The sequence below is a fragment of the Lycium barbarum genome, chromosome 4 (genome assembly GCF_019175385.1).
Source record: "Lycium barbarum isolate Lr01 chromosome 4, ASM1917538v2, whole genome shotgun sequence".
NCBI classification, from domain to species: domain Eukaryota; kingdom Viridiplantae; phylum Streptophyta; class Magnoliopsida; order Solanales; family Solanaceae; genus Lycium; species Lycium barbarum.
Genome location: NC_083340.1, coordinates 100,797,414 through 100,869,502, shown reverse-complemented (window position 1 = coordinate 100,869,502; position 72,089 = coordinate 100,797,414). Strand labels below are relative to the sequence as shown.

The following is a 72,089-nucleotide window of genomic DNA, read 5'->3' as shown; positions in this document are numbered from 1 at the left end:
CCAATTTTGAGCAAATTTTACCACGTTTGTTTCTTGAAACATGGTATATTTCACATGAATGGCTAAAATCTTTTGTTGCTGAAATATAAGCCGAAACAATTTTTTACCATAAATATTTTTTATATATATACTATTAGAACCCGTAGGTCAATCGTATTTTACGGATCCTTAATACCGGGGTGCCTAACACCTTCCCATGGGGATCACCAGAACCCTTACCCATACTTTGGTTAGATTAGGATTCTTTTAAAATTTAACCATTTTAAATGAACTCTTTTCGAACTGGTTTTCCCAATTTTCTAAAAATTAGGTGGCGACTCTAAAATAAAGTCCATTTAGAGCACCATGCATGTAGAAGTATATTTTTTCCTTTTTTGTGGTACGATTGACAACTGTACTTCCCCGGGACACTTTCCTTTTAAACGAGGCAAGTGCAAATACGAATCGGAAAAAATAGAACCGCTACAGCCGCCGCAGTCTTGGTGCGGCTATAGCGGGCACTAGACACAGAATTCCAAGTTTCGCAATTTCAACCCGACATCCCGACTCTCACCTAATGCCATCTACTCATATACCATACACGCATACATACATAAAAACATGCTACAAATGCACTTGTATCCTCGGAACTCCCAACGGAGGTCTAATTGACTGAGTAACCCCCAATACCTCAAAACTAATTTTCTAACCCAAGTCTCAAAATGCATCCGAGTGCATTGGGAACCAAACCGAATATACACACAAGTTTTAAAAGACCTTCCGGACCTCTCGGAATCGACGGATTCCCGAAAAAGGTCTGTTTACCCAAAAGTCAACTTTGAGTCAACTATTTTTTGCTTTAAGCCAAATTTCACAAAACCCAACCTATTTCGCATCTGATGACCTCGGGAATCATACCACCCGTCCCCACGGGTCAAATATACGCTGATATAGCTCGGGAAAGGGTCAACGGGGTCAAACTAGCTGTAACGACCAAACGGATCGTTACATCAGATGCCAATTAAACAATCGCTCGTTCTCAAGCGACAAGGAAGAGAAAAGGGAAAGATACCTGAGCCCGCAACAACTGGGGATATCTCAAACACATATCGGGCTCCTCCTAGTAGGAAGGATTCTCATCGCACAGAACTGAATCCCAAAGAATGATACATGAACCATCAGAATGGTACTTCTTCAACCTAGAAACATGGATAACCGGATGAACACCCGACAGGCCTGGTGAAAACTAACTTACAAAATACAGGATCAATACAACGGATAGTCTCGAAAGGCCAATACACTCGGGCTCACTGTACCAGTCATAAGCCTCAAAACTTAGCTCAAGCTCCAATTCTCATATTTTCGTATTCGAATTCACCTCGCAACTGATCCTTGAATAAACGAATTGCTTTGCTTGAATTCTTCGATTGACAAAACCGCAACTCTGAATGCTATCAATAGACCCCATAGACACTTTCCCAAACCAACGCAATCATTCGAAACATGGCGACGAACCATAGCCCATTCTGAACCGGGAAGATATTCTGATTCCGCTAACCTTCCTTTGCACTTGCTAAAGCAATTTTTCGCACCGCAATTTCTTAGAAACATATGAACACACACACCACAAACCTGAAACCATGACTTACTCTCGCCAGAAAGAATCCTTGATCCATCTGAGATCTCTACGCAATTTCATCAAAACTGATCTTACCGACAGCCAACATGGCTAGTTCCAAGTCTTCTTAAACCTTCAAATCACAATAGAGGAACTATACCATTGAATATCTCGCCGAGCAAAGTCTGTCGGAACCCAACTGATCACTATAAAGACCTCTCACACAACAGTTCCTCTTCAAATCTGTACTAAGCTTATCATAAACCATTATTCTATCCAAGTAACTATTCTCAGAAAATATCATTAAATCCACTAGAAAACCCTGACAAAGCTCAATAAATCTATCATACCTCAAATCTGAGCCAAAACGCATCAAATCCTTAAATATCTTCCTGGAAATATAAACATAGACCAATAAGCTTAACTCGAATAATGTTGACCCTGAATGAATGCACAACTCTCGAATACCACCAATAGTCATTTGAACTGACTCCGAATTTCCAAAATCAATCACCGTCCTATCGCACATTTGTGGCGGCCAATTCTAATGTTTTACTCACGCATAACAAATCCTGTCTGTCACCCTCGACTCCACAAGATGAGTCCTATCCAACTTGTCAACTTAGTACCAAAGAGTTATACCTTATGATTCCAATCTTCAGGCTTCTCCACCTTTACCCGACCCGCAAATTCGATACAACCCCGAACTTTTCGATGCAAAACCTGAAGGCTCATATAATAATTATTTAACCATCGAACCTCTCATTGTATGACCTCACTATGCCCATAAATATTTCGAAAGTATCCAATCTTACAACTGCCGCTCTAAATGTCATGTAATTCCTCCCAAGTCAATACACGTGAAAACACCTAAAAACCAGCTACGAAATATAAACCATACAAAACATAGCTACGGATTGTTAACCACTCTAATTATATAGTCATTTCTGTAAGTTACCCAAAAAAAAAAAAGGCATAGTTATGGTCTTAAATTATGGAGTAGAAACTAATATAGGCAAAAAGTTACCGCTTGGTCTTTTGAAATTAGAATATGTTATCAACATTAATATTATTTTATTAAAGATAGTAATTAAATTATTGTTTTCTTAAACGCAAAGCTCTACTTCTGAGCTATATATGGTGCTCAATATAATCGATTATAGCAATTAATTGGTACTAAAAAGATAATGCTTAAACAGTTAAACATCTGTTGCATAATTGATTAGGTTTCAAGGTTCAAAGAGTGCGTATGTCTGCTAATGGACATAACTTGGCCTAAATAGGATTGGATTTTTAGAATTTGTGTTTACATTAGTAACTGACTATGTTATGACCTCTTTTCAATGATAATTTTATCCTTTTTTTAGTAGAAGTTAAAGTTAACAATAAGGGCATAAAAGTCGTCCAATATTTGAAGATTATTTTGGTCAACCAACATTTATATTCATGCTTTTAAAATTCGAAAAAGTGATATTTTGACGTTAAGTTGAAAAGGCATATTTGGAAGTTGAACCTGTGCTTGGACAAGAAAATAGAGTTGAAATTTTGTGAGTGAAAACTTACAGAAACTCAAAATTGAAATTGAAATAATGAGTCAATTAGATAAACAAGTACTTACTTGAAATAATAAGATCAATAATCCAAAACTTATTCATTGTCAAATGACTCCTAATATAATCTTTTCACATGGCTTGTACAATTATTTCACGTCGAGCATGAGTCTTTTCTTGCAAAATTAAAAATGATGAGTCTTTATTTTATAAAATATAAACTTATGTCATGGCCCAAACTGCGGGTCGTGCGGGCACCTACCATATTACTAACCTAGTAGGCGAACCCTTACCAATAACCCAACCTTAAAACATACGACCACCATCTGTAAAATTTACAACATTCAAAGTAGACACTTCTTACAGACTCGCTTCAATTACAACAAAAATCCAAAAGAATTCCCCAGGATCTAGTCTAGACAGATACAAGAGCTCCTAAAATACAAGAAGACTAATAAAAGACACAGCCTCCGCCGGAAGTGAGATAGGCGAAGCTGTAGGAGAGTATCCGTTAGATCCACGCGACGAAACTTCAGCTAAAACCTGCAACACATCTACACCCAGAAAAGGGCGTAGCAAGAGTAGTATCAATACACCACACGTACTGGTAAGCATCATAGGTCGACTAAGATTAATTCACGTAATACTTTATAAAGTCAATAAGATAAGCAATTAAGTCCACGGACCTCAAAATTCTAAATAAAGATTACTACAACATCAACCCGCGTGCCTTGTTACCCTCGAAGCTCACTTCTTTTATTTCCAAAATATATGGGATTCTACTAAATCATAACCATTCCCTACCTTCTTCCAACCTAGTAACTCTCACTCTCCCACTCTCCGTATGCTATACTTTTACCCTTGTTGTTAAAAGAGTTCACCTACTCACATTACTACTATAATACACTGTATACGGGAAAATAAATCACTATCTAACAACCAACACTACACCTACCTTGTGTATCCCCCTCTCCACCAGGCTCTCAACAACATACATGAAATAAACGAGCAATGTTAACGACAGTAGTACACACATGTATAACGTAAAATCATGAGATGTAGTGCAATGCAAATGCGATGCGGGGCCCAAACACACCGTACATACACGCTAGATGATGTCTTAGCTTAGTAGCCATGACCTGCAGGGGGCCCATGGTGTCCATGTAGCACTCGTTTCGGAATAGCCCTCGGACCCGAGCACAAACCTCCGCCCCGGAACGAACTTCGGTCGCGGATTCCAGTTCATATGCATATATGTAATTCAAGTACTCAACTCCATGGCCACAAGGCCGGATAACACAATGCTCATACTCAGCTTTGCCTGTTACCTGTATCTCCGCATAAACCATGCAGTGCAATGCACGAAACTAAATGACAAATCAATCATAATTCCAGCCCTTGATGGGCGTAACGTCAACCCAACTCAATATACTTCTTTTAATACGATGTCTTATTTTCAAGGAAACAACCTTATGAACGTTCAACAAAATAGGACCTACAGACTGAATTTCACCCCCTTCCAGGGTTGCATAAAAGTAAACACGAGGTATCTCCTTAGCGACAACATCACTTCCTATTGACTAAATCATTATTATTATAACCATAATTTTACCATATTTTAGTCACATTGGCAAGTCCGTCCGTCCATCCAAACTCCGTGTCCGAAAACCTAAGCATGCATTCTTCCGTCAACTCTAAGTGTATATACGATTTGCTAATCAAAGTCTAACTAAAGTAAACCATAACCTACCTCTTTGACGAACAGATATTTGATTCTCCAAGAATTTCTTGTCTGCTTAGCCTTTATCCGATTCCATGAGCGATAATGTTCGTAGGGAAGGGTGGAAAAGAAATTAGAAGGGTTTTCTTTTTCTTGGGGACCATGGTTTTTCTTTCATGAGGAACCCTATGAGCAGCCTTTGAGAGTCTTTTGTTGAAAAGGGAGAGAAAAATAGACTAAGTATAGAAATTTGGGCTACTGTTCTGTGTGGACCGCTGCGGCGGTCGCTAAGCCGCTATAGCGGTACCACTATGGCGGTCCATTGACCGCTATAGCGGTCCGCTTTATTTTCTGGCCCGAAATTTCCAAATCCTTCCAAAATTAATTTTTCCCACTCTTAACTCTTAAAACACATCATGAAGCTTATTATTTGCAATCCTTGACCTAGATTGGGCATGGTTTCGCGAGATATTAAATAATGACCGGACGGGTCGTTACAACTTATGAGTAAACTTTTACCTTTAAAAAAATTTGAAATCATAATTTGGAATCCAAAATCCTATTTTTTGAAAAATTTATGATTTCACAAATTTGAGATTTGAATACATGATATGAAGTTGAAGTTGAGATTTTATGTAAATTTTATAATCAAAAGCTGATTTAAAATTAAAATAGTATGAAATAATCGCAAGGTGAAACGCCTACTTTTAAATGGCCAAACGTACAGTCGGTTTGCAAAACCAAATATCCGAGCCCCGCACTTTTCTAACCCAAAAATAAATTTTTGGAACCAAACTAACCCATTAAAAAAAAGAAAAAGAAACCTAAATAGGCTTTACGCACAGATTATGTGCGTAAAAGGACCAAAGTGTACATTTACACTTTAGTCCTTTCACCCACAGATTCTGTGCGTGAAGTGGCTCCCCCCCCCCCCCCCCCCCCCACACACCCCGATCTCCATTCTTTGGAAATCAAACTCAATTAAGCTTTTTTCCATACTTTGATCGAAAATTAGTGACATTTCAAAACACCAGAATATAAATATTTTATATAGAACTTAATATTTTTTTTCGTGTACAATAATATCGACTCATTACATCAAGTATACATATACATTTAGATCGTCGTTTTAGAGGTTATAAAGTGCTCCGAAGTAAGTTTGAAAACTTGTTATACATATGTTGACACCCAATTTTGTCCCGCCTCTCTTCCAAAATACCTATTTACGCCTCTAATATTTTTAGAAAAATTAAAATATATATATAGTCATTTTTTACTAAATTATCAACTTCTCATCAATACCGGCACTTTATTATTCTGTTGCAGTTACTCTTATTATTATTATTATTATTATTATTATTATTATTATTATTATTACTATTATTATTATTATTATTATTACAGTTCACAATTTTTATCATTTCAGTATTTTACCAGCTTACGCACACGCATCACATTTATCTTTGCATAATTAAATAATAGTATTTATCTTACTGTGGATTTTCGAAATATTATTGCACGACTATTACGACGCCATTTTTATCTGAGCATTAATGTTTGCATATTTCATGTTGAGCAATATTTTAACACAAGTTATTTAAATAGGTCTCTTATTCAAATTTAGAAGCCAAACTATTTCTTGCACTCGGTCCGTATTTTGACTTACCGGACCCCAAATCAAAGTCAGATTAATTCCTAATGTTTTTTTAGACTAAACCATATTTCTTATCTCAATTTTTGATCAATCCATGTTTAATTCACTAACCCATTCTTTTAATATCCGGTCTAAAAAATCAACCCAGTCCATTTATGGACTGGGTCCGACCCATTTTCAGACAAAATAAGGGAAACCCTAAAAGGGTTCCCCTTCATTTTTCCATCCCCTTTTCCGCCGCTCCCTCCTCTTTGTCATCATCTCCTTCGCCCCACCACCGCCGCCTGCACACCGCTACCCCACTCCCACGCTCTTCGTCTCTCCCTTTCCCTTTCCTCCTCCCTTCTCCCTCTTCCTCGCACCCCGCTCCTCCCCACTTACCCCTGTCCCCACCATCGCCGCTTCCTTTTCATCGTCACCCCACCACGCCACATCCAACCCCACCACCGCCGCTTCCTTTTCATCTCAACCCCACCAGAGCGTCTGTTTCCACCGCTCCTCCTTCTCTCTATTTCCTCAAGCACAAAGCAAACCCCTATAAAAGGGGACGAGTTGAATCGCTCAAGAAAAGAAAAAGAAACCTCCCCCCTTCCCCGGAAATACGAAGTCTCTGGAACCTCAGAAAATTCTTTGAACAAGAGCCTGTTTAGCCGTGAAATTGCTAATCAAATAAGAGTTCCTCCCTAGCTTGACACCCCTGAAAAATAGAGCTCTCTGAGTCGTCCAAAATCCCCCCCTAAAAATAACAAGTTTGCAGTGGCTGTGACAATTCGAAATATCGAGTCAAAAATGTTAACACAATTGTTTGTCTGTTTATTCGTCTGTTCGTTGCTGTGAATCCGAGCCTGTCGAGCTCCGTTTTGCAATCGTCGAGGTAAATCTGAAAACCCCCGTACCCACTTCGCTGCACCCGAAGAAGGTAATTTTCCTATCGTCGGCGTTTTTCTATGTTCGTTCCAGTTCTACATTAATTTGGCATTGGCTGTTGTTCGTTTTTTCTTGTTTATATGATACATCATGTCTATAGGGACTGATTTCCTTGATTCCATTCAGCTTATGATGTTTAGATTATGGTGTTTGGTTTCCTGTTTTGTTAAGTTTATTATGTGCAAGTTATGGTAGTTACTTCCCTGTTTTGTTTCGATCTATTATGATAAGTTTCTGGTAGTTGCCTTCTTATTTGGCTTATTTTAACATGCTTTGGCTTGGTTGTACCATTCGTGGCTCAATAGACTTTAAGGGATTAGTTGATGTTAAGGTTTGACTGGTTGATGTTAAGGCTCGATTGGTTGGTGTTAATCTCTATGTCGGATCAAATATAAATGGCTATAAGGCTTGTTTTAAAAGTGGTGTCGTATATTGTTGATTAAGTAAACTCAAGGCCATCACCCGAGTTTGAACATCCTGAGATTATTATTTTAATCCCAATATGTGGAGTGGATTATTAATTTGCTAATAACTAGACTGGGATGGTTGATTATGCATCTAGGTCTATATAATTCCACTTAGACATACCCATAGGCTTGGTTGACTGCCTAAGTGACAGTACGCTTGGTTGCATGCTCTTGTGTTACCTTCTGCAGAATCTGAAGCTATTCTGCCTTCTTGCATATAGTCGTTACCCTTAAAAGTATCACATGAATGCGCTTAATGTATATTTTCCTCCAGATATCCTGTCTAATACTAAGCTTTGGTTCTGTTAGTCTATTATTAAAGTGGATGTAATGCTGTGATTGGACTAATTGAAACCTAGAAGTTGATGTTTATTATGGTCTGATGTGTTCTTAACCCAAGATTATCCTTATGTTTTCGAATAAGTCTATTATCATCCAAATATATACTCGCATACTTCTCATCCCTCAAGTTCGCTAGAATTGAGCAGCTCTGCTCTATCCCTTTGTTTACAATGGTTTGTTCCCTTTGCTTACTCTGGTCAGTTTTAGCTATTCTGTGTTAAGGTCATTGTTTGGTTCGATTAACAGGGGTGTTGGCTTCTGTTTGAAATGATGCTAATATACAGTCGAATTTCCTTTTCCAGTATTAATCAAGTAAGGTATGTTTAGCATGTTCTTTTGGTTTTACCAACCACCACTGTGATGTTTACCAAGCAGACATTAGAGATCAGTCCCTATCCTAGGACAATCTCGATGCAAATATTAAACTCAGTCCTTGAAAATATTCTATTGTGACTAAAAGGTTTGAGGTTTCTTTAATGCCATGGATTAAAGGAACCCCTGCAGATTTCTCTTTGTTCTCTCTACAGTTTTGCTAAGTTCTTTTTTTCAAATGTGTTGCATCTGGCCGACTTAAGAGATTGTCTTTGTTTGTCTGTGCTATTGGTTAGCATGTTTGCCCTGTTGAATTACCTAGATCTCCTTGCAGCCCTTGAGTTTTGTCCCCATATCTCTGTGCAAATTTTGTGTCCTGTATGAACCTTTCCTTATCCCTAAATAATTTTGGCCTCTTGTGATACTTGCATGATTATTTTGAGACTGAGTTTTAAGTCCTAAAAGCATAAAAGAAGCATGAGTCAATATCTTAGAATAGGAACTGATTTCCATACCCCAGCATGCCTAAAATGAATTAAATGCAACATGCGTATGTTCAGTTTTGAGTGTTTTAAGCATTTTTATTTCAACTGTGGATGTTGCACTATCACTGTTTATATTTGGTTCGGTCCTCTTCTTGTTTTGTTGGTCTTGTTTCTAATTTCTGAATCCTTTATCTCGCTAGCATTAAATTTTAGATTTGTTCCTTCTATACATTCTTGTAAATATGTATACATGAAATATACCTAAATATACATAGTATATATATAACCTACAGAGTTGTTTTGAATTTGTATTTTATATGTGTTACCTTATTGATTATATACTAATCTCTTGTCCTTTCTTTTTTTTTTTTTTTTTTTTTTTTTTTTTGCATGAACCTCGCGTACGAGTCCGAGGGACTCGTCTCCCTCCGCATTTGGTGTTGGGCTAAATCCCAACGAAATAATCTTCTCGAGTCATCCCTCATTCAATCCATCCGCGGCAAATAAAATTCCGGGCCGAGGTCCATATAGCAAAAACAGAACCACATTCCATTTGAGGCAGTGTTAAAAAAAATTCTGGGCCAAAGCCCAGAGACAGAAAAAGATTGCAGCAGTGGTCCAAACGAACCAGATCCATTTATTTGGCATCCATCCCTTCTATTTTTTTTGTTAAGTATTTGATTTCCATTACGCATGACTGACACTTTCATTTTTAGTTTAGAAGAATACTAATGAATTAGTAGGTTAGTTTTAGTAATGGGTAGTTAATTTAAAGGGAGATCAACAATTAATTCCATAAATTCCATTTTTTCTTCTTTTTTATATTAAAGTTATTTATAGTATCCATAATATTTACTTCTAGAATAGGTGATAGAATTTATTTTCAAAAAAAAAAGGTGATAGTATAAAATTCATATTTTTTTTTGAATTAAAGGAGTCATAATTTTATTATCTTAATTACAAAACATCATTAATATGCAACCATAAATTCAAACATATTTTAAATAACTCCTCAAGTTTGAATCAATCACGTCTATTTCTAGTCGAGTATAATTAAATAAATCAGTAAAAAGAGGAAGAGATTCATCGTCTTGTATTCTATTTTTAAAACAAATTTAAATTTCTTACACTATTATACTGATATAACATCATATTGGCTAGGTTTTCTCTTTAAAGCTTCTATTTCTATACAAATCATTATACTTTGTAGTCTCACTTTTATAACAAAATTATTATTTTTCGCTTAACAAACATTTATAAATTTTATTTTTTAAGTGGACTACTATGCATTTCTTCAAGTCAGTTTAAATAGCATCATTATGTTTTCCCTTAAAATCTCAATAATATTTATAACCTATTTTTTTTTAAGAATTAAGTATTATATTCAACCTTAATTAATTAACCTAAGTTTGGTCGGATAACCGTAAGTTAACGGATTCTAAAGGATGCCTAACCCCTTCCCTTTAGGATAATATAGAGCCCTTACCTAGAATCACATTGGTTAAGCAGACCATTAACGGAGGTTTAGTTTTTAACTTTACCTTAGTTAATATTTAGGTGTCCTAATTCACCGTTAAATTAATTAGGTGGCGACTCCTTAAAACAAATAATTTAGGAATCTCCAATACGTCATACTCCTAATTTTGACTCGGGTTAAAATGGGGTGTGACAGCTTGGCGACTCCGCTGGGGACTTTAGGTTCTTAACCATAACAACTTAGGTTAATAAATAATTTGTTGGATGTTTTGTTTGTTTTGCTTTTTTTTTTTTTTTTTTTTTTTTTTTTTTTTTATATGCTTTTAAATGTTTATTATTGTTTTATCCTTTATATGCATTTCTATGTAATATGTATGTTATTGCTTTCCTTAAATTGGCATTCCGCTCATATTTCTTCCACTCCTGGAAAACTCACACATATTCACACACTTAAAGCGGCTTCGCAGTTTGCGCCCGTGCACTACTAAATTACCCCTTTTAGTTGGATTGGTCTTGTGGATTTAGTCGATCGGCGGTGCAGTCGACGGCCACGGACTTTCCACTTCCAAGTTGTCCGCTTGGGGGAGCCTTGTGTCATAGGAAAACCATTCTTAGTCTACCTAGGTAGAGCGAAAACCAAAACCTTGTAAGGACATGCATCATTTTAAACCTAGGAGGCTTAATACCCTTGGTGTATTAAGTCCATTAGTCAACCTTACCAAATGTCCAAATGAGTCTATGACTCTAAGTGACACTACTCACTATCTATGCGCATTATTTGGAGGACAAATATGTGGATTATGTGGACCTAATACTCTATAGATAAATATTTCAAGGAAACTAACCTTTTGTTGCAGGTTGTTGTGGAGCATCCAAAATTAATGCCGGAGGTTTGAAGACAGCCAAAGGAAATTAGTGGAGTTGAAGTATTAGATATCTTAGATTAACTTTGAATTGTATTATTGACTGGCATGTAATAAATTTTTATTACTCTTGTAAACTAGTTTTAGAAAGAGTTATGGAATGACACATCAAAAAACATGTTTGTCCTTCAAATGTTCGTTAGGCCTACCTCTGGCATAAAGAGGTCCCTTGCATTATAGAACGTGATGTATTATGTGCAATAATGTGTTTATATGCAATAATATGTTCTTACCGTATACTGACTCATTTTTTTTTATTTTTTTTTTTCTTTTCTTTTTTCTTGTTTTATCTTTTTTTTTTCTTTTTAAAATTTATTTTTCAAAATAAAAAGGTTGACTTGTGCTAAAGGGGAACTGGCGGAGCATCCATATTTCACACGGTCTAGAGCCAAGAAATCAGACTCTGACTCATCACTAATCATCTGGTTAACTAAAAAGACTCGTTCTAAAATGGATCAAAGTTTGATCAATGCAACCACTTCATCTGAGCCATCTCTTAGTTTACCGATCACGAGTGATCCCACATCTTCTAATCAACCAGAAACACATTTGGAGATCATTGCTCGTTTGGAGCGACGAGTTGCTGAATTAAGTCACATGGTACTTCACAACCGGTCATTTTCTCAAACGCCACCACATATGACTCCATCTCATGGGGTTCGTCAGACTTTGCCTATGCCACCTCCATTCCCAAATTTGGACGAATTTAACCAAGCAAATTATTTTACCACCTCCCAGCCGGTTCGTTCCGAACCCCTCACTCAAAATGCTCCCCTTTTATTTACAGCCACCTCTTCAAAAGCTCAGTTCATACCGCCGACACATGATGTTACCAATACGCATCAAGTTCCACCCATATATACTTACACCACAGCTCCACCCATGACACAAATCCAGGGACAATGTCGCACAGATGTTGATCATTATGTCGAAGTTGAAAATGAGGCACGGTCAATTAATGATGAAATGATAAATAGAAAGCTCAAAAGTTTGGAGGATGCCATGAGAAGTTTGCGTGGACTTGGTAGTAACCAAAGCGTGAGATATGAAGAATTATGTGCATTTCCTGAGGTAGAATTGCCACCAGGTTACAAGATTCCAAAATTTGAGAAGTTTGATGGGTCGGGGAACCCTTTCTTCCATTTGAAAGTCTATTGTGAAAAGTTGATTGGTGTGGGGAAGAATGAAGGGATAAGAGTCAAACTATTCAATCAGAGTTTGAGTGGAAAAGCCTTGGAGTGGTATTCTAAGCAAGATACAACCAAATGGCGTACTTGGGATGATTTGGCAAATGCTTTTGTGGATCACTACAAGTTTCATGTTGAGATCGCTCCTGACAGAATCTCAATTACAAAGTTGAAGAAGAAGTTCACCGAATCATTTCGAGAATATGCTATACGGTGGAGGGAAGAAGCATCTAGAGTACACCCACCCATGGAGGAGACAGAAATGGTTACTTTCTTCATTCAAGCGCTAGAGCCGGAATACTATGAACGTTTGGTGACAATGGGTGGAAAAACTTTTGCAGAGGTGATCAAAGCCGGGGACATGATTGAAGATGGCATTAAGACAGGGAGAATAACAAGTCTTGCGGCTTTACAGTCTACTAGTAGGGCCATACAAACATGTACTCTCGGGAACGGAAAGAAAAAAGAGAAAGAAGCAGCATCGGTAATGGCTTTGGGAAACACATCATACCACCATCAACAACCCCCGCGATACCAGCCTAACGTTCACCACTCACAGTATTTCCAATATTCTCCACATCCCTACGACCAAGCTTTGTCATCTTACCAACCTCAATCACCACAAATATCCTACCCTGTTTACAACACACAACCAGCATATCGAGCTCCACGACCACCAACATATCCAACTCCACCATCACAAACTCATCATCCAAACAATGCATCCGCACCTCGCCCAAATAAACCGTTTCGCCATTTCACACCATTAGGAGAGCCACTGAGCGTTGTTTTTGAAAGACTGCAAGCTTCAGGCTTAGTATATCCTGTGGAAGGTAGAATTCCAGATCCATTACCCAGAAGCTTTGATCCCACTAAAACATGTGCATATCATTCGGGGGTAAAAGGCCATTCCACTGATCGTTGTTACGCATTGAAGCATAAGGTTGAGGATCTTATTGAAGCAAAACAGATCACGGTCAAACCACCAACACCAAATGTGGTTAACAATCCGCTCCCGACCCATGATGGGGCCACGATAAATATGATTGGAATAGATGAAAATGTTGACGACCCAGCCGAATTTATAGTGCCTGTGGATCGTGTGGAGGATCATGATTTTGTAGCCGTTGCTTCTCCGGCTGTAGTGATAAGGGGTTGTGTGCCTGTCGAGATATTAGGAGCTTCATCAATACCTGTGGAAGTAGTTCGAGCACCAAATCAGTTGCCAGTGCTCGATACAAAAGCCGTACCATGGAATTATCAACAAACTGTGATGGAGTGTCGAGGAAAGGACACGATCACTGACAAGGTTAAGACGTCAGGAATGACAAGGTCTGGGAGGTGCTATTCTCCAGAAGAACTAGTTAGATTGGGGCAACTTAAGGAAACCAACGTACCTCCCAAAAGGGTCGTGACTGAATTCGAAGCAGAAGAATTTCTGAGGAAAATTAAAGCTAGTGAGTACTCAGTTGTGGATCAGTTGAAAAAGACCAATGCTCAAATTACTATTCTCTCTTTGCTTTTGAGTTCAGATATGCACAGAAATGCACTGTTGAGGATTTTGAATGAAGCATATGTTCCAAGTGAAACAACTAGTGAGGCGCTAGCTGGGATGATCGAGCGCGTGCTTGACAGTCATCGAATCAGTTTCGATAATGAAGAACTGCCGCCAGAAGGATGCATGCATAACAAAGCGCTCTATATAACTGTCAAGTGTCGTAACATGTTTGTGGCTAAAGTGTTGATTGATGGGGGTTCTGGACTTAACATCTGCCCATTAACAAGTCTGAAGAAGATCGGATATAATGTTAGTGAGCTCAAGACAAGTGATGTGAATATTCGAGCATTTGATGGTGCTCAAAGGCGCCCTATTGGAGAAATAGAGTTGAAAGTGTTGATTGGCCCTGTTGAGTTCATTATGGATTTTCAAGTACTTGATATCTCCACGACATACAACATGCTGTTAGGAAGACCGTGGATACATCTGGCTGGGGCTGTACCATCTACTTTGCACCAAACTGTCAAATTCGAGTGGGATCAGCAACAAATATGTATACATGGAGAAGGGGATACGTCTTTCTATCGAGAGCAATCCATCCCATTCATCGAGGCAGAAGGAGGGTTCGATGGAGCAACTTACCACGCTTGGGAGGTTGTGAATGTCACTAAAGTGGGTGAAGTCTGTCAAACTCAAAAGTTTAAAAGGTCATGCGCCGCGATTATGGTTGCAAAAGAAATGCTGAGAAATGGGTACCAACCTGGATTTGGGCTAGGGAAGACATTAAATGGGCGGGTTGAGCCAGTCGTTCTCCCTACGCAACAGTTTACATTCGGTTTGGGATATGAGCCAACTGAGGAAGAAGTGAAGAAAGCACGAAAGAATAAAAAGAAAGAGGTTCCATTGCCAAAACCTATTCCTACCATTGATCAAACTTTCTCAAAACCTTCAGATCTAATTATTGAGGTTGCCTATGATGATATCGTGGAGGGAATCAAGAACCTGTTCGTGGAAGATGAAGATGATCATGCTGTGATAATCAAAGACTTTGCTGAAATATTGACTTTATAGGCTGTTGAGCCAGGACCTGAGTTGCAGAATTGGACCTCTATCTTAGCCCCAGCCCGCCGGGAGTTTCAGTAATTTAAGTTTAAATTTCCTTTTGTAATAGGCCGGAGGCATCAACTAGAACATTTAGTTCCTTTTGTCATGCTGCCTCTATGTTTTGTTACGGCCTTTTTGAATTCGGAGTTTGTCATTTTTGTTATGTAACGAACTACGTTTGGCCTGACTTCCTGTTGGATACGTAGGCAGCCCACATCGGGTTCGGCCACTTTTTCAAAATATTTCAGTGTTTTGTTGTATGAACGAACTACGTTTGGCCTGACTTCCTGTTGGATACGTAGGCAGCCCACATCGGGTTCGGCCACTTTTTCAAAATATTTCAGTGTTTTGTTGTATGAGTCGAACTACGTGTGGCCTGATTTCCTTTTGGATACGTAGGCAACCCATATCGGGTTCGGCCCTCACTTTTATTAAAAACAAAAAACTGAAAAGTTCTTATTTTGCTCACGAACTACGTCTGGCCTGATTCCTTTGGGATACGTAGGCAACCCGAGGTGGGTTCGGCCCTTCTATTTTGAAATTGTTAATATCTTCGGTTTGTCCAACCATTTTGGTTCCTATAAAATACATAAGGATTTTTATATAAGATTTTGGCCTTCCTACTTTTTAAATTCATATGTCCTAGTATCTTGAAACTGGGATAAATTTTTGAAATCGGTCAAATCACTTTCAAAAAATTTCATTACAACTTTCTCACTTTTCGATTGTTTAGAACCAAGTGCCTCCAGGACTTGAAACTGGGACAAAATTTTGAAATCGGTCAAATCGCTTCCAAAAACTTTCATTATAAGTTCTCACTTTTCAATCATTTAGAGCCAAGTGTCTTCAGGACTGGAAACTGGGACAAAATCTTGAAGTCGGTCAAATCACTTTCAAAAGCTTTCATTATAAGTTCTTACTTTTCAATTGTCCAGAATCAAGCGTCTCCAGGACTTAAACTGGGACAAAATTTTAGAAATAGCATAAAAGTTGTCTTAAATATTTAACCGTTTTTTAATAAAAGTCCATCTATATTTCTAATAAATTCAAAAAATCAAGTCTTCACAATCATTTTTATCTATCTATTAGATATTGCCCCTCAGAGTCATACAAATCTCGTTACTCATGTTTTGCAAAATATGTTTTATAACTGAAACTCCCCGGCAAAGCAAGATATGTGGTGAGACATCGAAGAACGTGGACGCGACCGAGACAAAAATCAAGTCAAGGGCCAAGTTCCCCAACATGCACAAGTCAACCAATTTTCTTTTAAACTCACAATTTTTCTTTGATGAGACAGGTTCAACTAACATGAACGTGGTGCATATTTTAAATTATAGACATGATCCAAGAGTTAGCTTCCTTTAAAATGCAAATATTGTTCAACTTGGATGCAAAGGTAGCTTATGATGAACGGTGGACGTCGTACCACTCGTTATGAAATCCCGATCGCAGCAGTGGACATGAATTTATCTTCTCAACAAAGGGTTGTGAGTATAATTCTTTCAAACCCAGCTATTTACATATCCTTATCACTAACAGTTGCTTTAGCTCGTGGCATTTCTCGATGGATCAAATACACATAATCGTGGACTTAACTTTCTTCAAAAGGGACTGACTGTGGTCACCCGTTATTGGTTGTGGATATAAGCGTGGATACCTTTCTACAATACCATTTTAAGTGGACGTGGATTTACATTTACATTGTAGATGTGAGCAAGGAGGCAGAAGTAGATTTATATTACAAAAGAAAATGCACATATAATTATGGAAAGTGGATACAGATTTATTTTTCGAAAGTAGAAGTGGATTTATTTGCACCGTATAATACGGATGTGGAAGTAGAAGTGGATTTATTCTTTACACCGTATAATACGGATGTGAAAGTAGAAGTGGATTTATTTCAAACAACCGTATAATACGAACGTGGAACTAGAAGTGGATTTATTCTTTACATCGTATAATACGGACGTGAAAGTAGAAGTGGATTTATTCTTTACACCGTATAATACGGACGTGAAAGTAGAAGTGGATTTATTTCAAACAACCGTATAATACGGACGTGGAAGTAGAAGTGGATTTATTCTTTACACCGTATAATACGGATGTGAAAATGAATGTTGGATTTATTTTTGTACCATGAAATGCGGACGTGGATTTATATTTTGCACCGTTGGAAGTGGACATGGATTTAAAATTTCAGTTCAGGCGCCCACCTCCGAATGCGGGTATCTTATATTTTATTCCAGGCACCCACCTCCGAATGCGGGTATTTTATATTCGAGTTCAGGCACCCACCTCCGAATGCGGGTATCTTATACTTCAAGTTCAGGCACCCACCTCCGAATGCGGGTATCTTATATTTCAAGTTCAGGCACCCACCTCCGAATGCGGGTATCTTATATTTCAAGTTCAGGCACCCACCTCCGAATGCGGGTATCTTATATTTCAGTTCAGGCGCCCACCTCCGAATGCGGGTATCTTATATTTCAGTTCAGGCGCCCACCTCCGAATGCGGGTATCTTATATTTCAGTTCAGGCGCCCACCTCCGAATGCGGGTATCTTATATTTCAGTTCAGGCGCCCACCTCCGAATGCGGGTATTTTATATTTCAGTTCAGGCATCCACCTCCGAATGTGGATTCAACTTTCAAAACAGGGGTTGCAAGTGTAACTTCTCCAACCTCGTCTTATTTACACATATATTTCTTTATTGCTAACAATTGTTTTTAGCTGTTGGCTTTTTGACAATATCGAAGTTGGCATCACACATCAACTCGTGGAACTATTTCTTCGGCAGCGAACTGGGGCAATTTGTCGGGAAGGATAATCAGACTTTCCGACACGGGTCAAAGATCTACCTCGAACACTCGTCTCTAATTACAAGTATTCTCTTGCATTCTATCAATTCAATTTTTTTAAGAATTCTCAAGTTTCTATCATAATACCCAGTGTTATCATAATTCAACACTGGGACAATATTTTGCAAGCTTCGCGCCAATCGGGGTTCAAGTGTCGTAAGTATCCCAGAACTACACTCGACCTGATTCTCGTACAGCCCGAGATATGTAGGCAACTCAGAGGCCGGAGTTCGGTCATAATCCTCTCAAGTTTCTTTTAGCCGGGACAAAATAGGCTACTGAGTCAACGTCTTTGCCCGACAACTCTTTCATCATTACCGGGCAAAGAGGGACAAGTTGTTGACACCCAATTTTGTCCCGCCTCTCTTCCAAAATACCTATTTACGCCTCTAATATTTTTAGAAAAATTAAAATATATATATAGTCATTTTTTACTAAATTATCAACTTCTCATCAATACCGGCACTTTATTATTCTGTTGCAGTTACTCTTATTATTATTATTATTATTATTATTATTATTATTATTATTATTATTATTATTACTATTATTATTATTATTATTATTACAGTTCACAATTTTTATCATTTCAGTATTTTACCAGCTTACGCACACGCATCACATTTATCTTTGCATAATTAAATAATAGTATTTATCTTACTGTGGATTTTCGAAATATTATTGCACGACTATTACGACGCCATTTTTATCTGAGCATTAATGTTTGCATATTTCATGTTGAGCAATATTTTAACACAAGTTATTTAAATAGGTCTCTTATTCAAATTTAGAAGCCAAACTATTTCTTGCACTCGGTCCGTATTTTGACTTACCGGACCCCAAATCAAAGTCAGATTAATTCCTAATGTTTTTTTAGACTAAACCATATTTCTTATCTCAATTTTTGATCAATCCATGTTTAATTCACTAACCCATTCTTTTAATATCCGGTCTAAAAAATCAACCCAGTCCATTTATGGACTGGGTCCGACCCATTTTCAGACAAAATAAGGGAAACCCTAAAAGGGTTCCCCTTCATTTTTCCATCCCCTTTTCCGCCGCTCCCTCCTCTTTGTCATCATCTCCTTCGCCCCACCACCGCCGCCTGCACACCGCTACCCCACTCCCACGCTCTTCGTCTCTCCCTTTCCCTTTCCTCCTCCCTTCTCCCTCTTCCTCGCACCCCGCTCCTCCCCACTTACCCCTGTCCCCACCATCGCCGCTTCCTTTTCATCGTCACCCCACCACGCCACATCCAACCCCACCACCGCCGCTTCCTTTTCATCTCAACCCCACCAGAGCGTCTGTTTCCACCGCTCCTCCTTCTCTCTATTTCCTCAAGCACAAAGCAAACCCCTATAAAAGGGGACGAGTTGAATCGCTCAAGAAAAGAAAAAGAAACCTCCCCCCTTCCCCGGAAATACGAAGTCTCTGGAACCTCAGAAAATTCTTTGAACAAGAGCCTGTTTAGCCGTGAAATTGCTAATCAAATAAGAGTTCCTCCCTAGCTTGACACCCCTGAAAAATAGAGCTCTCTGAGTCGTCCAAAATCCCCCCCTAAAAATAACAAGTTTGCAGTGGCTGTGACAATTCGAAATATCGAGTCAAAAATGTTAACACAATTGTTTGTCTGTTTATTCGTCTGTTCGTTGCTGTGAATCCGAGCCTGTCGAGCTCCGTTTTGCAATCGTCGAGGTAAATCTGAAAACCCCCGTACCCACTTCGCTGCACCCGAAGAAGGTAATTTTCCTATCGTCGGCGTTTTTCTATGTTCGTTCCAGTTCTACATTAATTTGGCATTGGCTGTTGTTCGTTTTTTTCTTGTTTATATGATACATCATGTCTATAGGGACTGATTTCCTTGATTCCATTCAGCTTATGATGTTTAGATTATGGTGTTTGGTTTCCTGTTTTGTTAAGTTTATTATGTGCAAGTTATGGTAGTTACTTCCCTGTTTTGTTTCGATCTATTATGATAAGTTTCTGGTAGTTGCCTTCTTATTTGGCTTATTTTAACATGCTTTGGCTTGGTTGTACCATTCGTGGCTCAATAGACTTTAAGGGATTAGTTGATGTTAAGGTTTGACTGGTTGATGTTAAGGCTCGATTGGTTGGTGTTAATCTCTATGTCGGATCAAATATAAATGGCTATAAGGCTTGTTTTAAAAGTGGTGTCGTATATTGTTGATTAAGTAAACTCAAGGCCATCACCCGAGTTTGAACATCCTGAGATTATTATTTTAATCCCAATATGTGGAGTGGATTATTAATTTGCTAATAACTAGACTGGGATGGTTGATTATGCATCTAGGTCTATATAATTCCACTTAGACATACCCATAGGCTTGGTTGACTGCCTAAGTGACAGTACGCTTGGTTGCATGCTCTTGTGTTACCTTCTGCAGAATCTGAAGCTATTCTGCCTTCTTGCATATAGTCGTTACCCTTAAAAGTATCACATGAATGCGCTTAATGTATATTTTCCTCCAGATATCCTGTCTAATACTAAGCTTTGGTTCTGTTAGTCTATTATTAAAGTGGATGTAATGCTGTGATTGGACTAATTGAAACCTAGAAGTTGATGTTTATTATGGTCTGATGTGTTCTTAACCCAAGATTATCCTTATGTTTTCGAATAAGTCTATTATCATCCAAATATATACTCGCATACTTCTCATCCCTCAAGTTCGCTAGAATTGAGCAGCTCTGCTCTATCCCTTTGTTTACAATGGTTTGTTCCCTTTGCTTACTCTGGTCAGTTTTAGCTATTCTGTGTTAAGGTCATTGTTTGGTTCGATTAACAGGGGTGTTGGCTTCTGTTTGAAATGATGCTAATATACAGTCGAATTTCCTTTTCCAGTATTAATCAAGTAAGGTATGTTTAGCATGTTCTTTTGGTTTTACCAACCACCACTGTGATGTTTACCAAGCAGACATTAGAGATCAGTCCCTATCCTAGGACAATCTCGATGCAAATATTAAACTCAGTCCTTGAAAATATTCTATTGTGACTAAAAGGTTTGAGGTTTCTTTAATGCCATGGATTAAAGGAACCCCTGCAGATTTCTCTTTGTTCTCTCTACAGTTTTGCTAAGTTCTTTTTTTCAAATGTGTTGCATCTGGCCGACTTAAGAGATTGTCTTTGTTTGTCTGTGCTATTGGTTAGCATGTTTGCCCTGTTGAATTACCTAGATCTCCTTGCAGCCCTTGAGTTTTGTCCCCATATCTCTGTGCAAATTTTGTGTCCTGTATGAACCTTTCCTTATCCCTAAATAATTTTGGCCTCTTGTGATACTTGCATGATTATTTTGAGACTGAGTTTTAAGTCCTAAAAGCATAAAAGAAGCATGAGTCAATATCTTAGAATAGGAACTGATTTCCATACCCCAGCATGCCTAAAATGAATTAAATGCAACATGCGTATGTTCAGTTTTGAGTGTTTTAAGCATTTTTATTTCAACTGTGGATGTTGCACTATCACTGTTTATATTTGGTTCGGTCCTCTTCTTGTTTTGTTGGTCTTGTTTCTAATTTCTGAATCCTTTATCTCGCTAGCATTAAATTTTAGATTTGTTCCTTCTATACATTCTTGTAAATATGTATACATGAAATATACCTAAATATACATAGTATATATATAACCTACAGAGTTGTTTTGAATTTGTATTTTATATGTGTTACCTTATTGATTATATACTAATCTCTTGTCCTTTCTTTTTTTTTTTTTTTTTTTTTTTTTTTTTGCATGAACCTCGCGTACGAGTCCGAGGGACTCGTCTCCCTCCGCATTTGGTGTTGGGCTAAATCCCAACGAAATAATCTTCTCGAGTCATCCCTCATTCAATCCATCCGCGGCAAATAAAATTCCGGGCCGAGGTCCATATAGCAAAAACAGAACCACATTCCATTTGAGGCAGTGTTAAAAAAAATTCTGGGCCAAAGCCCAGAGACAGAAAAAGATTGCAGCAGTGGTCCAAACGAACCAGATCCATTTATTTGGCATCCATCCCTTCTATTTTTTTTGTTAAGTATTTGATTTCCATTACGCATGACTGACACTTTCATTTTTAGTTTAGAAGAATACTAATGAATTAGTAGGTTAGTTTTAGTAATGGGTAGTTAATTTAAAGGGAGATCAACAATTAATTCCATAAATTCCATTTTTTCTTCTTTTTTATATTAAAGTTATTTATAGTATCCATAATATTTACTTCTAGAATAGGTGATAGAATTTATTTTCAAAAAAAAAAGGTGATAGTATAAAATTCATATTTTTTTTTGAATTAAAGGAGTCATAATTTTATTATCTTAATTACAAAACATCATTAATATGCAACCATAAATTCAAACATATTTTAAATAACTCCTCAAGTTTGAATCAATCACGTCTATTTCTAGTCGAGTATAATTAAATAAATCAGTAAAAAGAGGAAGAGATTCATCGTCTTGTATTCTATTTTTAAAACAAATTTAAATTTCTTACACTATTATACTGATATAACATCATATTGGCTAGGTTTTCTCTTTAAAGCTTCTATTTCTATACAAATCATTATACTTTGTAGTCTCACTTTTATAACAAAATTATTATTTTTCGCTTAACAAACATTTATAAATTTTATTTTTTAAGTGGACTACTATGCATTTCTTCAAGTCAGTTTAAATAGCATCATTATGTTTTCCCTTAAAATCTCAATAATATTTATAACCTATTTTTTTTTAAGAATTAAGTATTATATTCAACCTTAATTAATTAACCTAAGTTTGGTCGGATAACCGTAAGTTAACGGATTCTAAAGGATGCCTAACCCCTTCCCTTTAGGATAATATAGAGCCCTTACCTAGAATCACATTGGTTAAGCAGACCATTAACGGAGGTTTAGTTTTTAACTTTACCTTAGTTAATATTTAGGTGTCCTAATTCACCGTTAAATTAATTAGGTGGCGACTCCTTAAAACAAATAATTTAGGAATCTCCAATACGTCATACTCCTAATTTTGACTCGGGTTAAAATGGGGTGTGACAACATATACATTTAGATCGTCGTTATAGGGTTCTAATTAATTATGGACGTCGCATGAGTTATTATTAATCGACAATAAATACTAAAATAACTAATTATCATTAAAAAAAATAATACCCAAAAATATATATAATATTAACATAAAATGTACATTTTATTTACAAATGTACAATCTCCTAAGGCCTAAGGTTCCTCCTAACCCCACCACTCTCACTATCATCAGGATCCTCTCTCCTCCTCTTAATGACAGGATGATTTATGGCATGATCACCCTTTCTTCCCTTCTTCAGGCCCTGGGTGAAAACATGCTTCCTATGAGAGACGGCGGCGGTCTCCACCTGAGTAGCCTCAGTAGATGCCTCAAGAGATGACTCAATCGGAGGAGACTGGACCACAGGAGCAGAAGAATGAACCTGAAATAACATATAAACAAATTTAATTTAGATTTATCATAAACTAAACATGAAATAACATATAAACAAATATTTAATAAATTATTTCTTTGTAAAAAAACAAACCTGTGTGTCGACGGCCTCCTGAGATGGCTGGTCAGAGGGCTCCTTAGCTGGCTCCTCAACGATCTCCTGAGCGCTACCCGAGTTGTAGCTAGAGGTGGAGACGGGTCAATCTGAACGGGCGGAGACGGGTCCACAGGCGCAGAAGAATGAACCTATAATATATGTAAATAATTTAGTTTAGATTAATAAAATAATTAATTAATACTTTATTTTATTGTAAAAAAACAAACCTGTGTGTCGACGGGCTCCTGGGATGGCATGTGACAGGGCTCCTGAGTGGCCCGCGGAGCTAGAGATGCAGATGGTGCCGTAGGCCCGACTGTAGAACGAAGAAAGTAGTCATCGAAAATAATATCCAAGTCCTTATCTCCGTCTCCTATATGTAGATCACCAACTGACACCTGTGGAAATGATGACCAAGGATCATAAGGTGGGACCATCTCTGGCGTATATCCAAGTCTCTGTGAAGTCGACGGCCTGGAAGAAGAATTCGACGGGATATCTGGAGCCGACGGAGCCTGACGGGCTACATCGTCAGGCTTATCTACTAGACCTCTGCCAGCCCGACCACCTTTGCCAGCCCGACCACCTCTATCAGCCCGCCCACCTCTATCAGCCCTACCACCCTCAGGTACATCCTCATCGACACGATGCCACTCTTGTGCCTGTGTCATACCAGTGTCGGTAAGATGAGCTATCCGTGCTGCATATGCCGCTATTCTGGGATCGATGGACTCCGTAAGGGGAATGCTCTCATGGTGTATCATCAGAGTCATCCGTACCTGCATATATTTGCAAATTTTAAGAATTCAATAAATTCATAAAGTAATACATAATAAGATGATGATTGAAGAAACTTACCAGCGCCTCATACGCTCCTGAGAGTGATGCATATCCTCGACCATCAGGACACGGCATTGAGGGGTTGGCAATCAAGGAGCGAGTGATATGCATGTACCACGTCATGTACTCATGGACCGGAGTGTCATGTCCGACCGCAGCTAGAGTCGTCATCCTCGCGTTCCATGCATCGACTTCCTGGTGCATACGCGTCCGCCATGCCGCACTGTCGATCGAACGCTCGTCCTTGGTGTAGTGGGTGTGCTCCCAATGTGTAACCTCGGGTATGTTCTGCACATGCCCAAACTGCCGTAATACGCGATCGGGTTCGTGATGCTCAACGATGTCCATATGGATCAATGGACACCGTGCAGTCCACATGTGCTCACCAGCCCTACAAAACGACGGCAGCTGACCCAAAATCTAATCATACGGCATCCATATGAAAACCTATAAAAGGAATTCAACTAGTTAACAATAAAAGACTAACAACAATAACAAACTAATGTTAAATAAAAAAAACTAACCTCGGGCGCCGTCACGCGGTCTAACTGATCCCTAAACGGGAGAATGACATGGTGCGTCTCCACACTTCTGGTATGGCCTCACGACCATCTCCGCGCGTATGGCATATCCTCAGCAACATAGTCATCGGGAGGGTGAGCAGCTATGGGCTGAAAAGGTCTCAACCTAGTCCACACCCATATTTGTCATAGTCATCAAAAAAATTATTTATCAGTCGTCGTTTCGAAAAAATATATTTAGTGTTTTGTCTACACACACTTAAATATATTACCTGAAGAAGAGGGCTAAATGCGACAACCTCAACCCTCTCGCCCATAGAGGCTCGATCAAATCCTCTGTACATGTAAGCCAGGACAGCGGCGCCCCAACTATAACATCCCAGCTGGTCTAGGTCCTCAATGAAGAGCAGAAACCTAATGCTCATATCCTTACCCGACGTGTTCGGGAACATGATGCCCCCGAATATGATGAGAAGATATAAGCGAGCACGTCGGTCAATATCAACCTGAGGCGTCGCCTCGCCGATCAGATGCTGCAGATCTACGAGGCACAAGTGAGCATGGAGGGAGGACCGCAACAACCGACTCCGTCCACGCATATCCCTCTACAGAGGCTCGAAACCAGTGAGCCTAGCCAACTCTTGGCGATACGGCAACATCTCCGGAGGCTCCACTCTATACAATGCATGTCCATCAATTTGTAGACCATAAATCACCTCGACATCCTGCAGGGTGATGGTAGCCTCGCTAGTGCGGAGATGAAATGTATGGGTCTCCGGTCGTCAGCGCTCAATCATGGCCGTCACTAGAGCCCTATCGTGCACAAGCCGACCAACCTCGATGCACCGGTAGATACCGCCCCGACGTAGTATATCTATGACACGGGGATGTGGGGGAATAACCTCTAGAATATCCCATGCTGACTCCCCCACACGGGTATGGACCACCCTACTAGAGGATACCGGTGCATCCCATACATACTAGGACCTATGCTCATGCTGTAGATAAAGTACCTCTCTATTGTCGAAGGGTCCCGGCTCCATGGCGGTGTCCTATCTATTTTAGGCATTTTAAATTAATCATTAATACATGAAGTAAGGATTAAAGTGGTATATGTTTTACGCATTTTAAATTAATCATTATTTTTTTAATTAATCTCTAATACGTAGTATTAGTTATGTAATCTTTTACCGAGAAATTATACAAAGGATTGAATCCTAAACTAAGGATTTTCAATTTCTAATTAGCAAATAAATAAATTAACAATTAAAGATATAAAGATTAATAATTAACAAATCAAAAAATTAACAATTAGCTAGCAAAAAATTAACATATAATTAATAAATAATTAATTAACTAATCAAATAATAAAAAATTAATTAGCATATAATTGTTAAATAAACAATTAACTAACTAATCAAATAATTAAAAAATTATTAACAAATAAACAATTGACTTAACAAAAACTAAATAAATAACTAGCTGGTCTAACAATTGAAATAACTAATCTAACAATTACCAAATACTAAATAAACAATTAACAAATTAACAACAACTAAACAAATAAAAAAAATAATTAAAAAACGGGCTGAAAACAGCCCTTTTGCGCACAAAAAAAGTGCGTAATTTTTTTTTGTCCATATCCACACAATAGTAATGCTTAGGTTAATAAATAAACAATTAACAAATTAACAAATGAACAAAAAAAAAATGAAAAACGGGCTGAAAAACAACCCTTTTGCGCACAAAAAAGGTGCATAAAAGTTTTTTTTTGTCCATATTCCCACAATAGTAATGCTTATGTTAATAATGTAATAGAAAAATCGTAGTGAAATACCTAGATTGAAGCTTTGATTTTGAGTTTTTAAATTGAATTATACGCCGCTTTATTGCGAAGAAACTTATTCCTAGACTTTAATATACCACTTTTGGGTTGAAAATCAACAAGAAAACGATATTTTTGATCGCGTGAGACCTCGGAAAGGACCTTTAATGGCAGATTTTTGTTTTTTTTAATGCGGGGGACCAGTGGGGAAGAAGAAGGGCCCGATATATCTGGCCCTTTTACGCACAGATTCTGTGCGTAAAAGGACTTTAGTGTAAAACTATACTTTGATGCTTTTACGCACAAAATCTGTGCTAAAGCCTATTTACGTTTTTTTTTTTTAATGGGTTATTTTAGTTCCAAAAATTTATTTTTAGGTTACAAAAATGGTGCTCCCCCAAATATCCGCTACGACTTAAGGGACTAGATTGCACGTTTAGAGCCCGTTTGGATTGGCTTATAAGTTGCTTATAAGTTGCATAAGCTGTTTTCAGTTTTTTTGAGTGTTTGGCTGGCCAGCTTAAAGTCATTTTGTGCTTAAAATAAGCTCAAAAAAATAATTGAGCCCATTTGATTTAGCTTATCTAAAACAACAGATTATAACTCAAAAAAAAAAATAAGTTAGACTAACAACATATTTTTTTTAGTTTGAAAGTTGTTTCCAGCTTATAGCCATCCAAACACGCTCTTAGAAAGCCTTTAGGGGCTTCTGCGTCGTTGTTCAATTGTTGTCTTGTTGGTCACTTGTTCTTCATTGATCTTTGTACCTGTCACCGATTCCACTCTATTTGTATCAGCGTCGTCATTGATATTTGCGATGGCACTGATGCATACAAGCTTGCTCTCTTTAATCCCACTTCTTGCTTTATGCTCTCTCCTACTTCCCTCCGCATCTGGGTACTCTCTCTTCAACTCCATCTACAAACCCCCCCCCCCCCCCCCCCCCCCCCCCCCCCTTTTTACCTGTTTTCAAATCTGGGTTTTTGGTTGTCTGTGTGGATCTGATACTATAACTATATATATTCTTGAAACTACATACTTTTACTTGAAAAATACTAGTAGGTGTATAAAATTGTTGAAGCTGGGTCTTTTATTGTTATGTTGCTTTGATTGTTATGGCAGGAGCACTGATGGTTATACTATTAATGGTCGAGTCAAAATTCCTGGTATGCACTCTTTTAATTTTGATTTACTTTTTGGGGTTGGGTTGTTGATTGACAAGGTTGTAACTTTGTGAGATAATTTACTTCTTATTGTGGGAGAAACTTAGCGTTCTTATTCAGTTTGGAACTTTGGATGTGCTATTCAAAAGTACTAGTTCTTGTATTTACTTGAACAAGAAGGCTAGTGTTTGTCTATAGGGGCTAATTTGTTTGTTTTAGAACAAGCACGGGTACTGGAAATTGAGATGAGTTGAGAACTACCCTGATATTGGCTTGCTTTGAGTCTGTAAACTTTTCAGTTGCTATTTTTAATACTTGTTAAATGGTCTGTGCTACATGGAAACGATAACTATCTAGGATCTTTGAAACAACCAAATATGTTGGAATGTTTAAAGTATTCTGACTGGTAAAAACAAAACAGACGCTCTATGTTTGTAGTAATTGGTAATCCAAGAACCTGACACTTTGTTTGGATAGAGGGATAGGAGAATGTGTAGCAGGAGGTGAAGTAAAAGAGGACATAGAGTTATCTCTTTCTTTTAGTTCTTACTTCTCTTAGGTGTTAGTGACCTGATGGACAAACTAATACGGAAAGTAGATTAGTGATTTCCTACCTGTACCATTTCCTTTTATTTCTTGGAACAACTGCATGGATTGGTGAAAACGCAAAGTAAATTCAAGAAGAGGATATTGATCCTAGCATATAAGTAACTAAAGTAAGTGTGAAGACTATAAAAATGGACAAGAGAAGGATAGCATAATTATGGAAAGGACCCTCCATGTCCATTCATGGGTTGGGGTTTGAGTCACCAACAGGAAGTGGGAAAAGCCACTGTTGGCCCCTAGGAAAGAGGGGGGAGGGGGGTGTTCGGGGGAGGGATTTACCATGTAATAATAACAGGAATAAAATTTTAAAGACTAGAGAAAAGAAAGGAAGCTCAGTGTGGGATGATCATGTAAAGATATGAATCGAATGCTGTAATGTTGACTTGGTTAGTGGAAATTATAATCGGGTTATATGTAATCTAGCAACTAGAAAGAGAAGACACATTTAACATCATTATATTGCTGTACCAATTAACCCTCAGGGGTTGGCCTGGTGGCAATTGACTTGAGCCTTGGGGTGCTCCCTTTCAAGGTCTCAAGTTTGAAACCCGCTGGGTGCAAACAATTTCTGAGGGCCATCGGACTGGGGAAACCCTGAATTAACCGTGGTGCACTTGCGGGAAACTCCTTGTCGAGGGCCTGTGCACCCACGGGATTAGTCGGGGCTCAAAGAGACTCGGACACCGGTGGCTAATCAAAAAAGAAATATTGCTGTACCAATTATTAGAAGAAAGAAAACATTGTTAGACTGCAAATGATTTAGATGATCAGACTAGAACATGGTTCCTTGCAATTTTGCTTTAGAAGTTTGCCACAGAGGAGGAAGGAAGATGACCATTCTATCTTTGGTATTGAAATAGTGAGGCTACTTGAGATGTTTAAAGTGGCTAAATCTAATTATCTGATGATTGGCCTGCTGAATTGGATTATAAGAAGGGATATAGTGATGTCCATAAAATCTTAAGGAATGGAGTGGTGAGATATCAGCCCAATAGGACAGCTCTTAAAGGCTTATCCAAAAAATCAGTCTTGTTGAACTCATTTCAGTTCCAGTAAGCTATGAAATCAGATTTCTTAGGGGATTTTCAATGAAAAAGTACCTTCCAGATATGTATTGTTTAGAACGTTGTGATCTTGTCATAACATATACCTGAAATGTCCCCAGTTAAGACAGTTGGCACTGAGCATGTGTGGCTGAAACAGCAAAGTTAATTTAGGAGAAAGTACCGCATGTTGTCATATTTTGGTGAAGTAGAAAAGGTGAACACTTTTAAAGGGCAGTAACTTTGTTGATGACACTTAAGGTCTGCAAAATTCTGCAGTACGGTTGTCCGCTGGTCTTCCTATCAGCTTGCTTTCTGGCGACTTTAATTTCAAGACCACTCATTAATCATTATACATTTGAAGCTTCAGTAACTTTGTGTTGATTGGAAAAGCTATCCTCTTTTGATCAATTCTATGCTTGAGCTAACTTAGACATCTGTTGTTTAGGTGGAATCTAAGTTGAAGTTCTATCTTAAGAGAAGTGGCCAGCATTTGAATTAAATGAGAGATTTTATAAGATTAAAATTAGATTGAGTTTCATGACCCGGAGATCCTGTTACAGTGTATAAAGAATTTGCATGAATAGTCAGGGTTTCTTCTTTTTTGGAATGTAAACAGGCTCAAGCTTTTTGCTATTCCTTTTTTTTTTTTTTTTTTTAATATTGAAACTGCTAACCTAGCTTTGTGCTATTCTGATTCTGTAATATCTACCAACAACAACAACAACATACCCAGTGGAATCCCACAATGTGGGGTCTGGGGAGGGTAGAGTGTACGCAGACCTTACCCCACCTTGAAAGGTAGGAAGGCTGTTTCCGAAAGCTGTAATATCTACCATCTCCAAAAAAAAAAAAATGGATTGAGTTTTATTGTTTGAACCAATATTATTTTCTTGAGATTATTGTTTTAACCAATATTATAGTCAGAATGTTGTCAATGGAGAAGAGAAAATGATCATGGAAAGAGAATAGGATTTCAGTTCGGTCACAGTAAGAAGTGAGACTATCAGTTGGCTTGAATAGAGTATAATTTTTGGTTACATTTTCCTACTTCTATATTGGAGTTTGAGTCTTTCTACGTTTTGTTTCGTCACTTTTAGATTACAATGCTATAGTTCTCTTTATGTTTAGAAGTTCACGTTGCACGAAAGTGTGCTTCAAATCCTTTTCTTGATGTGTTATCAGGTGTTAACATTTCTACCTTCTTTTTTGTGTGGCAGGTTTTAGCTTGAAAGGATCTGGTTTGGCAGCTAAAGCATCAAATGTCAAAGTCATACTCAATAGTGGCCAAAGAGTTACTTTCCTGAGACCTGATGGATATTTCTCTTTGTATCCTTCTTGTGTCCATGTATTTTCAGCTTTGATATCAGAGTAGTCATTTTATTTTTGTTATTCCACTAACATTTAACTGCCGCTCTATCTCCCAAAAAAAGGGACTCCTTATGCTGATATTCTTACATTATTTTATGCATTGGTTTGCCCGCTATGTTCTTCTCTAGAGGTTACTTGACATATTATGAAATAACACAAATAAGTTGTTTGTATTTCTTGTGACATTCAACCAGGTTGCCCGTCAAATTGACTGCTAAGCTAGAATTCAATTTGATGCCTTTATTTTCCTTCTTTCTGTTGTTTGTTATCTCGTTTAATTTCTCTGTATCGTCTACTGTTGGCCTGATATATATCTAATATAAGAGCAAGAGCAAATTGGTGGTATTAGCTATTAAGAATGATGTGGCCCTTATCGTGATATCTGATGTAGTAATCACTATACTTGTTACATGTCAATAAGCTGACTTCATTTCCAAGCACTAGCTGTTGCAAACTTTCCTGATTAATAAATTCGGTCTCCCTTTCTACTCTGTATGATGAACCAAGAGAGAAAAGTAGCAAGGCTTTGTAACTGGAGGGAAAGAGTGAAACTAGAAGCATGCAGATGTCTTGGCTATAGCAGTTGATGCTAAGATTAATTATAAATTTGGCAATAGGTTTCGTAGATTACTTCCAAGAATAACATGGGATCAATAAATTTATGCATCATGTTTCCTGTCACATGCTTGCTGCTAGCCATATGCTTAAGCATTGTTAGGCAATAGACCTTTTTATCTATTATATGCCTTTTGTCATCTCTCTTGTCATTAGCCTTTTGATTTACTTCATGTGTTGTCTGTTAGTAATCTTCGGAACCTTGGTGATAACTGTTGCACTAGATGGTCTATGCACAGAGCATGAGAGGATTATGCTGTTCTTTTAGTAATTCCTTAACCCTAGTCTTCAAAAGCCACGATGTGCCAGCAGGAACGCATCTCATAGAAGTATCTGCAATGGGCTACTTCTTTTCTCCAGTGAGCTTCTTTTCCCACGACCTCTATTTAGGTAACAGCAATTCTTTGACAAACATTTTTAGGCTAATAACCTTCTTCTGGCCTTCAGGTTCGAGTTGATGTCAGTGCCAGAAACCCTGGTAAGGTTCAAGCTGCATTAACTGAGAATAGGAGGAGCCTGAGTGAGCTGGTTTTGGAGCCACTGCGAGATGAGCAGTATTATGAGGTCAGACTTTTTCTTATCTCCTTGTTTCCCCTTTTTCTTCATTCCATTAGTTTCCCAATTACTATGTGAATATTGCTTGCAGATGAGGGAACCCTTCTCCGTTATGTCTCTGGTGAAGAGCCCAATGGGTCTGATGGTTGGATTCATGCTGGTTGTGATGTTTTTGATGCCAAAATTGGTAGAAAATATGGGTGAGTGTACTCTTTGTTGTTTTTCTACCATTGTCAAAATTAAATTGCATTGAATTCCAGCAGGGTGCAAATCCACAAATTCAGTTCCAGTTATCCATCTGCTATGGTAGCTTGTTGTGTTTTTAGATGACTGCACTGATATGTGGTTTCCTAGGGGTTTACTCCCCACAGTGATTATGATGTGTATCTGTTTATCTACCAGCATCTTAGCTTTTATTGAATTGGATGATGAATTATGAATCATCCTTATCCATTTTTCAAGCGTCAAATATGAGCCTAGGATGGAAATCCAAATCTAAATAAGAAAGGGTGGTCATACTCCCTTAAGAAACATCAGCTCCGTCATCCTTATAACCAACAGGACCCCATCTGTCTCGTAACATTTTATTCTTTCTGTCTCTGAAGGTTTCTTTACTTGCAATGACCTTATAATTGCGTCAATTTACCTGTATTTGGATTTTTATGTTTGCCTATATTACTAACTGCATGTTGTTTTTAGTTTTTACATCTATCTATTAGATAGGTAGCATGTGCATTTTAGGGTACATGTTTTTTTTAATGACCGAGAAATTCATTTGGAGTCTACCCTTTGGGGCAACCGCAGCCTTCCAAACTCGTGGATGATGGGCCCGCCCCTCTACCCTTCTCCACTTAAATACCAGAGTTAGTTCGCTTGGCGTGGGCCTCTAACCTTTGACCTAAGGCACAAGTCCCTCAACCTTTGCCAACTGAACTAACCCCTGGGAACAAATATTACAAAAACAGACAAATTTGTAATATTTGTCTTAAATGTGTGGCGTTTGTATGGGTCTGATAGAATTAACGCGTCTCAGTTGTATATTTCGCAAAAGAATTATATCCCTAGACTTATTTAAATTGTTCTTGAGCCATACTCCTCCTAGCTCAAGTTAGTGTTTTATTGCTGCTTAACCCTGCTCCAAATATCCCTAACCTTGGAATTAGCAGCTATTAACCTATTACCAGACTATTGCACACTGAATGGAAAAAACTCTGATTTATGTATATGCTTCAGGGTTTTGCTTGAAAAGTAGGCTCATTAAGTGTGAATGGCATTGGGTTATTTGCTTCTCTCTCTCTCACACACTGTAGAATTTCAAGAAGAAGAGAAAGTATTCTTTGTATTTCTTAATAATTTACATCCCATGACAATGGGTATTTATACAATAATTCCTATAGCTAAATAAAGAAAGAGAATATTACATAATCAAAGAGAATATTACACAATCATTACATAATCAATCTATATCAATTACTCCTATAATTATGCTAGGAAATCCATATCAATCAACACTCCCCCTCAAGTTGGGGCAAAGATGTCGCACATGCCCAACTTGCAAACTAGTGTATGGAAAGTCCGTTTGGTGAGGCCTTTGGTAAACACATCAGCTAGCTGCTTTCCTGATGACACATGGAACAAACTCAAGACACCATCCGTAACTTTTTCTTTGATGAAGTGTCGATCAATTTCAACATGCTTTGTTCGGTCATGCTGAACTGGATTATGAGCTATGCTGATTGCAGCTTTGTTGTCACAATACAAGGAAATCTTTCCCTTTTCAGACAATCTCAATTCCTCTAATAGCTTTCGTAACCATAAAAGTTCACAAACACCCTGAGCCATAGCTCTATATTCTGCTTCCGCACTTGATCTAGCAACAACACTTTGCTTCTTGCTTCTCCAAGTGACCAGGTTTCCTCCTACGAGTGTACAGTAACCGGATGTAGATCTTCGGTCATCTAGAGATCCTGCCCAATCCGCATCTGTAAAGGCTTCTATTTTGAGGTGACCATGTCTGGAGAAAAGTAGACCTTTCCCTGGCGCGGACTTCAGATACTGCAAAATGCGAAAAACAGCTTCCATATGAGGATCTCGAGGATCATGCATGAACTGACTCACCAGGCTGACTGAATAAGCTATATCTGGTCTAGTGTGAGAGAGATAAATGAGTCTTCCAACCAGCCTCTGATATCTCTCCTTATCAACTGTCTTTCCAACTCCACTTTATAGTTTGTGATTGCTTTCCATGGGTGATTCTGCTGGCTTGCAACCTGTCATACCAGTTTCTTTCAAGAGGTCCAGAATATACTTTCTTTGGGAAATAAAGATTCCTCTATTTGATCTAGCAACCTCGATACCCAAGAAGTATTGCAATTTTCCAAGATCCTTGATCTCAAATTCTTGAGCCAACAACTTCTTCAATCGGGTCATTTCCTCCTTGTCATCTCCTGTCATTACTATGTCATCAACATAAACTATGAGAAAAGTGAGTTTACCCTTTTGATGTCTTATGAAAAGAGTGTGATCAGCATTGCTTTGTTGGTAACCGAAAGAGATCATTGCTTTGCAGAATCTGTCAAACCAAGCTCTGGGAGACTGCTTTAGTCCATACAAGGCTTTCTTCAGTCTGCATACCTTTCCTTGACTTTGTTTATTACCAAAACCAGGAGGAATCTCCATATACACTTCTTCTTCTAAGTCTCCATGAAGAAATGCATTCTTCACATCAAACTGCTGTAAGTCCCAATCAAGATTAGCTGCACAAGACAAAAGAATTCTAATGGTGTTCATTTTTGCAATAGGGGCAAATGTCTCTTGATAATCCACTCCATAGGTCTGAGTAAATCCCTTAGCCACCAATCTCGCTTTGAATCTTTCAATCGAACCATCAGCTTTATGTTTCACAGTGAAGACCCATTTACAACCAACTAGTTTTTTGTCTGGAGGTGGTGTGACAAGTCCCCAAGTCTCATTCTTTGACAAGGCCTTCATTTCTTCAAGCATAGCTTGCTTCCATTTGGAATCTGCAAAAGCTTCCATTCAATTCTGGGGAATAGACACAGAAGAAATAGACAAGACAAAAGCTTTATAGGAGGGAGACAAAGAATTATAAGAGACAAAGTTAGATAAGGGGTGTTTGGTGCAAGATCTGACTCCTTTCCTGTGAGCAATAGGCAAATCTAACTCATTAGGAACTATAGATGACTCACCCGATGAAGAAGGTTCGGCTTCGGTAAATTGCATGATAGCTTTTTCTGCTCTATTCCTCCTTGAGTAAGTTATCAAATCAGGCCTATCCAAATGACCAACAGCCTCCCCCTGAATTCTTTCTCCAATTTCATTTTCTCTTGTTTCAACAATGGAATTAGGAAAAACCATATCTTCTTCCTTATAATTCTCCCCGTGAAGAGGTGATGGTGTAATACTAAAATAGGGCTCAGATTCTCGAAAGGTAACATCCATGCTGACGAAGGTTCTTCGGGAAGGAGGGTGATAACATTTGTACCCTTTCTGTGTTGGAGAATACCCAATAAAGACACACTTAAGAGCTCTAGGATCAAGTTTTCCAGAGTTCCTAGTGTGAACAAAGCAAACACATCCAAATATCTTCGGAGGAACAGTAGAGTCATTTCTACCCTTTAAAGCTTCCAAAGGACTCTGAAAGTTGAGAGTTTTAAGTGGCATTCTATTGATGAGGTAGGCTGCTACTAGAATGGCATCCCCCCAGTAAGGTTTTGGCAGATTCATGGTAAACAAAAGGGATCTTGCTACTTCTAACAAATGCCTATTTTTCCTTTCAGCAACCCCATTTTGTGCACTAGTATAAGGACAACTAGTTTGGTGGATTATCCCAAAAGACTCCAAGTAAGCTCCAAAAGTTTTATTCATGTATTCTGTACCATTGTCAGTTCGAAAGATCTTTATCTTAGTCTCAAATTGAGTACAGATCATCTTATGAAATGACTGAAAACATGTGAAAACTTCACTTTTGGCTTTCAACAGATATACCCATGTTATTCTAGTGCAACAATCAATAAAAGTAACAAACCATCGACTACCAGACAAAGAAGGTGTTTCAGTAGGGCTCCATACATCAGAATGAATGGTCGAAAAAGGAATTGTGCTTTTATTGTCACTCAGAGGATAAGAGTTTTTTGTGTGCTTGGCATATTCACAAGCATCACAAGACAAAGATTCAAACTCAGTTCTAGAAAATAAACTAGGATATAACCTTTTTAAAGCAAAAAAGGAAGGGTGTCCCAACCGTTTATGCCACTGCATTATTTCTTAGTTGACATCCTTATTTGTTCCTAAATAAGCCTGGCCAGAATCTCGAGCTCCATTGATCAAATATAAGCCATCATGCAATCTACCACTGCCAATCTTCTTCCCTGTTTGAAGGTCCTTAAAAACACAATGATCAGGAAAGAATTTTACACTACAGTTTAGTGCTTTTGTGATAGCGCTAACAGATAATAGATTAACAGGAAAGTCAGGAACGTGAAGAATGGATGATAAGGTAATATCAGGGGTACAAAGGAGTGAACCTGTTCCAGAGACAGGGGTTAGGGAGCCATTGGCTATTCGGACATAATCCCCTTTGGGACTAGGAGAGTAATTTTGAAGGCCTTTAGAAGAGCCTGTCATGTGTCTATTCGCACCAGAATCAATAATCCAGGAATTAAGCTGAGCACTAAAGGCAATACTTGACTGCACATAATTGAAACTAGCAACACTTGAAGAGTCAAGTTTGTTCAAAAAACGACGAAGTTGTTGAACTTCATCCGGAGACAAAGTCTCTCCAGAAGTAGCGTCTCTAAACGTCTCCACATTTTCTGCAATATTAGACTGACCAGCACTGATTTGTGAAAGAAAACTATTATCTGCTCCCTTTGTATCTCTCATAGTTTGAATAGTCATAGATCTAAATTATTTAGAGAAATATCTAACAGACAGATGCCGTGGGTAAACAATGTCGAAAAAAAAAAATCTGAACCTGAAAAGTCGCCGGAAAACACGCTGTAAAAATCTGAAACAGTGGCTGCAGGTGCAAAATATTGCCGGAAAATAAAACTGCAGATCTCGCCGGAAAAAATGGCAGCCACGCCGGAACCTTAATTTCCGGTGATCGGAAAAAATCAAAAACTGGTAGGGCTGACTCGGAATGTTCCAGTAACTCCAACGGAAGAAAAAAAAGATCTGAAAAACTGACCGGAAGGAGCTTGTGTTGCGGACAGCCACCAAGAGAGAGAAAACTCGACCTCTTTGAGAAAAAAAGGAACCCTAGTGCTGCGAGGGAGATAACTCACCTCTAAAGGGCAACAATGGCTCTGATACCATGTAGAATTTCAAGAAGAAGAGAAAGTATTCTTTGTATTTCTTAATAATTTACATCCCATGACAATGGGTATTTATACAATAATTCCTATAACTAAATAAAGAAAGAGTATTACATAATCAAAGAGAATATTACACAATCATTACATAATCAATCTATATCAATTACTCCTATAATTATGCTAGGAAATCCATATCAATCAACACACATTTTATCTTTTGGTTCTCTAGTAAGTGATGGCGTAAGGTTCTTGTAGTACGACTTCTGCACAATATGAGATGTGATGATTTTAGAACTTAGTATTATGTGACAAGAACGAAATTAAAGGAACAAGGAGATATGTAGAAGGCGGTAATGGAGGCAGATAGACGGGAGAGAAAGTAAAAAACACTACCTATGGGTCAAATATTTTTCTCAGTATAAAATTTTGTCCGACTATTATTATGCATAAAAGTTGGATTAATCTTATTTATGTTCACAATTCATCTATTTGAATGCAACTCCTCTTAATCAGTTTTGGTCCCTCGAAGTCTATCCACTTGGTAACACACTACAACAACAACAACAACTCAGTGAAATCCCACAACGTGGGGTCTGGGGAGGGTAGAGTGTACGCAGACCTTACTCCTACCAAGGTAGGACGGCTGTTTCTGAAAGACCCTCGGCTCAATAAAAAACATAAAAAGAGGTCAGATAAGGCTAAGAGATTCAAAGCGATATGGAAATGAAGTAACGCAAGCGACACAGATAACATAGAATAATCAAAGCACAGGAAATAACAGATAATAGCATAAATCAGAGCACAAGAAATTATACTACGATAATGCGACTACTAATAAGACAGGATAATGAGTATCTACTAGCCTTCTACCCTAATGTGGGTCCTCCAAACCCTCCTATCTAAGGTCATGTCCTCGGTAAGCTGTAACTGCGCCATGTCGTGTCTAATTACCTCTCCCCAATACTTCTTTGGCCTACCCCTACCTTGTCTGAAACCATCCATGGCCAACCTCTCACACCTCCGCACTGGGGCATCTGTGTCTCTCCTCTTCACATGCCCAAACCATCTCAATCTCGCTTCTCGCATCTTGTCTTCCACCGAGGCCACTCCCACCTTGTCCCGAATATCCTCATTCCTAATCCTGTCACTCCTGGTGTGGCCACACATCCATCTCAACATTCTTATCTCAGCAACTTTCATCTTTTGAACGTGAGAAATCTTAACTGGCCAACACTCCGCCCCATACAACATAGTCGGTCTAACCACCACTTTGTAGAACTTGCTCTTAAGTTGTGGTGGCACCTTCTTGTCACATAGCACTCCGGAAGCAAGCCTCCATTTCATCCACCCTACCCCAATACGATGTGTGACATTATCGTCAATCTCCCCCGCTGCCTTGCATAATAGACCCAAGATACTTGAAACTACTTTTCTTCTGGATGGCTTGGGTACCAAGCCTCACTTCCAAGCCAGCATCCTGAGGTGCTTCACTAAACTTACACTCTAAGTACTCTGTCTTGGTCCTACTCAGCTTAAACCCTTTAGACTCCAGAGTTTGTCTCCAATCCTCCAGCTTAGCGTTAACTCCGCTACGAGTCTCGTCGATTAGGACTATGTCATCCGCGAAAAGCATACACCATGGCACCTCACCTTGAATTTGCCGCGTCAATTCATCCATCACCAAGGTAAATAGAAACGGACTAAGAGCTGATCCTTGATGCAACCCCATCACAACTGGAAGTGCTCTGAGTCTCCTCCTACTGTCCTTACCCTGGTTTTGGCTCCCTCATACATGTCCTTGATCACCCTAATGTACGCCACAGGTACACCTTTAGCCTCCAAGCATCTCCATAGGATCTCTCTTGGAACTTTGTCGTAAGCCTTTTCTAGGTTGATGAATACCATGTGTAAGTCCCTCTTCCTCTCCCTATACTGCTCCACCAGTCTCCTCACAAGATGGATGAGCTCTGTAGTTGAGCGTCCCGGCATGAATCCGAACTGATTCTCTGAAATAGACACGTCTTTCCTCACCCTCATCTCCACCACCCTTTCCCACACTTTCATAGTATGGCTTAGCAGCTTGATACCTATATAGTTGTTGCAACTTTGGATATCTCCCTTGTTCTTGTATAGAGGGACCATTACACTCGACCTCCATTTTTCAGGCATCATTGCCGCTTAAAGATGACATTAAACAACCTAGTCAGCCACTCCAAACCTGCCGGGCCCGCACTCTTTCAAAATTCCCCAGGAATCTCGTCAGGTCCGGTCGCTCTTCCCCTGCGCATCCTATGAACAACACCCTTAACCTCCTCAACCTTAATACTCCTGCAATACCCAAAATCGTGACGCCTTCCTGCATGTTCTAAATCTCCCAACACAATGTCTCTATCCCCTTCTCCCAACACACTGTTTGCAGTATATTGCTAGAGCTAGAATTTTCTTTTGGTGAACCCTACTGCCTCTTTCGACCTTCTGAATCAGCAAAAAACTCTTAGGTGACGTTCGCCCGCCAGGTATCATTGTTACCTTATCAAGGCTATAAATGACTGAATGCCTCTTTTTTACCAACCGTCACCAAATGTTGTATTGTAGAAATACTTCTGTGCAGTGGAAGAAGTAGAGACACCGATATGTGGGGAAACTTTCGTTTAACATTTCAGAGGTTGCTTTCCATTTTAATGCTTGAGTAGTATCCAGTCCGTTCTCAGAGAAGACTGAGAATACGTGTAAGTATCTTTGGTTACACTGCTGATTGCACTTGTTTTTATGCGGCAGATCCTGAAGAAATTAGGAAAGCACAAGAGGAAATGAGAAGCCAAGGAGTTCCCAGTCTTTCAAGCTTGTTACCTGGGGCCCAAAGGAGCAACTAGTGATTGTATGAAGAACGTTGAAGCTTTGCATTGATACCAAGGAGAATTCATTTGCTGCCATTTTATGGAAAAAGTTGGAATGATGTAAAACCTTAGTTGCAACGATTCATCTCTGAGGCTGTCACAAGTTTATAATGACCTTAAGTAGTTCAATTGTTAATCTTAAAGATCCTTTGTTTCCTTCTGGTTAAATTTCAGATCTTTAAGTCACCGTCATTAGGTTTTAATGTGGATTTTGTTCTTTTCCCCCCATTTTGATGTAGATTAACCGAAGACATTGAGTACCTGGTAGTTGATGGTGTCTTTATAACTGATTTGGATTCAGTACCATGTAACCGATTGCCGATTTAATCGTATGCTGAAGTATTGGTATCTTTATGTGCGATTATGCTGAGCTCTAGCTTTGTAGTTTTTGTTGGTAGGCAGGTTGGATACTTGGTGGCCACAAGGGTATGTACTTGGTGCAGGTACGTGCAGTTTTCCAGTACTTATATTTTACCTGTTCAACATGGAGATGCCACTGCTAATCCATTCAACTGATGCTACAAGTTTATATGTGTTATAAAATAAACGTTATAAAGTAAGTATACCAGAGAGAATATATAGGGAGAAACTGATTGTGTATATCTTTCTCATCTTATACAAATGAGTTACTATATATAGTTGGAAAAGGTACTTGGTGGCCAAGTAACAAACTTGGTCACCAAGATAATGATATAAACTTGGTTATCAAGTTTACGTTGCCTCCAAGTTAATGGACGAACAAAAGATGATATTTACAACACTCTCCCTTGGATGTCCATTAATAGATGACGTGTTTCGTTAAAACCTTATTAGGAAAAGTCTTGTGGGAAAAAGTCTTAATGAAGGAAAAAGAGTACACATATCTAGTAATACACTTTGAGAGCTGCCTCATTCAAAATCTTACCAAGAAAACTTAATGGGACAAAATCTTGGTTAAGGGAAAAAGAGTACCACACGTATTTCACTTCCCCTGATGAAGATCAAAATTCAGATGTCGGTGTCTTCGCATTCCAATCTTGAATATCATCTTCTCAAGAGTTGAAGTTGACAAAGATTTGGTGAACAGATCTGCAGGATTGTCACTTGAACGGATTTTGTTGCACATCAATATCACCATTCTTCTGGAGATCATGTGTGAAGAATAACTTTGGTGAAATGTGTTTCGTTCTATCTCATTTTATGAAGCCTCCTTTTAATTGAGCTATGCATGCAGCAGTGTCTTCATATAATACCGTGGGTATTTTTGTATCACGCTTTAAACTACATCTTTCTTTGATGAAATGTGTCACTGATCTCAACCACACACATTCTCTACTTGCTTCATGAATAGCTATTATCTCGGCATGATTCGAAGAAGTAGCAACAATGGATTGCTTTGTAGATCGCATGATATAGCAGTACCTCCGCATGTAAACAGATAGCCTGTTTGAGATCGAGCTTTATGGGGATCAGATAAATAACCTGTATATGCATAACCAACAAGATCCGCACTACCATTGTTAGCATAAAATATACCCATGTCAATAGTTCCCTTCATATATCGCAGTATATGCTTGATTCTGTTCCAACGTCTTCGTGTGGGAGAAGAGCTATATCTTGCTAGCAAATTAACAGAGAACGCTATGTCAGGTCTTGTAGCGTTCACAAGATACATAAGTGCACCTATTGCACTAAGATATGGTACTTCAGGACCAAAAAGCTCTTTATTTTCTTTCTGGGGTCGGAACGGATCTTTACTCGTTTCAAGCGAGCGAATAACCATTGGAGTACTTAAAGGATGCGCATTGTCCATGTAAAACCGTTTTTAAAACTTTGTCGGTATAGGCAGATTGATGGATAAAGATTCCGTTTGCTAAATGTTCAATTTGCAGACCAAGACAAAGTTGTCTTTCAAAAATCTTTCATTTCAAATTCTTTCTTGAAATATTCAATTGCTTTTTGGAGCTCTTCTGGAGTTCCAATGAGATTTATGTCATTAACATAAACAACAAGTATAACAAACTCTAATTTTGTTTTCTTAATAAACACACATGGACAAATGACATCATTTATATAACCTTCATTTACCAAGTACTCACTGAGGCGATTGTACCACATGCCCCTTGATTATTTTAGACCATATAATGATCTTATAATTTGATTGAATACATTTCTTGAGACTTTGAACTAATTGCTTCAGGCATTTTAAACCCTCCAAGAATTTTCATATGTTATATGTTCCAATATATACATCAACAGCACATTAACTAAAGTATAATGCATACAAATGTTACTTCAACGTATGGAGTTCCAAAAGTTTAAAAATTATGTTTAGGTAAAAGTTGCGGGAATGTAATTTGGGGAGAGGCAGGGCCGAGAGGGAAGGGAAAAGTTTCATCTAGGATTTCAATTACTAGTTTGTAGATAAGCTTTACAAAGTACCTTTTTGCTTTAAAATTTGTATCACTGATATGGAATGGAAAAAGACAAACTACTAGTAGTTTTTAATGTGCAGATTTATATGCATTATATCAAGGTTTCATTTCAAAGTAAGTGATGATTATACAAAATAGGTTACGCAAAATGCAAATATTGTATTTCACCAGCTTTTCTAATTTTGGAATTCGGTTAAAGGCACCATTACTGTCACGACCCAAGTTACCGATCGTCCGGGCACCTACCTTATTATCACTAGTAGGCGAACCCTTACCCGTTAACCCATTAATCACTAGCCAATTTTAACTTCTTTAATCATTTATACTTAAGCAATCAATGATCATGTGAATGAATAAATAGATAAAACATGTCATAATTTGTTACACCTTGTAGTTTTGTACATTGAGAATCGTTAGGTGTTAGTTGTTCAATTGTAGACGCTGGAGTTATTGTCTAGGATATATGAGATTATATGCGCTTATCTTATGGTTATGAGGGTTTAAGTTCATGTAATAGGTTATGGAAGGATTAGAGAACAAGTGAATCAAGGAGACTAAGTTTTGGAACTTTGGAGAAAAGTTGGGCAAGGTTTGTACGACAATTTTGTTCTAACTTGAGAAAGGAATATCTCCTAGTATATCAGGAGTTTTGAAGTGAAACAAAAGCCTAAATTGAAGTTCAGGAAGTCTAATTTCCAGCGCAACAAACTGCGTGTCGATCCGACATCAAAATCAAACGTTATGAGCATTTTAAGACGGACTGCCAGAGCAGAGATTAACTCTGCGCGTTCGAGCAAGGAATAACTCAACGCGAATGCGCCCCAAGGTGGCGCGAACGCGCTGAGCAAATTCTAGGTCGGTGCAAACCGACTCTAGAACGATATATAAGGGGTTTTACCCCCTTATTTTTCATCAAAACACCCCAAAAACTCTCCCAAACTTTCTGGAATCTTTAACTTCCACCCATAAATTTTTAGTCCAAATCAAGTGGAATCTCCGGATTTAGGTTCGGAGAGCGTATAGTTGCGATTATAATATCGTATTGTGAGGAATCTTGGCTTGGATTCAAGGCGGATATTAAAAATATTGCGGTTCTAGTGGGAACAAGGTATGAATTTTTCCTTATTGATATCGATTTAGGTTTAATTGCGGAGGTAGAGCTATTAAATAATCGTATAACGAATTTGCTGGTTGAGAAATTAGGGAAACATCGTGTGAGATGTTTTATTGAGCATATTGATGTTGATGATGATGTTGTTGATATTGGTGTTGCTATTGTTGTTTTGTTGGTATTGTGATTTCGGGCTAGAGATATAAACAGGGGAGATGCTGCCTGAATTTCGGCAGATTCTAAGAGGATTAAATTTGAAGGCTTAAGACAAGCATATGACGATAAGCCTAACAATAGTATGAATTCTCTTGAATGTAGATTTACGAGCTTGGGAGGACAAGCGTTAAGTAGTTTAAGTTAAGGCGACCGAAAAGGTATGTTAAGGCTAATTCCTTTTTTTAAAGGCATGATTCTTTTCCTATGATCCCATACATGTTTTCCATAACGTCTTTATTTCCCAAAACCTAGAAGTTCATGATTTTCAAGGTTCTTATGATGCCAAAGATAGATGTTTTCTATGATGAAAACAATGATGATGATGATCCCATTTCTAGAGATTCCAAAGTTTACAGTCTTGATGCTATTATGAGATTATTGAGTTTATTTCATGAATTTCTTGATTTGATTCATTGTTGTTGATCTCACCTTATGATAATTATTCCTTCAAGGTGAGATATAGCGATGATGATTGCTCCATAATATAAATCGGAGGTTTCCGACCTTACGTCACTCCGATAGAATTGTAGCTTTTAATTGGGCTCTCATGCATGATATATATATATATATATGGGATATGGGAAGAAGGGCGAGGCGTTATATACGCATAACCACCTGATCAGTTAGCGTGTTATGATGTCATCCCGGACGCAGGATGCCTTGACGTGGGATATATGGGTATATGGATCGGGCTGCACGTTCCGCAGCAATACCATGTTATATATGTAAGAAAAATGTTTTTTTTTAAAAAGAGACTAAGCATGCATGGTATCCGCCTTAAGAGGCATTCAAATGTACAGGTTTTCTCTTTAACTCATGTTATGTTCCATATCTTTTGTTATGTTATTATTCATGCCTTACATACTCGGTGCATTATTCCTACTGACATCCCTTCTTGTGGACGATGTGTTCATGCACGCAGGTAGATATGTAGACGGATATGATCCTTAGGGCCTTCATCAACGGAGTTTCAGAAAGGCTCCAGTTGTTCCGGAGCTGCAGCTAATTGGTACTACTCTTGTGTATATATATTTGGGCATGGCGGAGTCCTACCCTGTCTTCATGGATTCCTGTATTTGATATATAGAGGCTCGTAGGCAGATACATGTATCTAGATATTCCATAGCCTTATCAGTTCATATTGTTGTATAATATTTTGAGCCTCGTTGGCTTATGATTATGGGCATAGTTGTTGATGATATAGAGATGTGCCGTTATCTTGTAATGTATGCCATTACATATTATGATACCCATGAGCTATTTTTGTGGCCCACCTGGAAATGATTATGAGATGTATGTTCAAAGGTGCTCGGTGGGTTAGCTCCGGGTGCCCGTCATGGCCCCCTGGTTGGGTCATGACAAAAGTGGTATCAGAGCAGTTCGTCCTAGGATGTGTCTACGAGCCGTGTCCAGTAGAGTCTTGTTTATGGGTGTGAAGTGCGCCATACTTATCAACAGGAGGCTGCGGGGCATTTAGGAATAATTGACCTTTCTTTCTTATCTTAGATCGTGCGATAGAGCTATGTTATCAGGATCCCCTTTTTCCTAATTATGTGCTATGATTTTAGTAATGCCTGTGAAGAGGAAAGATACAGCGGCCCAGAAGGGCAAGACGGTGGCCGGAAGGAGGATTGAACGGGAGCCACCGGCAGAGATAGAAGAGGGTGAGTTCCATAATGAGGTTGCATCTCGAACCTCTCCTATTCCACCCATTTCAGGGGAGTATGAAGGGGCCTCAACTCCAGTTCCAGTACCACCAGTTCCTCCACTAGATGCCTCAGGCCAGTAGATGAGAGAGTCCATTCAATTGCTGACCCAGTTAGTTGCCGTTCAGGCTTAGCGGCAGGGTGCGGGTCATGGTGACGGAGCGGTAGTGCAAGAGCCCGTGATTTTATTAGCTTGAACCCTCCAGAATTCTACGGGTCAAAGCCGGATGAAGACCCGCAGGGCTTTATAGATGAGATGTTGAGGACGCTATGAATAATACATGCCTCTGATACTGAGTCAGTTGAATTGGCTTCTTATAGATTGTGGGATGTGGCCGTCCATTGGTACAATACTTGGATGTCTTTAAGAGGGGTAAATGCACCCCCCCTGGTATGGCAATAGTTCGTGGATGCCTTCCTTCGACATTATTTGGCACCAGAGGTTCGACGGGCCCGAGCCGACAAGTTCTTAAATCTCCGACAGGGGAATATGAGTGCTCGAGAGTATAGTCTTCGCTTTAATTTCTTGGCTAGGTATGCTCCGGCCATGGTAGCTGATATGGGGGACCGTGTACACCGGTTCGTGAGTGGGTTGGGGCCACATTGATTAAAGAGTGTTTGATGGCCTCACTCCAGGATGGGATGTATATTGCTCGTATTCAGGCCCATGCCCAGAATTTGGAGGAACAGCAGCAGCCACAAAGGGGCTAGCGTGATTTGGATAGAAGGTATAGTAAGAGGGCCAGATCTTCCGGTGCTGCTCGTGAGTTCAGAGGGAGTCAAAGACAGCAGTATTCCAGTCATTCGGGCCAATCAGCGACCAGTGCACCTCCTCGATTCGCCGCAAGAGATTTGGTCGTCCTATTTATTCTGGACCGGGTCAGAGCTCCAGTATTTCGGGTTCTCAGTATAGAGGTGAATCCGGTCAGATGAGGCCGCCCTTACCACGGTGCAATCAATGTGGTAGGCCTCATTCGGGACAGTGTCGCCAAGGTTCTAACGCTTGTTATGCCTGCAGTCGGATTGGTCATATGATGCGGGATTGTCCTTTGAGAGGAGGTAGAGGTATGGCTCAACCGACGGGGTCTGCAGTTGGCTCTTCATCATCTGTGCGCCCTCCTGGGCAGACTTTCTAGACTCCAGTAGGCCGTGGCAGAGGCACAAGAGGAGCATCCAGTTCAAGCGGCCCTCAGAACCGTATGTATGCACTAGCTGGACAACAGGATCTTGAGTCCTCCCCTGATGTTGCCACAGGTATATTGTCAATATCCTCTCATGGTGTATATGCATTTATTGATCCGGGTTCTACCTTGTCATATATTACTCCTTATATTGCCGATCGTATTGGTATGAAACTGAGCCAATCAAACCTTTTGAGGTGTCTACACTTGTAGGTGACCCAGTGATAGTTAGACGGGTATATAGGAATTGTGTGGTTGTAGTTTGCGACCGTCATACTATGACTGATTTACATGAGTTGAAAATGTTAGATTTTGACGTTATTATAGGTATGCATTGGCTGGCCTCCTGTTACGCCAATGTTGATTGTAGAACAAAGATGGTTCGATTTCAGTTTCCGGGAGAACCAGTTTTAGAATGGAAAGGTAATACAGCGTCCCTGAGAGGTAGGTGTATTTCCTATCTCAAGGCGAGGAAGATGATTGTTAAGGGCTATATCTATCATTTAGTCCGGGTTCAAGACACAGAAGCAAAGCCGCCAACTCTTCAATCTGTCCCAGTAGTGAATGAATTTCCAGATGTGTTACCGGATGAGCTTCTCGGTCTTCCACCAGAACGAGAGATTGAGTTTACCATTGACATGTTTCCGGATACTAAGCCTATATCTATTCCTCCTTATCGAATGGCCCCTGCGGAATTAAAGGAGTTAAAGGCGCAACTGGAAGATCTGCTTAAAAAAGGCTTTATTAGGCCTAGTTCATCGCCATGGGGAGCGCCGGTGCTGTTCATAAGAAAGAAAGATGGTTCCTTGAGGATGTGTATTGATTACAGGCAATTGAACAAGGTGACGATAAAGAATAAATATCCACTTCCAAGGATTGATGATTTATTCGATCAATTGCAGGATGCCAAGTGGTTCTCAAAAATAGATCTAAGATCAGGATACCACCAAGTGAGGGTTAAGGAAGAGGACATCCCAAAGACAACCTTTAGAACTAGATATGACCATTATGAGTTTCGGGTAATGTCGTTTGGATTGATTAACGCCCCAACGGTATTCATGAATTTGATGAATAATGTGTTCAGGCCTTTCCTGGATTTATTCATAATTGTGTTCATCGATGATATTTTGGTATATTATCGTTCGGAGGCAGAGCATGCAGATCATCTACGTACTGTTCTTGGAATTCTTCGGGCTCGGGAGTTATATGCCAAATTTTCAAAATGTGAATTTTGGCTAAATTCTGTAACTTTTTTGGGGTACATTATTTTAGCTGACGGTATTCGAGTAGATACCCAGAAGATTGAAGCTATGAAGAATTGGCCAAGGCCTACAACACCTACGGAGGTCCGTAGTTTTTTGGGACCGGTCGGTTACTACAGGAGATTTGTAAAAGGATTTTCTTCTATTTCGGCACCATTGAAAAAGCTAACTCAGAAATAAGCAAAATTCTAATGGACCGACGCTTATGAGCGCAATTTTCAGGAGTTGAAAGATAGATTGACTTCAACTCTAGTTATAACGCTTCCAAAAGGATCTAAAGGCTATGTTATCTATTGTGATACTTCAGGTGTTGGGCTAGGTTGTGTGTTGATGCAGCATGACAAAGTTATTGCTTATGCTTCAAGGCAGTTGCGGAAACACGAGAAAAACTACCCGACTCATGACCTAGAGTTGGCTACGGTTATTCATACGCTAAAGATGTGGAGACATTATTTATATGGTGTTCATGTGGACATGTATATAGATCACAAGAGTCTCCAATATATTTTCAAACAGAAGGAATTGAATTTGCGGCAAAGGCGGTGGTTGGAGCTATTGAAAGATTATGATGTGAGTATTTTATATCATCCTGGAAAGGCGAATGTAATAGCTGATGCTCTTAGCCGCAAATCCATGGGCAGTTTATGCGATGTTCATCCGAAGAAGAGGGAGTTAACTCGAGAGCTTCGATAACTAGCCAGCCTAGGAGTTCACTTAATAGACTCGGGCAGTACGGGAGTTACTGTCCAGAACCCAGTTGTGTCATCTTTAGTAGAGGAGGTAAAAAAGCGGCAGTATGAGGACTCCATGTTAGTTCATTATAGGGATGCACTTCAGCAGAAGAAGAAGTCACCATTTGAGGTTCCTGCAGATGGAGTTCTCAGATATCGAGGCAGATTATGTGTTCCTGATGTTGTAGGGTTACGTCAACAAATTCTGGAGGAAGCTCATCATTCTCGTTACTCTGTTCATACGGGAGCAACAAAAATGTACCATGATCTCAAGTCAATTTATTGGTGGAATGGAATGAAGAAAGATATCGCAGAGTTTGTAGCTCAATGTCCTAACTGCCAACAGGTGAAAATTGAGCATCAGAAGCTCGGAGGATTGTTGCAAGCTATGGAAATTCCAACTTGGAAATGGGAAGCGATTAATATGGACTTCATTATAGGCTTACCCTGTTCTTGGCGTAAGTATGACTCTATATGGGTGATTGTGGATAGACTCACAAAATCAGCTCAATTCCTGCCAGTCAAAACTACGTACTCAGCAGAAGATTATGCAAAGCTGTATATTAAAGAGATAGTGCGACTTCATAGTGTTCCAGTATCCATTATCACTGATAGAGGATCACAATTTACAGCTAATTTTTAGAGGTCCTTCTAAGAAGGTTTGGGAACACAAGTGAGACTTAGCACAACGTTTCATCCACAGACTGATGGGTAGGCTGAGCGCACTATCCAGACCCTTAAAGATATGTTAAGGGCATGTGTGCTAGATTTTGGAGGTAATTGGATGATCATTTGCTGCTCATTGAATTTGCATATAATAATAGTTATCACTCCAGCATTCAAATGGCCTCATATGAAGCTCTATATGAGAGGAAGTGTAGATTGCCAATTGGATGGTTCGAAGTAGGGGAGACAAAGTTAGTGGGGCCAGACTTGATCCAGCAAGCGGTGGAGAAGATCAAGCTTATTCAAGACCAGTTATTAACAGCTCAAAGTCGCCAGAAATCCTATACGGATAATCATCGACGAGACTTGAAATTTAAAGTTAATGATTGGGTATTATTGAAAGTGTCGCCGATGAAAGGTGTAATGAGATTTGGCAAGAAGGGCAAACTTAGTCCCCGGTATATTGGGCCTTATAAGATTGTGCGCAAGGTAGGCCAAGTGGCTTATGAGTTAGATCTGCCTTCGGATTTGGAGTCAGTTCACCCAGTTTTTCATGTGTCAATGCTTTATAAGCGCGTTGGAGATTCTTCCAGAGTTATGCCTGTAGATGATGTCCAAGTTACTGAGCAATTGTCTTATGAAGAAGTACCCATTGCCATTCTAGATAGGCAAGTTCGGAGACTCAGAACCAAAGACATAGCCTCAGTTAAAGTCTTATGGAGAAACAATAACGGGGAGGAAATGACTTGGGAAGCAGAGGAGGATATGAAGTCCAGGTATCCGCATCTATTTCTACCCCCGGAAGAGCCCCAGACAGGGATATCATTATCCTCAGGTATGTGATGCTTCTTTAAATGATTTCTTGGTCGTGTGTGGCTAATTATTGATGTTGTAGCCCCGTGAGGCACTGTATATTTTGTGCTGTTGTGGCAGGACGGTAGTGATACAGTTACAGGGGAAACTCTAGCGAAATTTTTGTAGAATTCCTAAGAGCTTAACATTTGAGGACGAATGTTTTTAAGGGGGGAGGAATGTTACACCCCGTAGTTTTTTACATTGAGAATCATTAGGTGTTAGTTGTTTAATTGTAGACACTGGATTTATTTTCTAGGATATATGAGATTATATGCGCCTATCTTATGGTTATGAGGGTTTAAGTTCATGTAATAGGTTATAGAAGGATTGGAGAGCAAGTGAATCAAGGAGACTAAGTTTTGGAACTTTGGAGAAAAGTTGGGCAAGGTTTGTACGACAATTTTGGTCTAACTTGAGAAAGGAATATCTCCTAGTATATCAGGAGTTTTGAAGTGAAACAAAAGCCTAAATTGAAGTTCAGGAACTCTAGTTTCCAGCGCAACAAACTGCGCGTCGATCCGACATCGGAATCAAACGTTATGAGCATTTTAATTCGGATTGCCAGAGTAGAGATTAACACTGCGCGAACGCACCTGGAGGGAGCACGAGCGCGCAGAGGAGCAAGGGATAACTCAGCAAGAATGCGCCCCAAGGTAGCGCGAACGTGCTGAGAAAATTCAAGGTCGGTGTAAACCAACTCTAGAACGATATAAAAGGGGGTTTACCCCCTTATTTTTCATCAAAACACGCCAAAAACTCTCCCAAACTTTCTGGAATCTTTCCCCAACTTCCACCCATAAAATTTTAGTCCAAATCAAGTGGAATCTCTAGATTTAGGTTCGGACAGCATATAGTTGCGATTATAATATCGTATTGCGAGGAATCTTGGCTAGCAATTTAGGTTTAATTGTGGAGGTAGAGCTATTAAATAATCGTATAACGAATTTGCTGGTTGAGAAATTAGGGAAACATCGTGTGGGATGTTTTATTGAGCATATTGATGTTGATGATGATGTTGTTGAAATTGGTGTTGCTATTGCTGTTGTTTTGTTGGTATTGTGATTTCGGGCTAGGGATATAAACAGGGGAGATGCTGCCCGAATTCCGGCAGATTCTAAGAGGATTAAATTTGAAGGCTTAAGACAAGTTGTTGACACCTAATTTTGGCTCGACGTGCTTAAAATTAACGTTTTGGGGGGCCCTGATTCGTTAAATAGCACGAAATACATTTTTTTACACATTTTTACATTTTTCAACAATTTATTGATGATTATCCTTATTTTAGGAATTTTATCAATTTATTGTCATTTTCCAAGAATCATTATTTTGCACAAGTAGAGCGTAATACTACCATTTTTGTGCAATTAATAATTATTCCTTAATTTTATAGAAATACATTTTCATATCTTACACATTAATATTTATATTTTATACTTACGTTATTATTTATACATGTATTAATTAACTATATTTTAGTACAGTCTGACAGTGTAGAGAAAATCGGAGCAAGTAATTTTTAAACACAGAGCAAGAATTCGATCAAATCAAGGTCTCGTCACCTTTTAAAAAGTTGACATTTGAGGTGATGGGTTGTGTTCTTGATCCATTGGTTAATGTATCTTTACACATTAGTTAAAAGAGTTAAAGGGGACAAGGGGGTGCATTCTTTTATTCTTTGGACAAAATAAGGGGCCATTTTGTATTATAAAGGAAAAGGAAGGGGTTAATTTTATTACACATCTTCTACACACACTACACAATTTAATTTTCAGATTTGGCTTCTCTCTCTCTCTTCTAAAACAAAATCCTAACACTTCTCCTCCACTTCGCCGCCGCTGCCACCACGCTGGAGCTCGGACCTCCGGTGACGCCCCGCCCACCTTCACCGAACTACCACACAAACTCACTGCTCCCTTTCGTCCTCGTCTCCTTCACCAGAGCAGCCACCAAACCACCCCCACACGGTCAGCTGCCCCACGAACCACCACATCACCGCCACTAGCCTCCACCCCAAAACAGTCCCCCCTTCTCGTCTCCTTCTCCTTCACTGCAACACCACTTGCTCGCCATTACTCCCTCCGTCCAGCCTCCAAACACAGCCAACCACAACGACACCAACCACCCCACCGTCTTCCTCCTCTTTCCCCCTTTTTTCTCTTTCACGCCGGAACTGCCACCATCTCCGACAACCCTTCTGTTTCGCCGTGGTCCCACAGATCTGTTCATCATTGAGATGTTGCGCTGGTGGTTGTCACCATTAAAGCAACGCGTTGAACGTAAAAATAAACTCTGGCAAACTGCGCCAGAAAAGAAATGATTAATAAACCCCGGCTGCCCCTGTTCTTATATTTTTGTGCATATGCTCTATTTTTGGTTGTTGATTAGTTTGATTGTTGTTGCCCATTTTGGGGCAGCCCCATGTTGCTCTCATTTTTCCGATGACCTCGTGGTCCCCTCCGGCGTGTTGCTCGCCGCACTAGTAACAATATTATCTCTGTTTTTCTAGAGTGATTTTTCTCCATTTTTTCGGCGATTGTTAAGCTTTTTTTTTTTTTTTTTTTTCGGTGACTTTCACCATCATTTGGTTACTACCCTATCACTACTACTACTGTTACTGTCTTTTTACTACTGCTCACTTGTTTCCTTTTTCATATTAACTCTTACATTATTTTTTCTAAATAAAGATTGGTTTTGTGCACGGAAAATACTTTTGGAGGCCATCAGTACTTTTACCCTTTTTATCGCATTTATTTAAATTTATTTGGGCGAATACTAAACCTCAAATGGTCGATGAAGAAATTTCCGTCGATTTCCAAGGCCTCCCATGTACAAAAAATTGGTTTTTTAATTTTAAGTTTATTCATTATTTCTTTAATTCATCCGATAGTTATTTATTCTCTTACTAACATTTTTACTAAGTGTTTATACAGGTACCCGGAGATACATCCCGAAGACGACACTCGGAAGGAACCCGAAGACTTCATCGAATCACTGTTTGTATTTAGTTTCCGCATTTTTTTTATAACTGTACAAAACATATACTCATAGTATAGTGGAAACTTTATTTTTTGGAATGACAGGTTGATATATTTATTTACTTGTCGCCTTGTTTGTTAAACTTAAAATTGTCATTCGCTTTAGGGAAGACTTAGGTTGTTAATACTTTCATAACTAGATTAAATTGACTTGGTATAAATACTTTGTTAAATAAATTCACACTTTTGACGATTTGGCAAACATACTAGTCCATCCTTTATTTTATATTCTTTATACACTCTTAATACAACTCACATTTTATATTGTTTCGTGTACACTAATACATATTTTAATTAAGTTAAATTCACATTTTTGACGCTAGGCAAATATTAAGTCTTCTATTCACAAATCTTTTATTTTTTAGAGGCATTACACATTTTCACTCATTGTTTATCCACAATCCCTTATACTTATTTTTTTACCAATACTTTTTACAATTATTTTGTTCCTTATTCTTTTGATAGGATATTCATTAAACAAACACTCTTTTTAATTAAACGGTAGAAACAAGTCAAATAAACTTTTCTTTTCTGAATAATTTTGCTATATAAACTCTTTACACCAATGAATATTCGTAGATATTTTACATTCTTTATGGACTAATATACCTAGTTATACAATTCTTTAGGCATTTTATGTTCGATATACACTCTTTTATTCTTGAAAATACATTCTTTATTTATTTAATATCCATACATTCTTACATAGACTCACATTCTTTATATCCTTGATATATTTATTTTTACATAGTCTTACATTTTTTTTATATTCTTAATATAGTTACACATTCTTTACACTAACATATATATACAGTCTTTGTACTAACAGATATACTTTTATACTTACGAGGTACATTCCCTTTATACTCTTTTATATATTCTTTTTTACTATACATTCTTTATGAATACCTGATACTTCATATAAATACATTTTTATACACTGTATATACTTAGTTTATTATCACTTAGTGTAGCTTTTCATGAATTCATAACATTTTGAAAACAGGTAATAATAATGATAAACAGATAGATAATCCCCCTCTAGTGTTCAGTTAAACTAAGTTTAAGGACTGTCTTCGGATAGGCTCTGAGGGATGCTTAATACCTTCCCGTCGGGGTAAATAAAACACTTATCTAGAATCTCATAGGTTTCGTGGACTAAAATGGAGTAGACACACAAATACATATAGGTTTCCTGATTTCCCTTAAAAATTAGGTGGCGACTCTAACTTTTTTAAACCAGTTAGAATAACCGGGAATTTGCAAACTATCTTGGACCCGTTCAAAATAGGGCGTAACACAAGCATATGGCGATAAGCCTAACAATAGTATGAATTCTCTTGAATGTAGATTTACGAGCTTGGGAGGACAAGCGTTAAGTAGTTTAAGTTAAGGCGACCGAAAAGGTATGTTAAGGCTAATCCCTTTCTTTCTAAAGACATGATTCTTTTCCTATGATCCCGTACATGTTTTCCATAATGTCCTTATTTCTCAAAATCTAGAAGTTCATGATTTTCAAGGTTCTTATGATGCCAAAGATAGATGTTTTCTATGATGAAAACGATGATGATGATGATGATCCCATTTCCAGAGATTCCAAAGTTTACAGTCTTGATGCTATTATGAGGTTATTGAGTTTATTTCATGAATTTCTTGATTTGATTCATTGTTGTTTGATGATTGCTCCATAATATAAATCGGAGGTTACCGACCTTATGTCACTCCGATAGAGTTGTAGCTTTTAATTGGGCTCTCATGCATGCTACTTATATATATATATATATAGGCGAGGCGTTATATACGCATAAGCACCTGATCAGTTGGCATATTATGATGTCATCTCGGAAGCGGGATGCCCGGACACGGGATACATGGGTATATGGATCGGGCTGCACGTTCCACATCAATATAGTATATTTATAGATCGGGTTGCACGTTCCACAGCTATATAATATATTTATGGATCGGACTACACGTTCCGCAGCAATACTATGTTATATATGTAAGAAAAATGTTTTTTTTTTAAAAAGAGACTAAGCATGCATGGTATCCGCCTTAAGAGGCATTCAAATGTACAGGTTTTCTCTTTAACTTATGTTGTGTTCCATATCTCTTGTTATGTTATTATTCATGCCTTACATACTCGGTACATTATTCATACTGACGTCCTTTCTTGTGGACGCTGCGTTCGTGCCCACAGGTAGACGGATCTGATCCTTAGGGGCTTCATCAGCAAAGTTTCAGAAAGGCTCCAGTTATTTCGGAGCTACAGCTTATTGGTGATACTCGTGTATATATATTGGGGCATGGCGAAGTCCTGCCCCGTCTTCATGGATTCCTGTATTCTATATATAGATGCTCGTAGGCTGATGTATGTATCTAGATATTCCATAGCCTCATCAGTTCATATTGTTGTATAATATTTTGGTAGCCTCATTGGCTTATGATTATGGGCATAGTTGTTGATGATATGGAGATGTGTCGTTATCTTGTGATGTATGCCATTACCGATTATGATACCCATGAGCTGTTTTTGTGGTCCACCTCAAAATGATTATGAGATGTATGTTCAGAGGTGCTCGGTGGGTTAGCTCCGAGTGCCCGTCATGGCCCTCTGGTTGGGTCGCGACATAATTAATAGATAATATAAGTGCGAAAGTCTTAACTATTACACCCCAAAGATTTGAAAGTCATCGTACAAGGATTCTAACCAACAATGTCTGAAGAATGTAGTATATCTCGAATATAATAACAAATAATGTTTGGAATGAAAGTAGACATCTGGAAAGAGAGATCTTCAGGTGGCATGGCATAGATAGAAGCTCACCCTTGGATCCGATCAAGCTAACTAGCTTTAAGCTAGAGATGTAGTCTGGATGAAATCTTTGAAACACAATCTGCACTAAAAAAGGGTGCAGCAAGGTAGTATCTATACAAATACTATGTACCGGTAAGCATCATAGGCCGACTAATATTAGTTCACGTATATAAGCATAAAATCAACAAGATAAACAGATAGGAACTTAATACTTGAATCCTAGTCACATAATATCCCATAACAGAGTCAAAGCCTAAGATGAAGCTTCTAAACCACAAGTTTGTCAAGTTTTAATAATTTCACTTGATAATCACGAGTCCAAGTTCCATCCCTAGGTAGAATCACTAATCCACAATTTAACTCAATCAATGGTCATATTTATATCCCAAAAGTCATTCTACAAACCATAGCAAGATCAGAACTAAACTTGCATATAATAATGCAGAATAAAATGTAATGATGTGCAATGCAAAATATGATGAAGTGCATGCAGTGCACTGGCCAAATATGCACTATACACACATGCTAACTGATGTCATTGCTCAGTAGTCATGACCTGCAGGGGACCCATGGTGTCCATGTACCACTCATTTCGGATACTCATCGAACCCGAGCCATAAATCCTCCGCTCCGGAAAGAACCTCGAACGCGGATCCACATCATGTACCACTCATTTTCGAAACGAACCTCGGACCACGAGCTCATAATCTAAGTCAGATCCTCACCCCCGGTCAAATGTGCCTTTTCATATACATATATCTATATATTTTCATATCACTTTTAATGAGCGATTATCAAGTACCATGAATCAAATAGTATCACAAGTACAACAAAAAGATTTTATTAACTTCTTCACTAATTTCACATCACAATGTAGGTATCAACGTGTTCCAGTTCATTAGTATGTATGGACTATGAACAATTAGCAATATCAATGTCAAACACAAGGTATCATGTCACAAGTCTTTCATGAATCGTTTCCGAACCATTTCCATCATGTATTAGTATATGAATGTATGAATGAGTGTAAACATGGAAAATCAATACAAACCCATAAAGCAACAATGAAGGTACAAGTCACAAGCCACAAGTCGTATAAAGACTTAGATCAACTCAACCATGAAATGAATCATACAAACCGTCTCAACCAACATAAGAGTCTATGTCCTTCTTTACTTCCACATATAACAAGTACGCCTCACAACTAAGTCTTGTATCACCAAGATGCTCCATTTTTCTATATATTATCACCAATAGTAAATCATACATCAAGTTTTCATCTACATACTGTCACAAGTTTATATCATAATTCAAGTCCAAAATCATTATCCTTCCTTTCTCCGATGATATGTGTCATAATAATAGAGAATTGGGTACAACACGACAATTTAGGTAATAAGTCTAATCACAATAGCAGGGCAACGAGCCACCATCAATAACAATCAACCTAATAGAAATCCATCCCGAATAGCCTCAGTATGAATAGAACTATACCTCATATTTCAGTACATAAAGTAATGGCGACGAGCCCACAAAATCAGAAGTCATACCAACCTAGCTAATATCCAACCGAAACACCATGTCCGAAGACCTAATCATGCTTTCTCCCATCAATTCTACACAATACATACGTTTCGCTAATCAAAGCCTAACTAAAGTAAGCCGTAACCTACCTCGAATGCAGAACAGGAGCCACGAACTACTCCACACGAGTCTTCTATTTTCGAAGTGCCTCATAACGGTCAAAGTCTAACAATATGATGCTAAATAAGCAACAAACCATGTATTTAAACAACAACAATTTGGGGAAGAAGACCCACTTATTTCTACCCTTTTCAATGGATGAAACTATCCTTTAATGGTGAATTTATCATAAGTTCTATCTCTACAATTATTAACCTTCAATTCATGGGTTTCTAATCAATTTACCCTTTCAAACAAATTCTAGGTCAAAATTTCCATTTTTATTAGAACCCTAAGTCTCAACATGCAATTTCAACTATAAGAAATCAAATTCCCTTCCTAGAAAGTGATAATCTATACTCCTAGATGATTAATCAACAACAAAATCAACAACCCACCAATTATTTAAGGGTTTATTAATTCTAGGGTTCTAGGATTTCAACCCACCATTGATGGACCTTAAAATAATCACGGAACTTGTTGAAGAAAGGCAAATGAACAAATAAAGGTGGGGAATTACCCTCCAAGATGCTTTCACCAATGAATGGAATGAAGTTTGCCTCTTTCTCTCTTGAAAACTGACTTTGGGGTCTTGTGGGTAATGGTTTTGAGTTGGTATATAAAAATAGGGTGTTCTAGCCCCGACAGTCGCTGCAGCGGTCACCATGGCTGCTGCGGCGGTCCCTCTATAGCGGCCATGGGTCCGCTACAGCAGACCTGCTGGAAAAGCCCGAACGAAAAAGGACATAACTCCCTCATACGGAGGATAAACGCGATGATTCTTTTTGCTATAGCTTCGTAATTACGATACGGATCTAATGGTTCAAACTTAACACAAAAAAAGGTATTTTGATCTATCTGGACCCCTTTCTATCCAAAGACCTACGGCGAAAACATCGAATACAAGCGCGACAAAACCCAAACCCATCCGAAACTCTTCGGAACCTCACCAAAACTTGTGGACAAGTTCAAAATCATCATACTAACTCATTGAAATTTCAAAAAATTAACACGGGGTCATCCTAACCTAGCGTTGACCGTGGTCAACTCTAACTCGTTAACTAAACTAGCTTCTCCATTAATGACTCAATTGCACTCGAACCTTGCAGGAACCAACCCAGTGACTTCACTAAGTTATAGATCATACTAACGGGACTCTGGAAGGGTCAACAAGGTTATACGGGTCAAAACACTATAACAACCAAAAAGGTCGTTACAATTACCCAACCTTTATACCAACCTATGTGAGGGAAAACGTTCGTACTTGGAATATTATAGGATAGACGAGTAGGATAGATAGCCTACTAAACTTTAAACTTCCATTGAAATTAATAGTAGTAAATAGGAAGATTGAGGTGGCACAACCCCAAAAGTTTTTATATAAGTGGCATGGCCTCAATTTTCTTTTTTCATTTATTTTCGCCCCAAAAATTACTAATGAGGTGATTAGCAAACACGCGGGGGTCTCTTTCTATTTTTTAAAACTCTGGGTTTAGTTTTATACTAATAAAATACTTTCAATTTAGGCTCCAACTGATCGATCTTCACCGTCATCTTCCCCCCATATCCGTTGTTTGATCTTCCCGCTTCTCAAAACTACAAAAACTTGAGGAAATCCTAGATACATTAGCAGTTATTCTAAGTTCTTGAATATCCCCTTCTTCAACTTCCTTGAAAGGTGTGATTTCAGGATTTACTCTACTTTGAAGATATAGGTATGGAACCCTAATTTTATTCCTTTTTAATTTATTTTTGGGATATCGGTTTGTAATATTTCCTATTTTTATTCACAGTTTGTATCTTCGAATTTTCATTATATTCATGGCTAGGACGAAAAGTGTGTCGAAAAAAGTCGAGAAAGATGAATCAACAATTAAAATATCTGTTGGGAAAGGTAAATCGTCGGTGGAGTCCGCTGGAAATAATGGGAAAGGTCAGAAAAGGTTGAGAGTGGAGGAGGAAGTAGATGAAGACTTTGTGCTGCATAATTACATGGATAAACAAAAAAAGGATTCTAACAAACGAATAGAAAAAAGAAAAGAATGGTGATGTTCGGGAAGAAGAACCTGTTGAAAAAGAAAAGAATGGTGATGTTCATGAAGAAGAAGAAGTAGTGGAAAATAGTGTTCAAAATAAAGGGGAAAATGATGATGATGATGATGTTGAAGAAGAAGAAGAAGAAGAAGAAAATTGTTGATAAGAAGAATAAGAGGTACAAGAAGAAAACAATGTTGATAAGATGATCATAGACCTCACGAGTTATGGATTGACCACATGAAGGGCTAAGCTTGGTGGTACTTTCCCTGGCAAGATCTCAGTAAGGTATGGGATGTCAGTTTTTTTGAATTACTAAAAATTATTAATGCTGAAGAACTTACCGAATATTTTGAACACTTTTATTTTGGCCACTTCATGTCAATGTCAACTTTATGGAATGGATTCAATGAAAAATTTATTCATTCTCTTCTTCATCATCAAGTTACGAAGAATGAGAAGAAGCATGAGTTGTGGTTCATAGTGGACGGAGTGCCCTATTGTTTTAGGTTGAGGGAGTTTTCACTGGTCACAGGTTTGAATTGCGGAGCTTTTCCCGGTGAGGAGATGAAGAAGATTATTTTCTCAAGAGGTTTGAATTTTTGGAATAAACTAAAAAAGCTTATCGGACCCATGAGTTGACCACTGTTGAGCTGCTGAAATTGGCTAAAAAAAAGGTAAATTGACCAATTTAGAGAAGTTTAAGACTGTAATGGTTGTATTTGTCCATACCGTCTTGTTGGCTCACCATGGAGGCTAGTATTAATTTCTTTGAGAAATACCCATGGGCAAGGAATGCTTCGAGCTGACCTTTGAATAATTGAAGAAGGTGGACATTCTGAAGATGTATAAACTATCTTGTGAACAAAAGCAATCACCACAGTATGCTCTTTATGGTAACCCCTAGGCCTTCGTTGTAAGTATTTTATTACGAACTAATATGCAGATTATATTATTATATATTAGTGATTGCTATCTTACTGCTTATTCTACTTATTTGTTTATTCTTGTTTACTCTAGGCATGAGCATATGAATCTATGTCATTTGCTGGGAAAATTGTTGCCTTATCTAAACAACGTCCTTTGCCGATTCCAAGGATTTTGAGATGGCGAACGAAGGAGAAGCTAGAAGCTGTTGATCTTTTCAAAAATGCAATTGACAATCATGCGGTAATGATAAGAACCTATTAATGCATTAGAACTTACGTTAGTGATTGTCTATTCTTGTCACGACCCAACCGGAGGGCCATGACGGGCACCTGGAGCTAACCTGCCGAGCACCTCTTAACATACATATCATAATCATATCTAGGCGGACCACAAAGATAACTCATAGATATCATAATCTGTAAGGGCATGAGTCCAAGAGATAAATGCACATCTATTCGTTCGATATAAACTATGCCCATATATATATATAGACACATACACACACAAGCTGACAATGCTGCCAAAATGATATGACACAACGTGGACCGAAAAGGTCATAGAACATCAAACTATACACATCTGTCTACGAGCCTCTACATGGAGTGCGTAACATTATAAAGATAGGATAGGACCCCGCCATGCCCATATATGTACACAAAAGAATAATACCAACTGAACCGCAACTCCAGAACAAATGGAGAGCTCTTGTACAATCGCTGAAGAAGCAGCCTAGGGATCTGGTCCGTCTCCCTGTCTACTTGCGGGCATGAACGCAGCGTCCACAACAAAAAAAATGTTAGTACGAATAATGTACCGAGTATGTAAGGCATGAGTAATGAAATAATGGAAGGATGAAGATAACATAAGATAAAGAGATCAATATGTACCTCTGAATGCCTCTTAAGGCGGATGTCATGCATGCTTAGCTTTAAAAAAAACATTTTCATACATACATATATAATACCGTACCTGGCCATATAGGCTCGGTGTTATCATCATATCATCATCATCCCGCGTCTGGGATAGCATCATAACGTACCCACTGCAGTGGTGTGCACATCTACGTGCCGTACCCGGCCGACTATAGCGCGACTCGGTGTGAGAAAATAGCTACATATAAATAAAGCATGCATGAGAGCCCAAATAAAAGCTATAACTCTATCGGAGTGATGTAAGGTCGGTAAACCTCCGATTATCATTATGGAACTATCGTCATGAACATAGCTCACCTTGAAAGAACAAAAATCATAAGATCATATCAACATCAATGAATAAGATCAATAACCATAAGATAAAGATCAATCAATCATGAGACAATTATCAACAATATCATAAGAACCTCAAGAACTATAAGCTTCTAGCATTTTTAAAAATAAGGACATTATGGATATCATGTGAATGGGTTTGTATAAAAAAGATCATGCCGTAAGAAAGAAAGGGACAGCCTTAACATACCTTTTCGTCTCCTTAACTACTTAACGTTTTTCCTCCCAAGCTCGCAAATCTACATCCAAGAGGATTCATACTAGAGCTAAGTCTTGAAAACACTCATAAGTTCAAACTAGAGTAATTAGTGAGCCAGCGGAATTTGGGCAGCACTTCGCTTATTTTATCTACTTCCACAAAATTCCCAAACAACTCCCAAACGACAATAACAACATCAACAATACCATAATCAAAAGATTTCATTCAAACTAAACTCAATTCAATCCCAATACTTCTTTTCATAACAATCCATAACAACAACTTCAACACAACCCCTATACACTTGTATACGACACTTCCTTAACATCATTATTATGTCTCATAACAATATTATGCTCAAAACATGCTAATAATTATAGCTCAAGTTAATTCACAACTCAAAATATCATCAATTTCATATTTGAACTTTTCCTCCAATTTCTTTTCTTCAAATCTTGACATAATTACCAAATAAACTCATAAACATGAAACTAAGATGAAATCTTACCTCAAAATTCAAGAACACTTGAATTCCAAGGTTATTCCACCTTACAAACACTCACCCAAGCACCTTCAAGAAGAGGCGACAAGTGTAAAGCTCACATGGAAACCCTAAACACTTTAATCTTCACCTTGATATTTGATTTAGGCTTAGAAATATGTTTAAATGTGTTTGGAGAGGTCTCTAGAGGTTTCTAGGACTTGGGGTTATGTCTAAAATGATTAAATGAAGAGGGGTCATCATACTTAAATTCTGAAAATTTCCACCGACTTTGTATTATACGGTTCGTATAACTTGGTCGTATAACATTAATCAGTTCGTATAACTTGGTCGTATAATATTATATGGGCCGTAACTTTGGCCTCGTATATGAGATTTGCAATCTATCAGTAGCATTGGAAAAAAGACTCTCTGAACTTGAATTTACATAGGTTATGCATTTCGTAACTCCTCATATGCTAAGAGATATACCTCCCTCAAGTTGGATCAAAAATCCTTTCCAAAATTCTGCCAAGTTTTCGCAAAGTTTCAACAAACTTATTTTCTTTGATTCGCTTGATCCCGGAACCTTTAGATACTTGCTTAACTGTAATGACCCGTTTGGTCGTTATAGTCTTTTCAGTATTTTAGCCCCTTTTCGAGCTTTGGTTAGCTCACTTTTGACTGGAGGGGATCATTGACACACTTCCCGAGGTGTCTAGATTTGATTCGGGCGACTTTTTGTAAAATTTGGGCTTTAAGCGAAAAAGTGTTGACTAAACTTGACTTTGGGTAAACAGACCTTTTTTGGAAATCTGTCGATTTCGAGAGGTCCGGATGGTCATTTAGAACTTGTGTGTATATCTGGTTCGATTCCCAATGCTCTCGGATGCATTTTGGGACTTAGGTTGGGAAATTGGAATTAAGGTATCGGGGGTTGACTCGTTCAACGAGACCTCCGTTGGAAATTTTGAGGCCACGAGTGCGTTTGTAGCGTATTTTTATGTGGGTGTGTGTTTGTGGTTTGTGAGCAGATGGCCTCGGGAGTGGTTCGGGATTTCGGTTGAGACTTAGAAAAATTATTGATTTTCTGGTACCAGGTGTCCGCCGTAGCGGCACCAGTGCTGTCCTAGCGGCACCGCTGTTGCGATGGAATGACCGCTAGGGCGGCCAAGCCCAATTCTTCCTAGACGCCCCGACGGTCCTGGAGGACGCTGGGGCCATGGCGCCGTAGCGGCCCCGTTGCCGCTGTGGCGGTATCGGGCCTGTTATTTATTAATATGTATTAAATAAGCCCTTAGTCTATCACTTATTCCCATTACGAAAATTGAGCTTTTAGGGAATGTTTTAGAAGATTATTGGAGAAAACTCTTAGTGGTAAGTTTTGCTAACCTCTTTACTAATTCCTTGTTCCTAATCATCATAGATTCCTCTTTCCTTAGTAGTTCCATAGTAATGGAAGATTAAAAGTGGGGTTTGATAGATTTTATATCTAGGCTTGTTAATGACAGAAATTGATTGGGTTTATGCTAGATTGTGATGTATCTAAGGTTGTTAATCATATATCTTCCATTATTAGTGTTGAATTCTTGAATCTAAGAGTTAGGGTTTATGCCCAAAATTGGGGGGTTTTCTTGGATTTCGAATTTGGCTGAATCCTTGAGTTAAATTAGCAATTAGTTATTGGGTTATGATCACCTAGTGCTTAATTTGATATTTTACTCCCGAACTTCCCGTTTTGACCTGGTGGGCCCCGTTTCCGCAAATTCTAGGGTTGGATTTGACCTAAATTGAATGATAGTAATATTAGTATCGTTCTTCATTATTTCTAACCTAGATTTCAAACATGCCTAGACTTCTTTGATATTAAGGCTCAATGGAAGGGCAAGGCTAACGAGTGATTGATTGGTGTTGCTGTTCGGCCATCCAGGTAGGTTATGGATTACCTTTGGTGAGACTTAATGTAGCGAATGATATAGTTAGATGATATTGTCGAAGAAAGCATGTAAACCTTCGGGTCTGAAATTGGGTTGGATATTGCCTTAGGTTGGGACCTGTTGCGTGATTGGGGCTAGCCACCCTGTTGTGTTGTGACTTGATTGTTCTATTGTGTTGGCTTGATGCCATGTGCTGTTAGTAGATATTGGAATTTGTTGTTGCTTCTTGATTATGATATTGTAGTATCTTACGGGTGACATTGATATGAGCATAGAGATCTCTATGACTTGTGTAGTTTTTCATGATATTGTTGGCGTACCCGTGTTGGTACTTGTGACACTGATATATTGTTGGCGTACCCCTTTGTTGGTACTTGTGAGATTGATCTGATTATTGATGTTGATACATGCATTGCACGCACTCTCATGATATACTGTTGATACATTGTTGGTATATCATGAAACATTGTGATGAGCTGGGCTCGATTTTTAAATGAGAGTGACGTGAGAATCCGATATCTGATGTTAGTTCTGGAATCGTGGATTGAGTGGGAGCATGGACTCCGCGCGTCACCCAGGGTGGTGCCAGTGAGAACCCCTGTGGGCAAAGATCCGGGTCTCATCTGTCTGTTGGGCAAAGATCCGGGACGAGTGGCACTTGGACTTCCCGAGTCGCCTTGGGTTGTGATACTGAGACGCCGATATTTTCCTTCTGGGTACATATGTACACAACATTTGCATGGCATTGCATTGCATTCATACATTTTTTCATTGCATTGCATCACAACTTATACTGAGATGAGTTGGTTTTTTTACTTGTGATGTTGGATTCGGATTGCACATATTAAGATTTGTCATATTTGGGATTAGGTGCTCTACTTAGGCGATGATGTGTACTTGGTTTCGATTATTTTTGACTTATACTTGTTGATTTATCTTCCTATCTTGCTTTATTGTCTGAATTATGTTAGCTATACTTAGTCGGCCTATGATACCTACCATTACTGTGGTTTTGTACTTATCTGCACTTGCTGCATTCTTTTATGAATGAAGTGTATCAGGTTGGGTCTACCTCCGTCTCCCGTGGCTGATAGTCGCCTTCAGCATTAGCATCGAGTTTCCAGGGTGAGCACGAGTCGTTCGCTGCCTTGAAAACTCCTCTTATTATTATGTCTTACTTTTCTACTCTGAGACATAGACAGATTGGTGTATTATTATACTCCACACTTGTATTATTTCATTTAGATGCTCTTGTATGACTTAGATCAGACCCTGGGGATATTTTCCTTATTCCGTACTATTTTTATTATATATTATTGTGAGACTTACGTAATAACTCTATTCCACTTGATTGATTTATTTGTTATGTCTTTACTTATCATTGGATTGAGGGTTCGCTTACCGAGGTGGGAAGGGTAAGTGCCCGCACGACTTAACCAAATTGGGTCATGACATTAACACTTGTTAAAAGTCTTCCTTAACCTTATAAAGGTTCCAAGGCCTTTCCGACTTACGCTAGTTTATCTCACAACCAACGCGAAAATTTACGAGGTGTAACATCATATATATACGGTCCGTATCCTTGGCTGTATAACATTATACGACCAACATTCTAGCCGTATAAAATTATACGGTCCGTATAGTTGGTTGTATAATACCACCTCCAAAACTGCCTTCTTTGGAAATTTTTAAAATCCTTAAATACGGCCCATATACCATATTTTCCAAAAATAACTTTTGACGAACCTTCCCACTTCGATTCACTTATTCTCCAATCCTTCCGTAACTCACCAAACATGAATTTAAACACTTATAAACACAAGTTAAGCATGTCTAACCTCATATATCCTTGAAACAAATCCCGGTGTCCAAAACTAAAACACCAACGTACTACGAATCTCAAAGCACAAAACTACAAGGTGTAACAATTCTAATTTAATCTATTGTTGTCTTTGTTAACTTAAGGTGGTGAGACTTTTCTACACCCCGATGATGCGGAGAAGAGGAAGGACTACATTAAAAATCTTGTATATTATGACGATGAAGTAACGCACCAGAATATTGATGCCGTAAAGAGGGAGATTTGGGATACTCGTCAATTTCACATGAAAAAGGAACTTGCATCATGTTGTGGGCACGAACGTGATCATGATAAAGACCAAGTTCAAGATCAAGATCTTAGAGGACTGGGCAAAGAGACGTGCAACCATTATGGTCGTGGGCCAAGTGTCATTGTAAATAGATTGACATCAATTGAGGAAGAACCAGTTTGCATTGGCAAATTGCTTAAGGGAAAACCAAGAAAGCGGTCTAAATGTGTTTCTCCTTCAGTTAGGTCCAGTAGGAAGAGGATCAGGAAGGCATTGTAATGTATCAATGCTAGAAGACCAAAGGTAATGTCAACTTCTGTGACATTCGAGTTAGTTAGTAGAAACGTTTATGGTTTGTTGTCAATTTCTATGTTACTCACCTTTGTTAATTTTGACCAGTGAATGCTCTTGCTGGTTCTCATTTAGGTAATGGTAGTTCTAAACTACACATTTCTTCTTCAATTAGGTCCAGTAGGAAGAGGATCAGGAAGGCATTGCAATATGTCAATGCTAAGAAGCCAAACGTAATATCAACTTCTGTGACATTCAAGTTAGTTAGTAGAAACTTTTATGGTCTATTATCAATTTCTGTGTTACTTACCTCTGTTAATTTTGATCCAGTGAATGCTCTTGCTGGTTCTTCTTTGTGTGATCCTGCCCATGTCACCAATGCTGATGGCTCTTCTAGTCCTTTGCTTGATCATGCTGATGATACTAATTGCAAGGCTCTTCCTTGTTCTCCTTTGAGTGATTCTGCCTATGTCCCCCATGCTGATGATCCTTCTAGTCCTTTACCTGATCATGCTGATGATCCATTGGGTCTTCTTACTGATTCTATTGTTCTTGGTGATATTGCTGGTGAGGTTGTTGATTCTGCTGTTGCTAATGAAGATAGATCACCTGATGGAAGAATAGCTGAACCATTAAATCCCTTCATTTTACGAGTTGATTTGACGAGGGGAAGATGAACAGCTGGAGTCTATTAATAATAGTTTTTAGGATATTACTGTAGCATATTATTATAATTATAATATAATCAAATACTCATATACAATAATACTTAAATTTGTAAAAACTTAAAATGGAGACTAAAAAATATATTAACGGCATGAAATTGGTGACTTGATGTATTAATTATTAGAAATAATGTGTAATTACATATTAGCTATGACATAAATTACACTTCAAATATTACATTATCCAAGGATTATCTTTACAAATTTGTAATGTCGATATTAATATTGATGTTTTTTGTAATATTTCACAAATAATGATTTTTTGTTGTTGTTGTTGTTGTTGTTGTAATATTTCAACAATAATGATGTTTTTGGTCATGTATAAACAAAATTCCATGCGATTAATATTTTGATAATCATGTGTTTGAATTAAAAAAGACAATTTATGTATTAATTTGGGATTTTGTGTTGTGATCTTGACTATTTTAATAAACTGTTCGTCTGGATACAATAAATTCACCTGCACGCCTATTCTAAATAATCATTTCATATATTAATATGAGTTCACGCATTTCTCAAGTCCCAAAGCACCTCATTAAGTAGTTTCAACTATTTGATACCCAAATCTTGATAAGCTTAAAAGATAATACCATAATTATTCGTAGACTAAGCTTATTTTGAAATACCATAATTAATACATAATTGGATTTTTTTTTGTTTGGGGGGGGGGGGGGGGGGGGCAGAGTTAGATTAGAAATGGTCCTTATGGTGTCCTAGAATTCAAATACAATCTATGAGAAGACACACTTATGAAAACTCTCTTATAGGGTGCTGCTTCACGTAAATATGCTTTGTAAGGGGAAAATTAGAACGGTCTTGATAGTGTAACAGAATAGCAATGGTCCTTATGGAGTAGTAGAATCCAAATACAGTCTATTAGAAGACGCAGTTCTGAAACCTCTTTTGATTATGTGCTACATCACGTAAATATGCCTTGTAAGGGGAAAATTAGAACGGTCCTGACAGTGTATTAGAATGGCAACACACTTGTGAAACCTCTCCTGATAAGGTGCTGGTTCACATAAAGGTGCCTTGTAAGGGGAAAATTAGAACGGTCCTGACAGTGTATGAGAATAGCAACAACCCTTATGGTGTAGTATAATCCAAATACAGTCTATTAGAAGACACAATTATGAAACTTCTCCTGATAAGGTGCTGCTTCACGTAAAGGTGCCTTGTAAGGGGAAAATTAGAACAGTCCTGACAGTGTATGAGAATAGCAACAGCCCTAATGGTGTAGTATAATCCAAATACAGTCTATTAGAAGACACAATTATGAAACCTCTCCTGATAAGGTGCTGCTTCACGTAAAGTTGCCTTGTAAGTGGAAGATTAGAACGGTCATGATAGTGTATTAGAATAAATGGTCCTTATAGTGTAGTAGAATCCAAATACGGTCTATTAGAAGTCACACTTATGAAAACATCTCTTGATAAGGTGCTGTTTCACGTAAAGGTTCCTTGTAAGGGGAAAATTAAAATAGACCTGATAAGGTATTAGAATAGCAATGGTCCTTATGGGGTAGTAGAATCCAAATATAGTCTATTAGAAGACACACTTATGAAACCTCTCCTGATAAGGTGTCGCTTCACACCTAAAGGTGTCGTGTAAGGGGGAAGTTAAAACTGTCCTGATAATGTATTAAAATAGCAATGGTACTTATGGTGTAGTAGAATCCAAATACATTCTATCAGAAGACACACTTATGAAACCTCTCCTGATAAGGTGCGGATTCACGTAAAGGTGCCTTGTAAGGGGAATGATCCGGATAATTAATTACAATATCATTATAAGGTATAGGTTATTAGAATACGCATAGATTCTAAGGCACATGAAAAGGTTCTGCCTCACTTGAAGGTGCCTTTTGACCTTTCAAGGTGCCTTTTCTCCTTTCGAGGTGCCTTTTTTGCCTTTCAAGCTGCCTTTTTGCCTTTCGGTTCTATAAATACCGTGCTTTACGAATTTAGTGACATTCACAATTCAACTTCAATACCCAAATGACCAGACGAAAAAATTACTATGGATCAAGCGAACGACTAACCAAATGGACTACCAAACTGTGCACCAAATGGACTACCAAATGGACTAGCAAATTTGTACTGAATGGACAACAAAATGGTTATGTGCAACGAATGATAAGCCGCTTGTGTTACATCCCGTATTCTCATTCAACATATATACGACTAAGTTGGTGTTGACGAATGCACTTAAACATGAGAAATGAGATTTTGGGCAAATAAATATGAGCTGCTTGCTTACCCGACGTGCCTGCTTCACCAACTTACTTCCCATCCTACTTGCTTGAGGTACTTCATACATATCTTAACTACGAATTAAGGATGGAACACGCGTTTAATAGATCAAGGAACAACATGTGACACCTATTAATTAAGCAAGTAGGTGCATCACCTACTTGCTAAAAGGAGAGGCCGAAATTAATCCACCAAAAAAGGTGAAGAGTGACACATCCAAGGGCCTTTTAGAAAAGGCTGATTGCACACATATCTCTTATTCACTTTTAAGATTTTAAGATCTTAAAAGAGAGAGACCAAAATATTCTCTCAAGGGTTTCATAAAAACCCTAAGCGATTTCAAGGGTTACAAGGGATTCCAGTGCCGAAAACCCCAAAGTTCTTGCTAGTTTCTCTTCCTCTTTCTTGGAGCTGCGTTGGAGGTTATTTCCAGGTGAATACAGCCTAGGTTTCAGTTGGTTCTAATCAGTTCAAGGTGAGTTTATGCTTCTCCTTCCCTTATCTAAGCTTCTACGCGTTGTAGTTCGATCGTAAAGACTAGAACTTGCGAGTTTCGAAAGAGTAGTATGTTGTTTGTTGTTGCACCACTATTGGCTGGTTGTGAAATTTTTTCTAAGTTGAATTAATGGCTGGTTTATATGAGAAGATACTTAATTATGTACTGTTGGTTGTATTGCTCGATTTGAAAGAAGAGACAAGTCGGAAACGTGTTTTAATAATCTGAAAAATTAGTTTTGAGTTGCTGAACTTGTGGAACTGTTATGGGGTCATTTTAAAGTTGTATAAATCGGTAGTAATAATTGAAAATGTTGTGGTTAATGCTGTTGATAAATTCTGGAAAGAAGAAGGGGTTTAAAACTATAGTTGTTTAATCACAAACCGAGCTTGCCGCTCATTGTACTATTATTTGAATTATTGGAATTGTTCTTACATTGTTAAGGGGATGAATGGATGGGATTGGTTGTTAATATTGTTATTATTGTTGTTTGGGGCTGTTTTGAATTCGGGGAAATGTAGGATAAGTGCTGCCCAATTTTTCGTAAGAGAGCTACTAGCTTGGAAAAGTGTTTTGAGTTCTTCCATGGCATTACCATAGTTCTAATACCTTGATGCAGGTTGAAGTACTAAAGACAGTATATATATTGAGTCATTAGCAACAAAGGTATATTAAGTCTAACTCTCTTTCTTTTGGCATGATCTAGGTAAGCGAAACGTAAATGTAATATCATTCCATTTGGCACGTAAATGTAATGTCATTCCATTTGGCACGTAAACGTAATGTCATTCCATTTGGATCTACTCTTGAAAGCTAAGAATGTACATGATATTCATATCTATGTTATGTATTCAAGAATTTCTAGATATGATTCCTAAGTGCCTTTTGAGGCATATTATAATGATGTTGTTGTTCATAATGTATTCGGAGGGTTATCGACTACAAGCCACTCCGAAATATGTTCTAATGTTCCATAAGAGTCTTCATGCATTATATATATTAACAGTGGCAGCCCGAAGGTACATGTTGATGCTTATGTCCTCTCATTGATGATGTCTTATTGTTGTGTTTCATTTTTTCCTTACATATTCAGTACATTATTCATACTGACATCCCTTTTCCGTGAGACGCTGTGTTTCATGCCACGCAGGTGCAACTAGATGGATAGAGAACCTCTCACAATAGGCTATCCTTGGATATCAGCTTGGATATGTGAGCTCTGTTGACACCTAATTTTCACCTCATAAGACGCGTATTTTAATTTTCAAAATTCCCAAGTCAAAGACGG

The 72,089-nt window shown here is 38.4% G+C and overlaps 1 protein-coding gene across 1 annotated transcript; it reads left to right on the top strand.

Moving 5' to 3' along the window:
* The first annotated feature begins 27,517 nt into the window (after positions 1-27,517).
* LOC132636165 (ER membrane protein complex subunit 7 homolog) lies at positions 27,518-40,771 on the top strand. Its single transcript, XM_060352881.1, has 7 exons — positions 27,518-27,731; positions 27,957-28,000; positions 30,867-30,975; positions 31,928-31,991; positions 32,080-32,196; positions 32,279-32,387; positions 40,305-40,771. The coding sequence occupies exons 1-7, from the start codon at positions 27,652-27,654 to the stop codon at positions 40,397-40,399; spliced, it is 618 nt and encodes a 205-aa protein (XP_060208864.1). The 5' UTR covers positions 27,518-27,651; the 3' UTR covers positions 40,400-40,771.
* Positions 40,772-72,089: the final 31,318 nt, after the last annotated feature.

Bases quoted from the DNA above. Each gene is read 5' to 3' on its own strand.
- LOC132636165 (XM_060352881.1), top strand. From the start codon at position 27,652: ATGGCACTGATGCATACAAGCTTGCTCTCTTTAATCCCACTTCTTGCT. The intron at 30,976-31,927 runs GTATCCTTCTTG...AGTCTTCAAAAG, and splicing joins CCTGATGGATATTTCTCTTT to CCACGATGTGCCAGCAGGAA. The intron at 31,992-32,079 runs GTGAGCTTCTTT...TCTGGCCTTCAG, and splicing joins TGGGCTACTTCTTTTCTCCA to GTTCGAGTTGATGTCAGTGC.